This window comes from Manacus vitellinus, unplaced genomic scaffold (assembly GCF_001715985.3).
Source record: "Manacus vitellinus isolate BGI_N305 unplaced genomic scaffold, ASM171598v3 scaffold_28_pilon, whole genome shotgun sequence".
NCBI classification, from domain to species: Eukaryota; Metazoa; Chordata; class Aves; order Passeriformes; family Pipridae; genus Manacus; species Manacus vitellinus.
Genome location: NW_021940122.1, coordinates 79,957 through 152,045, shown reverse-complemented (window position 1 = coordinate 152,045; position 72,089 = coordinate 79,957). Strand labels below are relative to the sequence as shown.

At 41.9% G+C, this 72,089-nt stretch overlaps 2 protein-coding genes across 11 annotated transcripts in view; one reads left to right on the top strand and one right to left on the bottom strand.

Moving 5' to 3' along the window:
• Positions 1-20,803, top strand: part of BBX (BBX high mobility group box domain containing) — a 137,839-nt gene extending 117,036 nt beyond the window's left edge. For all 10 annotated transcript variants that reach the window (XM_029960666.1, XM_029960667.1, XM_029960658.1 and 7 more), the window contains 3 exons: positions 10,823-11,020; positions 11,684-11,876; positions 14,599-20,803. In XM_029960666.1, coding sequence (XP_029816526.1) covers positions 10,823-11,020; positions 11,684-11,876; positions 14,599-14,686 — 479 coding nt within the window. In that variant the 3' untranslated portion in view covers positions 14,687-20,803. The remainder of the gene's footprint in view (positions 1-10,822; positions 11,021-11,683; positions 11,877-14,598) is intronic.
• Positions 20,804-46,852: 26,049 nt separating this feature from the next.
• CD47 (CD47 molecule) lies at positions 46,853-67,749 on the bottom strand. The gene is made up of 12 exons (XM_029960627.1): positions 67,392-67,749; positions 64,418-64,768; positions 63,073-63,114; positions 60,752-60,841; positions 58,822-58,923; positions 58,343-58,435; positions 57,738-57,833; positions 55,853-55,945; positions 54,138-54,169; positions 51,830-51,854; positions 51,163-51,190; positions 46,853-49,247 (listed from the first exon to the last, which is right to left on the bottom strand). The coding sequence occupies exons 1-11, from the start codon at positions 67,747-67,749 to the stop codon at positions 51,165-51,167; spliced, it is 1,308 nt and encodes a 435-aa protein (XP_029816487.1). The 3' UTR covers positions 46,853-49,247; positions 51,163-51,164.
• Between the last annotated feature and the right edge of the window lie 4,340 nt (positions 67,750-72,089).

The following is a 72,089-nucleotide window of genomic DNA, read 5'->3' as shown; positions in this document are numbered from 1 at the left end:
ACACACTGGTTAATTAAGCAACATCTGCTGGGAACAAGATCTCCTCATATAGCATGATCTGGCAGTTGAAGGTGTAACAGCAGCTCATTGGATTTCTTGCCACAGTATTTACCTGTTCAGGTGTCTGTCTTTTTAAAAACTCTGCAGGCCCTGTGTTGTTAAGAAATGGCACACTAGAATGCTGCCTCAAGTCAAGTAGCCCAGAACTGCATTGTGCTTTTGATTAGGCTCATACATTAGAATTTAATTTTTATTTTTATCAGAATCACTTAAAAAGCTTTGGAATATATACAGCCATGTCTCAAGGGAAGGTCAGAAACATAACTGCAGGGAGGTTACAAGCCTGATATGAGTAGTTTTGGCACAGCCCTGCAGAGACAACCATGGAGCATTTGCCTCTGGCTGACAATAAGGGCTCTTTGAATTAAGCCAGCTGACTTTGCACTGAAGCAGATGGTAAACAGTCACATGAACTTTTCCACCAACTGAGCTGTGGGGTTGCAACAAGCAGCCCCAGGGCAGGAATATCTGATAGTGACACTGCTTTTCTGTAGTGAACATCTAACTGTAGCTCTGAACTAAATCCAGATGGAGCTGGTGATATCTGCTCCTGATTTCAATGAATGTTGAATTCACTCACATTAGCTGGGCAAGCTGACAGCTTGTGTCAGTCATTCCAACTCCCTGGAGAGCAGAGGTGGGCTTTCAAGAGGTAGTTGAAAAACTTTCTAACAAACTGCTTTTCTTTTGGAAAAGAAAGATTGCTAAAAAATAAATATTTCATGACGGTAGGTCAATTTAAGTGTGGTTTATTTTGTTAGGATGTGTGAAATTGGGATGCAGGTTGTGGATTTGAAACGACCTGGCCCAAAGTGCAGACAAGCAAGCTTACTAGCTTAGTAAGGAAACTGTTCCAGCTGAGCCAAAGGTTTATTAAGCTGAATCCTCAATTTAATTTGTGATGTACTGACAGGCTATTCAGCCTTGTTGTCCTATTGGCTTGCCTGTGAAATGTGATGAGTCCAAAGACTGTTAGAGAATACTGACCTCCAAAGATGTAGTACATAAAGGTCTGTGTGCCAAGGTCCTGCAAGTATTGCAGGAAATGAAACTGATATATTGTGCAAAATAATAGAGCTTGGTTTGGAATGGTTCTGGGTTTTTTGAATTGTCATGGTTTTTTACACCATTAGAATTAAACAAAATTAACATCTAATTCTTGCAGTGTGATGAACATGAAATGTGAAGGGTCAATATAGTTTTATGGGTGTGGTGTGACTGTGTTGGGATGTGGGAGACCTTGACTTTGCTCTGCTGTGCTCTGCATTACTGTGTTATATGGAGTTGTTTCTACTGCTCGGCTTTTCCTTGGGTTTCTCTGTCTGTAAGGCAATTGGAAGAGGTGTCCAGCACAAATAGTGCCTACAAGTTGTTGAGGACTCCGGATATTTCCAAACAACAGATAATAATCAATAGGGGTTGGTTTAGTAAACACACTTTGAAATCATTCCCTGCTTTTTCTGAATGAGCACATGCAAGATCATAAACTTCCCAGGCATTCTCACTCAGTTCACAGATAAGTACTTAAATTTTGCAGTTTACAGATCAGTGTCTACTAAATTTAAAATTTAGAAAATATATTGGAGTGCTGCACACTAGACCTTCCCCAGAATGTTAGGTGAATAAAAAGGGAAAAATGCTTTTGTTTGTTGGGTTTGGGGTGTTTCCCAGCACCTCACCCCCAACTGTAGCTGTATGCTTTAATAAGTTTTTATTTTGGAGTAAATGGTACCGGATTGATTTACTGTCAGATGTCATTAACCTATACCTACAACAGGCTTGATCTGCTACCTAACCACACAGGCATGACTATCAGGATGTTTTCCTGCGCCTGAGTGGAAAATCATTGGGTCAGTGCTCACCAGCTACTTCTGCTGTGCTTGTCATGTCCAGTCCTCACTTCAGCCAGTTCTTTAGTATAAAAACACCTGAAGAACCCTGTAATGTGAAAACTGTTTCAGGTCCACATGTATAAAGAAAAATTTGAGTAGCAATTTTTTCTCCAGAGCTTTCCAAATTGTCCAAATTCTGCTCCCACTGAAATCAATGGGGGTCTTTCTGCAGTAGGAGCAGAACTGAACAAGCCAAAAGGCTTTGACAAAATCCACCTCAAGCATTTTAAATTGGGAGTGTGCATATACAAAAATAATGTCACCAAATGGCTGAAAAATACAGCTATACTGAATCTGTGCAGATGGCCTGCTCCGACATTTGCTGGAGCTGTGACTGTTTTTTTTTCCTTCTTTCCAATGGCATATGTGCCAAAACATCCCACCCCACAGAAGTCAGCTGTCTGCAGTGACTCACTAATCTGCTTGTATGCAAAAGTGAGCAACAGGCATAGTCATTATTTCTGCCTTGTACTGTGAAGAAATGCTCACTTGTACACCAAGCACTGCACTAAAGCTTTCATTTGGGGAAGGCAAAGAGGAATGCATAGTGTGCTTTTATTTGGGAAAGAGATTGTCTACGATTTTTTTCTTTTTTTTTTTGTCTGTGGCCTCTAGGGCTAGAAATAAAGCATCAGCTTAAAATGGATGCTGCTTTGTGGCATTCCTCTCGGTCTTCGCTCTGGGGCTTTTTTGGCTCAGTTCAAAGCATTTGGATGCCTGGGGATCGCATGCAGCAATGTTCCAGAGATCATGACCTAAAAATACAGCGCCTGAGAGAGGCAGAAATGCACAGACTGTTTGTCCTGATTTTCTCAGGATCTTGTCGAAGTGTTCTCTGTTTGATTAGGTCCTTTAAGATAGGGAACTTGGTGAGAGCAGAGAAGGCATATGCCCAGAAATGTGGAGGAACTGCAGTTACAGTTCATTTTCCTGCCTGCTGCTTCCCCGAGCAGCTGCCGTTGGCCGTTGCAAGTATTCCCAGGAGGAAATCCCTGCCACCCTCAGTGAGCATAATGGACAAGCCAGGAATTAAATCCTATGGCAATTCTGAACGGCTAGGGAGAGGAAGAGCCATGTAGAATATTTCCAGTAGAGAGAGATGAGCAGGAGAAAAGGATTTACTTTACACTTGCAGATGGCTGTATAACAATAAGAAGTAAAGTAACATAAAAAGTTGTTTTCAGCTTTCTATAGGAAATCAGGGTCCATTGCCTAACAAAAAGAGTTTCAAGTTAGTTTTTTCAGTCATGAATTTTCTCTGGATTGAATGTTCACAAGTAGCATTTGTTTAAAGTCTCCATGACTTGCTGTCCCCATGAAACAGGTGTAGCCCAGCCAGCCATCCTGTCAATTCCTGCGTGGTGACTGTGCCTAAACTGTTCAGTCAGGGAGTGTGGAAGCTTCTCACGGAGTCAGAAGTTATATTCTCAGGTCCGAGTATGATGTGTTGACCTATTTACTGTTAGCCTCCAGGGTCCTTTCTGACAGAAGATCAGGTTTTGTGCTTCCCCATGAAATGGCAACTTGTATTAGTGGAAGAGGAGGTTGTATAGTACATACTACAACTATTGTACTCTCTTTGAAACTGCTAATGAAAAGTATGTATTAATGTTGTCTGTAGGTTCATTCCAGTCTCAGAAGAAGAACTTATTCCACAAAATTGTCAGAAAAGTTAAGCACAGAAAGAAGCTTAATGTTCCAGACAGGTACTGGTGCATTAGTTAGTTGAGGTTTTGGGCTACCTTCTTTCTCAGTTCAGTCTTGGAGAAATTCTTCTAGACAGAGACACCTCAGCTCTCTAGTCTTTGATTGTCCCTTATTTCCCTGCTATGACTCCATTACCTCCTGGCTCCAGTTGGTCATATTACCTTATTCCAGTACGATGCTGTTTTGTTTTTACTGGGCATCTCCGTTTAATTACAATTTCCCTGCTCCAGACACCATGCAGCAGAGCTGGCAAAGCAGGGGCATTTCTGCAATTGGCCCTGAACTCTCTATCTTCCACAGACCATGGCTCTTTAGTCCCTTGGTTGCTCTTATCTGCATCCCTTCTGTATCAGTGACCGTATTATTTATCCCTTTGCCAGAGCATTTATCTGTGTCCCTATCTCCTATCCCTGTGATTTCCCGCTGTTTAGAACTTTGCAGACTACACCTGGTCAGGGTGTAAGAACTTGGTCAGGATGTAAGTGCTTTTTTTTGCACCAGATCTCAAAAATACTAACCTCCAACCCTGCCTCTCTAGAAATCTTAACCAGCTTTCTGTTTGCCTCAAACCGAAGATTCCTTCCACACTCTTTTAAGTTATGTTCTAGACTTGCTTTGCCTGCTATCCTGCTGGTAGCTCTTCCAAGTCTTTCTCTTGTTACAGTATTGTGATCTTGCACACCTACACGTTCAGAACTCTGAGGGGCATTTTCAAGTGTACAAGATTATAGCTTAGCCTGCTTCCCTGGGCCCTCTTTTCCATGTTTTTTTTTCTTTTGTAGTCGTGTTGCCCACACTATGCAAGTCATGCCCGGGCTGTTCCTTAGCTGTTCCACAGGGGGAGTTCTCTCCCACATTGTCCTTGTGTAGAAGAACCTCTCTGGTTCTGCTTTCTTAGCTCCATTAATTTTGTCTTCTTTTTCCCCATCCATGTTTGTCTCTAAGATAATAAAACCGCTGTTCCCATCTCTAGTTACCCCAGGTACCTTTATACTTAATATATTTCCCTAAGACTCAGCCATGTAATTTCCTCTCCTTTCCTGATGCTATATTTTCTGTCACCTGTGATGCACATGCACTGTTTTCCCACATAGGCTCTGCCAGCTCTGCTGCATTCAGTGATGCAAGTATTTTGAAATTACTTGCTCTGTTTTGTTGTATTTGTACAACAGACGTGTTGTGGGAGTTGCTTATGAGAATTGGCTATCTTGCTCCAATGCCTGTGTAAAGAAGGCATCATACATTAACAGAGCTTTTATTGGGTGTCATTCAGATTTTTTTCCTGAATTATTAATATTCATGTAGACAAATTATTAAGAAAAATGGCTGTTCAAATTCTCCTGTGGAAAAAGAAACAGGAAGTGTTTAATACATGATAAAGTAAAGACTGAAAAATATAAATACCTTAAAACCTGCAGATAAAAATGTGGCTAAACAAAATGTCAAACCCTGCATTTGTTTAAAAGAAATCAGCTTGTTTTGATACAAAGTGAAGTGTGCACTATGATCAAAGATTCAAACCTGGCAAGTGTTGAGTACACTGGTCTTGTTCCAGCACAATGCAGAGACATGTCCTTGGAAGTTAAGCATGTCAATAATGTCATCGTTGTCTAAACATTAAAGATGTGTCTGTGCATTTGCAAAGTGTCTCTCAAGACTAAAGCAAAGGCATGAGAAACTTAGGAGCCTCACACAGCCCATATGTAAATCATCAGAGGAAAGGCAGTGCATATGTGCGTGTGTGTGTGTATATATATATATATAGTATATATATATATATATATATATATATATATATATCTGAGGAACTGCATTTTCCCTTGAGTTACAAGGGGGGAAAAAAATCTGTGGTCTTGCTGACTTTTATGTGTGCCATATAGGGATACTGAAAGGGAAGCGTTGATCAAAGTGCAGTGTGGGCACAGCCTTGGCAGGCCCTGAGCAGCCTTGCCGTCGTGTGCTGCCCACGTAACTTCACCCTCTCACAAGTTCCTAGGCAACAGGGCCCTAAAATGTTGAACTACACTGTGCCATCTTCTGCAGCATTCAAGCTGGGAATCCTGGAATCTTCATTTCAATTCAAGTGTTTTTTCAAGGATTTAGTGAATCGAACACTAAATGAAAATTTCAACTCCTTTTTGTAGTTAGTCTGTACTCATGGTGAATCGCGAATCTGTAGGATATGTGATTTCGGTTTTTTATGAAGGTAATTTTACTGGAAGAAGGAGCTTGAATATTCCTATAGATGAAGAGGAGACACTAGGAAGGTCATGCTGGCTTCGTGTTTTGTCGTCTTGAAAAGTATGTGTGCCTTTGTGCATCTGTGTTATGAACAAAGAAAAGTAAGTGCAGTAAAGGCATATTTTGATGTGATTGGATCATGTTGTCTGTGTCTCTGATATGAAAATCTGAGTGAATTTTGACTCCATCTGACCACATCGTACACAGCAGCACCAGTGCAAGTCACCATATTATGAGTTTGCAGGTGTTTATAGAGCTAGATACAGTCCAGTAAAACAGCAGTGCACATGCTGCACCCTTGCTCCTCCTAGCAGAGAGTACACAGTCATGTTAAGAGATGCATCCCGTCCTTAGGAAGGCTGACAGAAGCACAGCTGGACCCGTGCCTGTTCGGAAAGTTGAACACCACACAGCTGAGAGTTTTTATTTTTCTGCCACTCTGTCAAGACTTTCTGATGGGAAGCAGTACTTAAAAACATCAATTGCCTCTTTGCATATACTCTTAGTGAGCTGTGCTGAGGGCTCGTGCATGGTTTTTGTAACAACCAGCTGCAACATTGACCTTGACACCAGAAGGGGAGAAGATGAATATATACACCAGTCTCAGCGCTAGTTAATGTGTGAAGCAGACCTGTGCCTTATACTGATCCTCCAGCAGCTTTCCCATCAGGGCCCTGTTGTGTGGGGCCTGCAGCCCAGAGGCAGCCAGTAGCTCTGTGCCTTGGGCATCCATTCCAGCTGGGGGAGGGCTGGGTCAGCATAGGCTCACACAGCAGAGCTGCTCACACAGCAAAGCTTCCCACCCAGGCAGCTGTCTTGTACACCTGGTTTGACCATCTGCCGCTTTGCCTCTGCTTGTTAGTCCCCAGCCCTTCCTGCAGGTCCGTGTGCTGCCTGACCCCACAAGCAGTATTGTAGCAGTGTCCTGTTATCAAAGAGCTGGTATTTCTGCTGGCACATCGGCCAGAGTGTGCTTGGCATCACTTCCTTGGTGAAGTGGTTCCCTAGACACTGGTGACTTGAAGCTATGCTCTACCTTGCTAGATTTTTCCTTTTTGACTTCGTAAAGACCACTGAAGCATTACAGCCCACCTTTCCTTCTTGATACCAGCGTGCTTAGACCCACAGAGCCTTCATTCTGCACTAGACATGGTTAAACTTCTGCAGCTCTCTCTCATAACAGAGAGGCATCACTAAAGAAATTCTTTTAAATCTGTGTTTTGCTGAGGTTCAGTCTGAAAAACTTGTCCTCTGTTGTGGAGTGCCAGGTCAGTTCAATTGACTTAATTTTTCTTATTCACAGATATAGGGGGAAATAAGGCTACATGTACTCTGCATGCCTGCAGAAAAGAGTAAATTGTCCATGCAAACCCTTAACAAATCTAGCTCAGGAAACCATCTGGTGTAGACCTCTAGGTACAGAGAAGTAGTCAGAAGACTCTCAAGAGTTGTTCTTGCCACTGTGGTGTAAGCATGGCAGAAGGCCCACATCTTCATGTCACGTTCTCAACTCTGCTTGCAAAAATAAGCCTGTAGTTCTGCACGTGCCAGTGTCATGTGAAGAGCTGAGCATGCAGATACCTGTTGGCAGGACTGCACAAGTAGCTGCAGAATCTCATTTCTTTGTAGGCAGCATGTTCCTGAAAATTAACTGAGCTCCTCATGGGACAGCTCTTGAACACAGGATGGTGTGGAAGCAGAATGAATGTCAGATGGATTAAAAGGCATTACTAAACCAAAATACAGGGAATTAAACCTGTTTAGCCCTATCCTTTCTGCAGAACAAAGCTAAGTCCTGATTTGGAGCATCTGTATGGTTATACCTTTGTCAGCTGAAGCAGTGGAATGCTGTTTCTCTTGAAGAAAGTACAGGAGGACCCCTATTATCACCTGGTTTAGCTTTACAGTTGTTGAAGCATGGACTCCTCTCTCTCCTGGAGGTCAGTGCAAAGGGTCTTGTGAGTGAAGCCCTTGTGTGATTTCCTCCAAATTAGGTGTTATGTCTGCTTGAATAATACTTTATGAAGAAGTCAGTGAAATGATTTCTTAAACCAATGTCCACTACTCCTGCTAGCGAGGAATAAAGATGCTCTTCCCTTCCACATTCACCCTGTACTGACACACAGAAAAACTACTCATTGTTCACCTTTAATCCTTCCTTCTTCAAAACTGTATGGTAGCAATGTTATGATGAGGTGATGATAAGCTTATTTTAGAGCTAGAGAAGAAAAGGACTCAAGTCTCATTTCAAAGATTGGAAAAACTTAAAAACCTGGAGAGGGAATATACTTGCTGCATCTGAGTTTGTAGAGCCACCTTCTGCTGTTTCTTAGTCAAACACACCAACATCGTATACTCCTTATGTCTTTAATATTGTCTCTTTTTATTTTGGCTTTCAGGGTTTTTTTCTGCTCTTTATTTTTTTTTAACACATGCAGTATGAAAAGGAAAAATGTAAAAGGGAGCTCTCGGCTGTGATCAATAAAGTTGATTTCTAGTGACCTGACGTACAACACATCTAATTAAACACATACCAAATCTTGTTGCTTTTTATCATATGTTGTTTATTGTTTGAAAAAATCTTAATTTTTTTATTAAATGCAAAAAAAACAAAGTGAGTTGTAGTACTAAGATTAAAACCAATAAAACTCATTCAAGCTAGAATTAGACAGCACTGTCAAAGTACTAATTAGAGCAAATCAGAATTAACAAATAGTCTTGGACTACAACCAGACCATTACATTAATACATAATCAACAATTTTGAATTCCCAAATAAGAAATCTAGAGAGAAAGCTGCCTATTTAATTATACATTCCAATTAAGATTTTCATCTCAATGTAGGAAGCTTATCTGAACATCTCACTATTAGTCCAATTGAGTTACTCGAAAGTCGTATTTGCAGTCATTGGTGCTTCTGCTTAATTGGACTGTGGATCTTTTTCTGTGCTTTCTCTTGCTCTCTTTACAAAAAGTAAGTTTTACAGCATAGCTCTGCTCTGCAAAGGTTAGTGGTATAGCTGAGAAGCGCTACTTGAAGCTGTGTGCTTTTTTCCAAAATAAAGAGCGTGCACAAGTTCAAAAATGTTTTACTAGAGAACATAGGAGGGTGAATTAAGGTCGTAAACAAATTACGGTTTGGAATGTTTCCAAATGTTTTTACACGTATGTACTCGACCTGATTGTGTTCTTATGCCATAAAACATTAAAAGGTCCCTTCCCATTAAAACAAAAGAGCAAAGGGCAACCACTAACAAGATAAAATGTGCTGCAGCTATTCTCTTCATCTAGTCCAAATCCTCACACAATGAACAGTTAAAGAAGCTCACAAAAGATAAAGGTTTTATTAGCTGTATCTTTGAATCGGAAGCTCATTAAATCTACAAAACAAACAATAAACAGAAATACACACTAAAATGAAAGAGGGCAAAGGCCATGCAGACTGCCTGGCTGCTGTGCACAGTTTGTGGGGTTAGGTGCTTCTGCATGACACAGCCAGTGCAGGAAATTGGTCTTCTTCAGTGCTTAGCCCTTTTGAAAGAGCAGCTGTTTGCACTCTGGCCTCAGTTTTGTGTGTGTAATTTTTGCTGGTCCAACCACCCAAAAAGTGAACAAATGTGTCTTTAAAATGGGAAGAAAGATTAAAAGAAACTTGGGGGAAGAGAAAGCTAACTGGACACACAGTAACAGCTGTGAAAAATGTATAAAGGACTGTTGCAAAGAGATGAGCTATAACCTGACAGGTAGTAAAGAAAATAACAAGTGGAAAATGCAGCTGGGGAGAGGAGGTGCAGGCAGGCATTAGGAAAAAGATGTTTAATCATTCAGGATGGCAGTACACTGGGGAAGAAATACCTCAAGGACTTGGTGCAGATGCCAGGTGTGTTCCCAGTTTCAAAACAGGTTAGACAGGCATCTGTAAAAAATTAATTGGGCATTTCATTTGCTACCTGTAACTTCTTTCTAACCCTAGCTGACACTGATTGCACATGGGGTAGGCTTCATAATGCTTTTATCACAGGAGGAAAAATGATGTCACATATTTACTCTGTGGACTAGTGATACCCCATGGGATCAGCAGTATGGCTTATTAAATCAATGCAAATTGAGAACAATTGACTACTGCACACTGATCTTAGGCTTTGGAAGCTTAAATAAATATGTTTTGCGATTGCTGCCTGACCAATTTCTTTGTGAACAAAATTAAAGTAACTGTAGTCAAGTGAAAATTTGGGATCATTTTCCAGTTCAGGTCAAAAGGCTTCTTCGAAATGCCAACACTGGAACTACTGAGAAAGATTTAAAGTGTACCCTTCTCACTCTCTGACTTTATGTGGGCAGTATTTCTTTCACAGTATTTTATCCCATGCTTACTTCTTTTTTTAGCATTCTTGTCTTCAACTGTGATCTAGCTCTGCTTTTGTACTTGCTGCCTCTTCGGGGTGTTTTTAAGGTTTGTTGTTTTGTAAAAAGGCAGTATTTACCTTTGCTTAGAGGAGCTGAGGTAGAGTGACTACAGAGGTAAGACTGGGGGTTAGTCAGGAATTCCTGAATTCTGCTCGTGAGTCCATCTGTGAGCTAAGATAAGCTTCCATGAGGATTCTTACTGTTCCTTAAATACATTTTGTCTCTTAGCTACTTGCTGGCATCTTCTGTTGCAGAGTGTTTTATACAGACTGATACCCTGCTCCCACTGAAGTGCTACTGCCCGTCTCGCAGGTTTCTACTTTCCAGGATATCTTAAAGAGCAGATGCTACTGCTCCCCTGCAAACACCTGTGGCTTTCAGATCACATCTTGCCATGAGTTGTGCTCTGGGTACCTGTGAGGAAAGGTTTTATGAAGAAATATGCAAAATGGTAAACGAGCATACCTGGTAGCTGAATTATTCTGTATGTAAAATTGCATTTTTGTCCTTTTCCAGCCATACTACTAGAAGACAGAAATTCCAGTGAGTCTGCCTGGAAGAATAAAATTTCTATATCTGCCCTAAACACTCCAGAGCCAGCAATGATGCATGAGCCTTTAGTTGGCAGCCAGAAAAGAAAAGCAAGGAAAACTAAGATCACACATCTCGTCCGAACAGCAGATGGTCGAGTGTCACCAGCAGGAGGGACACTGGGTAAGGAAACTGGGGTTTAAATTTTATTAAAACTGAATGGTTGGAGAAGGTTTAAGGGTATGAGCAACCTATCAGGAAAAGTGTTTTTCAGTTAGCTTGTTTTCATACCTGCTTATAAAGGTCATTTTTTAAAATACAGGTATCAATCAACTGGGAAATCAGCGAGTCCATAATGACCAACTTCTTTAGTTTGAATGACCAGATGTGTCTTCTCTCCTTGGATATTTCACTCTGAGAAGTGATGTAGAGAGAAATGGAGAATGGTTACCTTTCATAACTTGTTTCCAATTCAGCAAAGAAATTACACTGCACCTAGTTATAGGTTGTAAAAGTGAATTCTGTACTATGACAGTCAATGCCAGAGTCCTTGTCAGAGTTCTCTGCAGTTAAGGTGATCTTTCAGGACTACTGCATACACAAAAGCTTTCTCACCTGACCTAAAAGATCAAATTCAGTTGAATGCAAAATGAGTAAATTGCTTCATAAACCTTAGTACTGTGCTTCTGCCAATAGCTTGAGTCAGAAGAGGTTGCAGCATGAATCAGATTACACTTGCAGAATCCAAGTCCTAAAGGTAAAGATTCTGTTAACATCAGACTAGTCAGTATATCAGTAGGCTGCTGTGGATTTAATATCTGCAAACTTAACTTACTTTCTTTGCAGAGGAGAAGCCAAAAGAGCTGCCACAAAGTACTCTTCAAAAAACATCAAGTGCAGAAACAGATTACAACAGTGAATGCTCCAGAAATGCAGAGACGGAAGAAAATCATAGTATTACATCAGATATGCCAGCGGTGTCTGCATTTTTTAGCTTAGCTGCTCTGGCGGAAGTAGCAGCCATGGAAAATGTGCACAGGTAAGGTTTCCTTTTCCCCTTGTTGGCTAAGTGAATAGTGTGTGATGGACAACTTGTTCAGAAAGCATGTGAATAGCAGACTGTTTAATTTGGCCTGCGTTTCCTCTTCCTCAGCTTTCTGTAAACGCCTGTTTTACACCACTTGCTCAATAGTGTTAAGTCTTCACCTAAATGACAGTGTAATCTTATTTAGCAGTCAGTAAAATTACCCTTCCTGGTAAGCCTACCTATGCATTTTTTTATAAGAACAGGTTCATATGCTGCTTGAGATCCTAATGATTGAGAATTATCAAATGCTATTTGTCAGAAAATAGCGGATTTAAATAGCTGTTGCATGCTCATTCATGTTTTTCAGTGGCCTAAGACATTGGAGGAAATTTCATACAATTTGAGATGAAGTTTTTATGCTGAACATGGCTGAAGGAATCTAACTTGTTATTTTTACTCTTGTGTTTTGCTGTGTAGAAGGCAAAACATCTGCAGAACAGCATGGGTCAGAACAACTCTGAGTGATCGAAAGCCACAGTAGTTTGGGTTGGTCCTCTCAGTTACTGAGTAGACTGTCCGCAGACATAAGGTGGCGAATGTACAGGTTACTTGGGCTGTTTAATCAGTTCAGCATGGTCAGACCTGTGATGAGAGGAAACCAGTGACAGCAAGTCCTCCCTGACTCTTGGTGGTTCAGTGTTGTTCTTTGATGGTGCAGCTTACTGGAGATGAAACCCCATCCTCTCCCGCAGTGGAAAGTCAGTGAGGAAGCGCTGGGCCAGTCTGAAACCATCACAGCCTCTGCAGATGGCATTTGAGAGATTACTGGCTGCCTAAGAAGCTCCACAAGGCAGCAGTTGACGAAACCATCCACAATCTCAATTTACTGTTGTTCTCATGGCCTCCATTGGTGAACCCAGTCCTGTGTGTTCAGGCTGGACATGAAACACTGAAAGGCTTTGTAAGAGCTTAGGGACCCTACAAGAAACAGAGCTGCACCCTGTCTGCTAGCTCCTCTCTACAGAAGCCGTTGTCTTGCTTAAGCAGCATTGTTTTGGATGAGGAGTGTTTTCACACTGCAGTCAGCCTGACCTTTTCTCACAGAATTGCAAAAAAAGTGTCTATTACCATGATGAAAGTCTGAACTTGTTTCTGTCATTTTTTGTAGTCAGAAGCCACAGAGTGAGACTTGTAGAAGTGCTGCACTATGCTTTGCTCTCATTCACCCTTTTGTTTTCATTGAGTGCCATTAACGCTGACCAGAATTATACTAAAGCAACAGGATTCACTTTGCTGTGGCTTTTTTCCTCTTTATTCCTCTAAGAGTTCTTGTCCTTCTCTTGTCTATCTTGAAGTGACCAAATGTTTTGCAGACCCTTCTGTTTCAGTCTTCCTTTTTTAATCCCATCTTTTGTCATGTCATCATGAAGCTAAAATAATGCAGGACCTTCTGTAAGGCCCGAAAACACCAAACTGGCAACTGTCCGCAACAGTTGGAAATGCCAGCTTGTTATCACCCTGGGGGAAATGGCAACAGGGGAGGACTCTCTCTCAGTACAAAGTTAACCATGTCCCTCCCATACTTGGCAAATGGAAGTCAAAACAGAAACTTAAATCTTACCAGCTAGATGCTTCTCTGTTTTCTACTCTGTTGACTGTTATTATTTGCAACTCACTTTATTTGTAAATAGCTGGAAACATGAAAAAGGAATTAGAGGTTTGCTTGATGTGTTTCTTCAGTGTCTGAATTTAATTATTAAGTAGTTTCACAGAGCCTTGGGACATGGAAGCCTTTTGGCAGTGTGGTTTTCACTTCAAATTTTCTGTTTAGCTTTATTTACCTTGTGCATGCCCTGGTTAAGCACTGTGAACCTGAGCTGCATTTTGTGCCAAGGCCGCTGCATTGCACTCCAGTTGTGCAAAGCACATTGGTACCTCTCTTTCTGCTGGGGTCTTAGCTGTGCCAGAGTGAGGTAAAGTGGCTGTGTTGTAAATAAGAAGTGGGCCTCCAAGAAAAGAAAAAAACAAACAGGTGGTGACATGCTTTGTGTATATATTTTAAAAGGCAAGCTGCAAAGGAGTTCTTCAAGTCCATTTGCTGCAAAGACTGATACTGATTTCCAGCACTTAATTCTGCCACAGTTTATTTCTATGATAACCTGTGCCAGGGGATCATTTTTAAAGTAACATTGCTGTAGTAATGAAAGAGATGTTGTGTTAGGCTGATGTAGTGATCAGTCACATAAGTCAGAGTAATCCCAAGGTGCAGTTCCGCTGATGAGTATATTTACATATTGCTTAAAACCTGGCTGTTGGCTCGCATTAACATGATACACCCCTCTGTGCATTTGCCTTCTTTTGCCACATGTCAGCTGTATACTCTTGCTTCTGAGGGCTGAAGCCCTTACAAAATGAGTAGCAGCACTTGAGCGCTCTTACCTTCCTCTTCAACTGTGCATTTTGTTTTGTGTCATTAAATACCATCACGTCTTGTTTTTTCCTGCCTTTGCATTGTGTAGGCTTTCCTCAGGGTACTGTGTTACTGTTGCAGAAATACCTCTAAAAAGAGCGTGTAACCTCAGTATGTGAGCACCTGCAGCAAGCAAGGAGTCACGGTGCTGTAATGTTGGATGTTAAACCATACAACGCGCTGCTTTCCATCCCTTCTGATCTGATAAAAGCACCTCCCATGCTCCAAATATTGATGGGTGGCTTTTGTTTTCTTCTTTTGCAGAAGTCAGAGGGCCACACCTCTCCCACACGATGGACAGCCAAATGAAATGTCTCAGGCTCCAGTGCTTATTTCCTGCGCTGACCAGTGAAGCTCTACTTTATTGTAAAACATTGTGCTTTACCTAATATCCTAGCCTTGTCTTTACCAAGGGAAGCTAGTCAGTCCATATGATGGAACTAGAGACTGCAATAAAGTGCTTATTGCTCTGAGTGGCCCAGAATTCACTGGAAGCCAGACGTTAGCAACTTGGGCCAGGTCCTCAAATCGGAACCCAGTATGTAGGAGGGTGATATTAATTGTCTATTAATGAACAGAAATGAAGTGGAATGATCCCAGAGCTTGCTTTCTATTGAAGGCTTTTAAACAGTAAATAGATGGTTGGTGTGAAAAAGGCTGCCTTTACTGTTAGCTCACACAGCATCTCTTTTACCAACCAGAGAGTACGGCAACTAGTTTCATATAATACCTAGTTACTCTAAATGAAAATGAAAAAAGGAAAAAAAAAAACCAACAAAAACACTGACGCACTGCACTAGTTATTATTAGATATTCTTAGTCATTTTTGTACATGAAGATTTAAGTTCTAAGATGGTTTATATTAATAGGGTATGCCTACGTTTATATTGTAGAGTGAATTTAAAACCTGTTCCAGAGAACTCAAGGCAGCCTGGACAGATGTACCATTGTTAGCGGTGTTTGGGCAGCCATGTGGTCCAGATGTTCTGCACTTTTATATTTGCCACCAGAGTGGTAGAGTTTACTGGGAAAAATTCTGACAGGCTATGTTTGGGTTTGTTTCTTTTTAATTTAGCTTTGAATAACCAGGATGATGTGCATTAGAAAAAGGAGTGGTGTATGGAAAAGAAAATACTGCAGATTATTGACTTGTCTTTCATGCCTTGGAGGGTTCCTTTATTTTTGCATAGATACCTGAGCGACTTGGTGAAACTTTCCTGTAAACAAAAAGTACTGCAAATGCGTTTTTCAAAAGTGACCTTAGTATTATTTCACCGTTCTGAAAAACCTAAAACCATGACTTTTCGATATACGTGTACATCAATACACATACATTTTACATTTTACAGACACTGGCATTGTTGTAGTTACTATGCACAGTCCAGATCAGCTTCAGAGTTTGCATAAAGGGCCAATTACAGTTCGTGTTGGTCAAGTGGGCAAGTTGTATACAGATAAACTACAACCGAAGAATAGCATTTGACTGAATTCAGACTACCAAACAGATCCATCTGCCAGTTTCTGTCTTTGCTTGTGTTGAATTTTTGTGTTTTGCTCTCATAAATACATCCCAAAAGCAGGCCAAATGTATCACTTGGCCTGTTATCTTCACTATCTAGACTTACACTCTTGTATAACCAAGCATTGATTCCTACCAATAGATGCAAAATGATCACTAGTAATTGATCTAAAGCTACAAATTCAACAGGGTACTTCTTCTATAGCACAAGATGTTTCCCTACTTTTTGCATTGTAGCACAACAATTTACCAAATTGGACTCCAGCAATAATTTTCTATTAGTCTTCGTCATACCGGCTGAACTTTTGATAGTATTAGATTGCGTTTGAAGTTCTTTGAATTAAGTCTTTAAATGATGCGAGTTTACATCATTCTATCAGGCATTCTTATTTATACTTGACTGAATTGATAATGTGTTTTGGGGTTATTTTGTAACTAATTTGATGTAATAGCCATATGGACCGTAACTCTATTAATGCTTGCTAGGTTTAGCCTTTCATTGTTGTAGTTAAGTGAAAGTCTCTGGTTCAGTGTCAGGAAACAAAATACAATGTACCACATGAGTTTTAAGGCAGGTAGCTGGGGAAGTGTCACTGAAACAGCACCATTGAGGATGCACGTGTTGAAAGAAGGGAACAACAGAAGAACAACAAAATTTACAAGCCAATGAGTCAGTGAAAAGGTTTTTTAAAAAATTCAGGTAAATAAGAGCCCCTAGAATGCCATTGCAGCCTATGGCGGTATTTGAAATAAGATTTTATTAAAGTTTTATAAGTTATTTTAACAAGACAGGAAAAACTTAAAAGACTTAAAACTTGTGGGTCACAGCAGGGTGGCTGTTGGAGTTTTGGACCACTTTATAATTAGCTGAAATCCAAATATGTTACAGTGCAGGCCGTTCACGTTGACAATGGTACTAACTTATTTCTCTAGAAACCTTTAGAGTAGATATATTTTTGTCAAAGCACCCCATCCTTCCTCGATTTAAATTTCAATATTGTTCCTGAAGATATTTCTGTATATTAATGGTACCTTTTTTAAAAGAAACAGAAAATTACTTTTTTCTATATAAATTAATATCTTACTTGATCTGCTTTTCCTTGACTTTCCCTTAGAGAGGGGGTAGGGTTGGGTCAGTTTACTGGATATGACTGTTTTCAGATACTTATAAACCTTTTTGTAGATATGCTTAATTTTTAAGCGATTAGGCACTGAGAGTAGCAGAAATCCTGCAAAGCTTTATAGTTCACTAGGCATTTGCCTTTGTTGGTTCTCTGAGTGATGTCTCGATTTGAGTAGCTAGAATTTTCCCTGAATCTACTAGAAGGAGTATCAGTATTTTCAGGTAACAAAGTCTGTTAGCACAACAAAAATTTCAGACCAATATCTTACTGTATTGGGGTTGGGTTTTTTCCTTATTTGTTTTGTTTTAATTTTTATTAATTTCAGCTGCTTTCATTTTGGAAAATCTTATTGCTATTGTGTGTACTTCAGTATACCAGCAAACACTGTTACCTGTTAAAACATTGTCCACAAATGCCTCTAGAGAAGAAATTGTTGCACCTTATGTATATCTCAAGCAAACCAAAATATGATGCTTTTCTGCTTTGTTTATTCTGAATATGTTGTATCATACTTTACTGAACCCATTTTAACTTAGCTAAAGCTATCAATATTTATGCATTTCACATTATTTTCTGGATCTGAACCTGTGTATAAATCTTTCTTTAAAAAAAAAAAAGACAAGCATTTACTGTAGTCGTCCTCTGTGACTTATCCATGGGAGGGGGGAATCTTGTCTCAAGTGTAAAATGCAGTACTGTCCCAGTTTTCCTTGGCTTTTATTTATTTAGTCATCTTCGATATTTCATATGTAGTTTTGAGGTAAACAAAATACATTGTCGTAGCTGAAGCTACAGATCTAAGCAGCTGGGAGAAAATTACTGTAATGTCTTCTTAATTGTTCTAGTACTGTATACAAATATGGGAAAAACGTTCTGCAGAACATTTGAGATGCAGATTCTTATCCCCACAGTAGGCTGTTTTCCACATATTAGACCAAATCAATCAAAACTCCATGATCTTATAGGTCCTTTCTGACTAAACGATTCTAAAAACATCTATGGAGATTATTTAGTGCTCTGCTTATGGCAGTACCTACCCCTTGAATGTGCTGTGATTTCAGAAAAGAATATATTTATTTAAGATGACTGAGTGCTCTTTTATACTGATACAGTATCCCAAAGTCATGAGCAAGAGACTTCTTGGTAGTTTGGGTTTCTATTTTATAGTATTGTTGCATGACTTTTGAAATTTAAGTGATAAGCATTCTTGGAAAGGGGCACAGGAACAAGGGACTGGTAGAAGTGTGTGAATTTGTGGTGTTTAAATTTCAGCTTTGGTCTTTATTATTTGGGTGAAAGCTGCCTCTGTAGCACAAGGCTGAGAAGAGCATTCTGCAGTTTGTATCACGTAGAGAGTTGTAACTCACATCAGGAACAAGGGAATGCCTTATAGTTTGGATGCTGTCTTTTGCAACGGGATAATAAATTGAAGCAGTTTTAATTTCCACTGCCTGTTTAGCTACTGTACAGATACTGAACAGACTGAAGGCAACAGTTATAGACTTGTGAAAGCTGAGAGAGCATGAAAGGAAAGCTGGCCTTTATTCTCAGTATGGCAACAAAGGGGAATTAGAAAAAAAGATGTATATTTATACGTGTGTGTGTGTGTGTGTGTGTGTGTGTGTGTGCGCCTGCCTGGGTGTGTACATTCTGCAAAAAAAATAATGTAGGAAAACCAGAGACATGATGGGTCTACAAGACACTATGATGTATGTTGACCCTTTTGAGTGCACTCCCTTTTTTTGAATGCTGAGTCTAATATGGCTACCTCTCCTAAAAGACTACTTTCGTTAACTTCCATTTGCTTTCGTGCTCGATCATGTAATCTTTTTGGCCATTGATACCATTTGTATATTGCTGTGTGCTTTATTTTCCAAGAGCAACATTTATATAGTGCAGAAAATGTAAAGGCTGAATATATGGTGGTAGCCAAACTATGTTGCTGGAGCTTTTTTATTTATCTTCTGCCATAGTCATATGGGTTGCAGGACGTGGGCCCACTAGCTCTCCTTGGTTCAGTGAGATCAGATTTTGTAACAGCAGTAAATGCAGCGATCATGGGGTGGTGGGCTTCTGATGTTTCTGTAGGTGACAGAGTAAGCCAAGTGCTGCTCTTGAAACTTCTTCTGGAGTTTACGTTTGCAATCCTGATTTCACAAGGAAACATAACTGTGCAACTTGTGTGTTGTATCCCATACATTATCCATTAGATGCTGTCTGTTTGCCGTGCTTGTTTGATAGATTGTAGAGCTCCTAGGTGTCTTTGCCATGTTTTGTAATACTCGTGGCATTCTCCTTACCTTGTACATATTGTGGAACTGTCAAATGGAGCTGCCAGGATGCTGAGGCATTTCAGGACACTGAGTGCCGTGAACGAGTCCATTTAGGCTGTGAAAGAGTTACTTGCCTCCTCCTCTGAATTCCCCAATAAAAAGGCACAGTGAGGTTTATGCTCTCACCTAAGTACTATTATACTCATTTATATACTCATGAATTGACAACTTTGAAGAAGCTTATGAGATAGATTTATATTTTATGTTCCCCCACTAATTCTTTGAAGGCAGAAATCTAGAAAGACTTGACATGAGATCTCCACTCAGCAACACACCTAAGCTTAGGCTGAAAACCCTCCTTACTTAAGGGGCAGCATTGTTGGCACTGTGACAGTGCAGGAGCCCCGATCACGGACCACTACGCTCTTGGAGTTAAGCTTGGGCTTGCGTGATGTTCCTGGGGGAGGCACGTCACTGTGACCTAGGGCCTTCATTCAGATGGAATTTTTAAAATGACTGCAAATAGCTTAACATTTGTTGAGTTCTTCCAAAGAATTCCATTGTAGTTTCAGGGTCTTGACTGTTAGCACATACCAGCAGACCCTCAGTGTACTCTACTAGAAAAACCACACCTGTTCAGGTTAACTAACCAGGATTCCGAATGTAATGGTCTAGTATACTCTTTTCACCTCCACAACTGAAACCGTGTTTTCCCCTTCATACTGCTACACTTTAATCAGTGATTGGGTCTTTGAAGGTGACAAAAGCAAGAGAGGCATATATGTACATGTGTCTGCACGTATGTTTATGTATACATACACACGTGGCAGTGCAGTGACTTGCAACATGTACTCTGTACAAAAGTGTTGCCACGTTAGATCATAAAACAACTTGAGGTTTCTTAGATGATAGTTTTCCAACTTTCTTGCTAGATTTTGGTCTCTTCCCTACACATTACACCATAAGGTTTGAGTTTCAAAAATCACACCTGAAAAAAACACGGATCCTGCTGACCTGGATGCTGCAAAAACCTTCTTTCTCAGCAGTGCTTGCTTTTAATAGACAGAATCTGTTGACAGTTTTAACACAACTGATTTGCCATGAATTTTCTTCTTAGAGCCCAATCCTTCAACTTCTATTCTCACATGTATTTCCAGTGAATTTTGACCTAGTATTTGGCTTTATTCTCTCCGAAGTTTGGTGTAAACATGCCTTACAATAGTTCATCTCCATCAATGGTATAACAGAGCTACTGCCTTCTTAGATGTGTGTAGATAAGTCAATGAGCACATTTATAGAATGTCATACTTTCTTCGAAAACCTCTAATTTGATACTTTTAAGTGCACATGTTAAGTCATGTGTATAACATGCTAAAGTACATTAAACTGTGATAATGCAACTGAATAAAATATTTAATAAAATATTTGAAATATTTGATAAGGACCTTTAAATAGATTTCTTTATGTTCATTCTATTTTGGTTACCTAGTGTGTGCCTGTAAACAGTTTCCCGTTTAAAACTAATGATTGCAAATAAATACTATTCAAATGGAGCTTCTTTGATGCTTCACCTGCTTTACTATCAAATAATTGTTTACTTTTATATATGGCTGAGATAGCAGCATTTGCAGAATTCGTTTTTGGCTACAGTATGAATTTGCTGGCTTTTTTATACTTAAGCAAGCTTGTTTTCACCTGAAAATGGAAGATGCCAAAACCCAGATATGGATCCTCAGAACTGTAAGCTGTAGTTTGCTGTCAGATCATCCACTCAGCTTCTACACAATGACTGTGAAGATGTCGCTTATTTTGCAAAGAACTTCTGCCCATTTGTTCTTGCTTACATTTTTCTGTACTATTGACATTATTGGGAAGATCCATTGATCCATTCAAGTGCCCCAGAATTCAATGGATTTATATCGCATAAAGCTGGAGATTATGGGACAGAAAGCACCAGGACTCGGTGCAGTTAGGCTGTGGGAGAAAAGTTTCCCTTTTCTCCTGAACTTTCCAGGTATCCACTTTGTCTTTCTGGATTTTATCTTCTTTACACAACTCGGAAGCTCGTTTATAGTCCACAAAGGTATAAGAGAAGTCATCCCACATGAAGAAACCCTTGCTATGTTTTTGGTCTTTGGGCACTAAGAGAACTTACTCAAAAGTGGATTCTCTTTTGGAAATAAGTAGCAAGTGACATCAATGTTTAAACTTTGGAAACTTATTTAAACCAGAACTCTGTTTTACCCATATATTTTACCCTCTTGGGGCTTGAAAATTAGACTGCCAGGGATCTTCTCTTTTTCTGTCCTTGGATGCCTGAAACCCCTTGGATTGCAATGGATTTTTTGATCACAGAAGGCCCTAGCACAGTCTTCATGAACCCAGTAGACACTGGCTGTTCACATAGGAGCAGAACTCCTGTCTCTGAATCTAAAGTAGCAAAAGGGAAACCTTTAGGTTTGTGGCTTTTTTTTAACTATGTGCCATTTACTCAGGAAAGAAGAAACGTATGCAATCTTGCACTGCCTTTTACTGGGTATATACATCAGTATATCTGCAAAGAAACACCAGGAATGGAAGAGCTTCAGCATTAAAGACCATGTAAAGATCATACTCTGGTTCAGTGAGCAGAAAAAGTGGAAGAATTTTAAGAAATCTATATGCTGTCAGTGTCATATGCCCAGTCAGGGACTTTGAAGTCACTATTCTATATTTTTTATTACCAAGTTACCAGTTGTCTTCATTCCCCAAACTCCTATCTTCTCATCTGCTTTCATTTTGTTCTTCCAATGAAAGACCTGCTGAATTCGGCTAACTCTCAGTGTACCTAGATCTGGTTTGTTACCCAGCTCTTGCTCATGTTGCTTCTTGGAGCTGCTTGGCAATTACACTGACTCTTAACTGTCAGGTAAGATAAATTTCCACTAATACTTTTGCAAAAACACAGGGTGGAAAGGCACCATTCTACCCAAGCACCGTACTTGCTTCTGCCGGACACTCCGATGTTCGCTCCTCGATACCATTTGTCACGTCCTTTTCGTTGTTCAATGTACAGCTAACCCTGCTTTCAGAGAGACTTTTTTTTTTCCTACGATATGACAGCGTCAAGTGAGACACAAAGTATACCTGAGCATACTATACCCATGCTGTATACCAGCTTGTGAAGCTGTCGGTTCTTCAGTAGGACACTAGCACTTTGTAACAAAATACGAGATGCATTCCTATATCTGCTGCAAAGTTCTGTTTTGTTTTGTTTTCTGAAATAAAACCTATAAGATTTAACGTCTACCATCTATTCAGTGTCAACTTCTTTTTTGTGGACTGTTCTTGGCACAGCAACAGTAAGAAATTGAGCTCTAATACAGTTGTATTTAAAATATACTTCAGATTTCAGCAGGGCTTCATTGGTTGCTTTCTGATAGGAGAAGATATAAGCTGGCTCACAGTGTAGCTGCCACAAGCCCAACTGAAACTCCAGTTGAAAATCCAGCCTATATAAAGTCCAAAATCCAAAAAACACATTCCATATAGAGCAACACTTCATCTTATTCATCAGCCCATGAAACAAGAGGAACTAGTTGAAATAGACCCAGAAATGAAACGAGTTGAGTCAGAATGACAGGCTTAGCATTGTAGCACACTAAAAGAAGGCCAGTGTTGCCATCAAACAACATCCAGTTTAAGAAAAAAAAAAAGATGGGGGAAAGAAAAATCTGACCTCTCGGGAGATGTCCTTCCAATCCAAAAGATGTCTTTTGAGTACATCTTTGGAGTTCAATAACAAGTTCTGTATGTGGCCCACCAAAGGCTTCCCAGTTCTAGCAGACCACCGGGCTTCAGTCAGTAATTATGAGCATCAATTCCCTTCCTTCCAAGGTCTGGGCAGGTTCTGTGGTCAGCATTGCTGTGGATTATTAAAACATCTTGCCATTTTTAGGAGTTAAGGAGAATTTGGAAATCAGATAGTCCCAATCTGTCAATAATTGGTTTTGGTGTCAGTATCCAGTAATAGTGGCTTTTGTAATGCCACTAAATCTTTCTGCAGTGATGAGCTCACTGTGAGCTATGCACATTGTGGGATCTGGAATTCACATGTTTGCAGTTTGCACAATTAATGACTTTGATCCAGACAACCTGCAGCACACCATTGCCATTAGCATTGGTCGGGGTGATGTCATGTGAAGCAAATTCATTGCGTATCTCTCTGACAGACGATTCCCTGTTATGTTCTGAGATGGTCCATCTGGTTTGGTCCTCACTGGCTTGCTCAAAAACCTATTCTTGCCTGTGAGTGAACCTTTGTGGGGTTTCCAGATGTGGTATTTGTCGTGAAGCAGGGTTCTGGCAGAGGGAGGTTCTTTCACCACAAGCCTCTCCCCTTCAGGATGGCGAAGTTTATCTGTTCCTCAACAACTTTGTGTGGGATCTCTTTTTGCCTGCAGCTGCTCAGACAGATTTTTGTAGTACAAAATGAAACAAACCCAGCCGGGAACTCGATGATAAAGTCAGACCTTCACAAGCTTCCAGGTTTCAGTAGGCGGTAGTTTGAGAGTGAGGGGTGTAATGTGTCTCCAGTGAGAGCAGCTATGTAAATAGCGTGCAGAGATTGACAGGTTATGGCAACAAGGCTGTGTTTCCTTTTGTTTTGAAGAGCAGTGTTTTCTAATGGAAGTAAGGTGGCAGGAAAATTACCATCGCAGCAGATGGACTATTCCATTGTCTTCAATTTCAAGAGCAAGGTTTGCCAACCAGTTTGAAAAAAAGGCAAAATTGCAGTTCAAGTCTGTGGCTTGTAATGGATGCTGTGTTTTGCCTCAGTGACTGTAGCAATAACTTTCCAGTTAGAAGTAATATGTGAGCTACTTAAGGTGTGATGCAGTTCTAAACCATCCCATTCACTTCTAGATGACAGATGTATTTGGCATGTGGTGTAAGTGTTGCTAACAAGTGCTTCCCGGCAAGTACATCATAAATGATACCAAGTGTTCATCATCATTTTAATCAGTAATTAAGAAAATTCTTCCTGATATGTTTTAGGAAAATATACAGTGCTTGGCTAGCACAAGGCATAGTTTCACCTTGGAAAGTAGTGGAGGGAAGCATTTCCTATGAGACTGTTCGATCTCGGTACTTAATTTTTTCAAAATATCTTTGCTAGTTACTATCTGTAGTGTACCGTATTTAGGACATAGTTAATTCAGCTCTGAGATCTTTTAAAGTAAAGGTAACTGATTACTTTTCATGCAGAATCCACACGGGCAAATAAATGTCTTAGGGATGAGTGGTTGCTAAAGGATGCTGCATGCAAATGCTGGATCTCTTTAGATGTAGGACATGCAAGATGCAGGATTGCAGACCTAGGAACCAGGCTGTTGGCAGGTATCAGCACAGGTTCACAGTGTAATTGTGCTGGCTTGCATGAAGGGAAAACAAAAGGGCCGTGTTTAAAACCCATGTAATTCACTGAGCCCAACATGTTGTCATCAGCACGTCAGCACATGTGCTTCCTGCTGGGGGAGTTTGAGGGTTGCTGCAGTGGGACAGTCCATTGCTGCGCTGCTTGTCCTGAGCAGTGGCTGGTTTTTGATGTTCTGCAACTCAGCATTTTTAACTTACCCTGTCTCTAAAGATAGTCATGGAGCCCAGGTCCATCACAGCTGTCATATATGTAGTGAGGGATATTTGGTACAGTAGTGCTGTGCACTGACAGGTGCAGCAGCTTAAAGCCATGAAGTGGTAGCCAGCAGTTCTTGAGGTCCTCCAGGGACCTCTGTGGGGTGGCCAAGTGCAGTTACTGCTACTCTGGGGAACAGGGTGTGGGTTTGTGGTGGCAGCAGCATCAAGCCTGAGCAAAAAGGCTGTGTCTGTCCGTAGGTCACCGACAGCTTCACTTGGGCCAGGCTCTGGGAACAGCAGAGTTGGAGAGTGCCTATAAAAAGTCCTTACAAAAGTGAAGCACAGTTTTACTCATTTGCATCCATGCACATAACAGCAGGATTGATTCAGTCCTGGCTTTTATATAAAAATTGCCTGGAACACACAATGTTTGCTGCCATGAGCTCTGGCAGCTGCACTGCTCATACAGCATGCACTGTGCACTTGGTTTATTATAACTGAGTGACGGAAACATATGTAAATGTTTTACAGATTTTTGTATCCACCTGTTGGCAAAATGTACCTGACATACCCTGGTCATCAGGCGGTTAGAAGACAGTAATTTCCAAATTATCTGTAAGGCTGGGTCCTTGCTTTAGCATTTTCAAACAGGTAGCTTATGTACAGATGCATTTTTGAAATAACTGATTTAAGAGGGTTGTACTCATGATACATGTTTCATGGGTGAGAACCATGAAAACACCATGAGACACACCAGTCAATATAAAAGCAGTAATTTCATATTCAGAGATTCTGTTAATCTGCAACTAGTTTAAAAAACCTAGACAAAAAAATATATTTGTGCTATTCCACCTGGGCACAGTGATTCTATAATTGATAGCCAAGCGTTGCCAGCAGGAATCTAAAAGCATCTTTATTAATGAGATAAAAGTGTATTCTTAAATAAAAATTTCTGGCCTTTTAGACCATTTAGAAAATATTCAATGCAAGATGAGTAATTTTTTTACTTCTTTTGATTAATAAAACTACAAATACATTTATTTTAACAATCTTCAGGTAAATAGAAAATGGTGAATGTAGTTTTTTTAGATGCCATGTGTTGCCTAAGTCCTAGATGGGAGTCTCTTGGCATCATTAGCGTGTCACACTTGACAGTGCTTGTGGGAGGATGTGGTGGCATGTGTGGAACGTGCAGCTGCCTTCAACATCAAACCATCATCCCACAAATCTCAGCCACTGGAAATCCATTGCCATCAAGATACAAGGGGCATAAACAGCACAATAGCTGTTTAAAAATAAGAACTGGTTGAGTTTTGTCACTTCTGGCAAATCTGCTGTCCAGCTGAAAATGCTTTATATTCCGTAGAGACAAATCGCCTCGTTGGATGGTTTTGTTTATGTTGCAGCAAGTGGGGAATGTCAGGCTTCGCTTGCAAATCTTTAACCTTGCTTTTCAGTCATCTTGCCTTTCCTCTCCTCTCTTTTCTTGAGCAGATGAACACTTGGTGGACATCAGTAGCAAACCATCCAGATTTTCAGTAGGATGGACAGTATCTCACACCTTCCTGAGCTACTGCATAACTGAAAAACCCACAGAGTGTTTTTTTTTAATTACCAGTATTTTAACAACAATTTTCCTCAGCCATGGCTGTGCATCAAACGGAGCTTCTGCAAAAAGATAATTACAAGGAAATGGGATCCTGCAGTGAAATGGATATAGCAGCAAAGCTCCCTGAGCCCATCTTGTCCCCCAGCTCTCTGTAGGAAAGACCAAGCAGCACCAGCGTCAGGCACCTAGCACACTTTTGAAATATGATAAATTATTTCCTCGTCTTAACAGTTTATTGTTGAGAATAGATTCACAGTTTATTGGGATTTGTCATGTTTTATTTTTTAGTGCATGTCTTGAAGGCAGACGCCTTTTTTAAAAATAAACCCAAACTCCCTTCAGCACTGCATATTAGTCCTACAGTGTTTGCATTAGGTCATGCTGAGCCTTAACTTACCAAATAAAATTCTTACCACGTTTCTCAATTTCTTTCTTAGTGGGGGAAATAAAAGTCCCCAGACAATGAAAATTTCTTTCTCCATAGTTCCTGAAGAAACTTTCAGATCAAATAAACATGATACCCGCTTTTCCAGTTCCCTTGCTGGTACAGCCTCCCCTAGGCCAGCAGGCACACGTGGGGGAAGCCTGCGGGATCAGGACCATGTTTACAAGCAGCAGCATTGCTTTCCCTCCAGAGAAGGCCCCCTGGCTGTCGGGAAGCCCCTCTGCATCTGAACGGGTGGGATGGGGGTGCCGGCTGAGGGATGCAGACAGACCCCTTGGCGCTGCTGCACTGGAGTGCAGTCCGAGTAGCGCCTGAGGGAGTCACATATCAAAGTAAGGGCTGTTCCTCTGCATGTCTTGTCACTAAAATGTTGCTTTTAATTTCTGCGTCTTTCACCTACTCCTGTTTGAAAGCTGTCCTAGGCACTTTGCATGGCAGAGATTGTGTTGGGAGAGCAGTTCCCTATGGATTTGAGTTGTTGCGGTCAAAGATTTGGCAGTAGAAGCATCAGATGCTTGCTGTTGTAAACTCCTTCCATCTCTTTGAAATGCTGTTGTGGTGGTTGTCTCAAGGCTCTGTGCGCATGGCGTAATTGATGCATAGACATTTTTATCCTCATTGTTACTGAGCATTGATTTCCTCAAGAAACATGAATTTGGGAAGAATGCCACAGAGTTTCACAGTTAAATGTATCACTAGATGGTCTTTTTTCACCCATGTGAAATTTATAAGTGTGGGGAGGGTAATTCAGGGTGCAAGCAAGTCTATAAGGAAAGACCAGCACCTTCATAAATCAAATTCTACATTTTTTGCTTGTGTTTCTATGGCGGGAGTGGGTCAGCAAGCTGCTAAAGTAACTGCTCACTGCAGAAATGGTGAGCAGTCGGATTCCCATGGCCATCTGTAGGTGAGCATGGCAGACCAGTGCTGCTGCTGTTTATTCACTTCCTTTCATTCCTTGTAGGGCTTGGTGTGTGAGGTCAGCTTTGGGCAGTTGTGTTACATGAAATGCAACATTGCACATGGTCAGCACAGTAGCGTTGGTATTTCCTCATGGCATTTCATCTCGGTCGGTGTTTGTGAGTGCCTGTTTTAAAATGTCCCAGGCTCCTAGCTTGAGGTTTGTTCCTTTTTGTTTTGTTTTGTTTTGTTTTGTAAACTAGGTTTTTATATGAGTTACTTGTAGCTGATTTTAAAAAACAGCTGCTCTTGGAATACCCAACCCCTGCAAGTTACAAGCAAGAACCAGCAAAGGATATTTAAAAGATGTAGTGATTCTTGTCAATGTGGGGGTTTCTTGTTCATTATCATCTTGACAACAGTTCAATCAGCATTTTTCAAGATGGCAAAGGGCTGAAGGAAAGTTTTCCATGCAGCTTTTGAATGTCAGGATGGATATTTCCCTGTGTTCTTCTTGGTTTGCTGCTCCCCCTTGTCATTTTTTTTCAGGGTGACTGTATAAGTAGACAGGCTTTTGGTGGTGGTGTGAGGAAAGCTGACTCCTAATAGGATGTCTGAAGTGCTTGTTTGTTCCTGCACAAAGAGCAAGCCAAGGCAGAAAACCGAGCAGCCAGTCAGGATATTAAACACATCCTGGGTTGTGGCAGGATGAGATCTTGGCAGTATTTCCTTGGCGCAGAGTCACAGGGCCAAAAGGGACTTGGAGACGTCAGCTAGAGAATTTCCAGCGCAGGTTAAGCTGTACTTATCACAGACCTAATGGGTGGGTGTTGAACGTGTCCTTAAAAGCCTGTAATAGTGGAGAATCAACCACCTCCCCATGATGATTTTTTCCAGAGTTTGGCTGTCTTTTGAGGGTTGTTTATTCCCCCAGTGCCTAAGTACAAAATTTTACGGTATAGGAGAAAAAGAATCATAAAAGAAAAAGTATCCTTGAAAGATATTAGACAAAGAAGCATTTTAGCTCTTTTTATAAATGCAACCTTAGAAATAATGGTCAGATAAAATCTGAGACAAGGTTTTCAAGGAGCACCAACCCAACTTTATGCATGCCATAGAACTCCTCCATGCCTTTGCAAACCTCTTCCTTCAAATTGTGTGTCAGGTTGATGGTTAATAGCCATACCAGAGAGGTTCAAAGAGACCTTTCTCCTCATGCTGTTTTCTATCCAGTAGTTGCTTTCAATTTTTTTTTTTACAGAGTTCAGACAGTGAAAAAAACATAAAAACAAACAAACAAACAAAAAAAACAAGCATCACCAAACCAACCCAGCTTTCCAGCCTTTTTCCGATACCACAAGTCCATCATTAAAGCCATATTACAAGGAGGAAACCAAAGGAGAGCAGCATCCATTCCAATAGTCAGTCCTTGTACCAGCCACACCAAGAGGCTGGAGAGCCATCAGGTGCCAGAGCCTGCCCTGGCTCTACAGGTGTCCTCTCTCAACTGCCTCTGGCCTTGGAAATGGGCATTTTCCTGGCTGCCCTCTGGTGGGATGCTGCTGGCATCACCTGTGCTCACAGCGAGGTCCCTGCCTAGGTCTGATCCAGCCTCTACCTGGAAGATGTGGGAAAAGCAGCCTCTGATGGTGTTGGCAGCGCAGGGACCAGGACATCCCTGTACCTGCGATACTCTCCAGCTCCAAACCCAGGACTAGTGGAACAATTTTTAAACACTTCAGAGACTAATGGAGCAAGTCCAGTGTGTTACAAGAATCATGAGCTCTGTTGCTGCTGTGCACAGATTTACTCTGGACAATACCATAGTTAATCAAGGAGTCTCTGAGAGACAGATCATGCTTCTCTTCATGCTGAGTACCCATTACTGGGAACAGGCATCCTCTAGGGAAGCAAAGGAGAGAACACATCCCTCAAGCAAGGGGTGTAATGGCCTTCATTTTCTGCCTGTCCTGGTCCATCCTGCCTGCACTCCCAGTCGCTGTGCCTGGTGCCAGGGCAGGGATTTGCTGCGCTCAACAGAAGTTGTACGCTTGCAAGAAATGGGTTGTCAAACCCCTTACACTCCAGTGGTCCAGGCACTGGACAAAGATGGCCCCAGCTGTACTGGTGTGCTGCTGGGACCCTGCCCCAGGCTCACCAGCCCTGCTCTTTGTGGCCACACGAAGCTCAGAGGTGGGGGAGGCGCTGGCGAAACCCCCTTGCTCCAGCGGCAAGTGCCGTCAGTGCCTTCTGCAATGCCTGGCAGTCCCCTGCCAGCCCTACACTGCCATGGGAGGGCCCGAGGGCTGCACACGGTGCTGGGGTGCTGCTGGGCCTCGGCTGTGCATTTCCAGGGCGTTGTGACATCAGCAGAACCAGCTGCAGGCTGTGGCAGAGCTCCGATGCTGCTGGAGGCACACAGTGCCCATCGTTTGCCATTGTGGCCCCATTGAGCTGCTCCATGTGGTGCTACAGACCCGGGCACTGACACCCAGGGAGGCACAACAAAGCAGCACAGGGACTGGGCACTGTGTTGTAGAGCTGAAATAAGTGGTACCATAGGCAGGACACAAAGCAGAGGCCTCAGAAATGTTGGCTTCCTATGGATGCTTGCTCTAGGTGATGCCTGGTCCCAGTTACAGGCACGGATATGGCAAAGGGCTTGGATGGATGAGGGATCCAGGTCTGTTTAGTTCCAGCAAGAGCCATTGATGAAACTTCGTGCAACTGCGTGCTGACCAAAGACTGACTTTTAAGGGCAGTATCTCCACAGACAACCTCCTGCAGTAGTTGGCAATCTCCAAGCATTTGAGAAAGAAAGCATTTAATGGCTAAAAAGGAAAGGGGGGCAACAGAACAGTTTAAAAATGCAATTTTCTCAACAACCTTGTGAGTGGAAGAAACTGCGCTATAAAAGGGGAAACAAAACCTGTGGAAGGGATGAACTGATATTCCCCAAGTCCAGTAATCATCTTTGCAAGGATGGCCTAGTGCTATGAGTTTTTGCTCCTGGTTTCACACACACACAAGTAAATACAGTGGATGCCCATCAGGCTGCACTTCAGTTGCAAATTAACCAGCATGTTCAGCAGTCCTCGACTTTCACGATCGATATAATCTTCAGCGATGCCTAGAGAAGGAAAAGTGTTTTCCTCCATGTTTCACAATTTCTCTCCTGTTCTGATAGACTCTTAATCCCTCGTGCTCCCCGTGATTTTCTCACTCCTGCTTGCACCTAGGAACCCTACCTAGGATAAGCAAAAAAACCAAGTTGCAGTGGAGACAGAAGTGACAAAAAAGCTGTACTTTGCAGTGGATCAACCGCAGCATGACTTCCAAATTACACCCTCTTCCTCAGTAGTCAAAAAACAAGGGAAGCCAATATGAATCTTCAGTTGATTTTATATCCAGTGTAAGTGCTTCTCTCTTAAAATTTGTCTTTTTTTTCTCTTCTGCCCAGCATAGCAGGATGCTTCTCACATTTTCCCTGCTGTTGAGTATCAGCATGTGCTTTGAGTCCTGTAGAGCTGGAGAGGAATTACTAACAGAATTGAAAAATTGCACTGATCCTGTTACCCTTGCAGGCACAGAATTCTTAGCAAAGTACAAGAAAAAAAGGGCATTTCTCTTCTCTTGTGCTTGCACAATCTGCTTAACAGCAATGGTAAAGCAAGGTCCAGGTGCGTAAATAATGTGAAGTGATGGATGCTCTGTGATGATGCAGGAACTGAAGGGACTGAATTTTAAACAGCATCCATACACAGTGGCTTTCCTGATATAGGCAGAAGAATTCACATCGTGCACCACACAGCTCAGCTTCTAGGTTTTGTGTGTGTCTCTCTTCTTGCAGTACTTACCTGCCTGCTCCCAATGGGTACCTGGAGGAGGCAGAGGATACCTGCTGCTTCTAAGATTGCTTCTGAGATCACTATGAAATATCAATCAGGAATTTTCTGTCTTTACTGTTTCATAATCAAAGATGCAGAGGGCAATGCTGAATTCAACAAGGATGTGTTTGCCTGGCCAAGTGCTCATGGCAGGTATGTTTTTAGGTATAGCCCATCCTTCTTTCCCTAATACTGCAAATACATCTTGTTCCATCAGGGTGTCCTTCTTTCAAATACCCATTTTTAAGCTCCCCCATCAAAATGTCAGAATGATTATGGGAATTTATTTATTGCCTCACTTTTCTTGATACATGTTCTGTGCTATACTCAAAAGAGAGTTACTGTTGAGGGTGTGCTGTGTGCTTTTGGCCAGATGTTGGTGCTTGTACTGGAGGTTGTTTCTGCCAGTGGCATGTGCCTGGCTGGGGGTCTGGTGGAGTAGAGTGGTCCCTTGTGCTGGTGGGACCATACTGAGTCACATGGGCCGGATCCTGGTTTGGCAGGTCACGAGGAAATGTTGCAGGCTGTGGGGGATACCTGGGCACATGGGAAAACAGAGCCAAAGCAGAAACAACTCCCCCACCCTCTCGGCTGTCTTGCTCCACTGGATTTTCTGCCCCAGTGGGAGACCCCCTGTGCCTGTGCTGCTGTTTTCCAGGTCATTCTTGGGTCTGAGCCACTTACTTTGTACAAACCCAGCTCTTGCCCGTTGGGGTGGCACCTGAAGTAGAGTGACTGTGTATCAGGGTATCATCACTGATTTGGGAAGAGGCTCCTAAAAACCCTAATGGCAAGGAATGTGTGATGGAACATCCGTGTCATGAACAGAGGTGATGTTGCACCTCATGTGAGCAGTGAAGCCTGTAGAGGGTTGGGCTGAGAGCAAAATGGCATCACTTACAAGAGGGGCCTCCTCCCTCTACCCCTGTTTTTTGTGCAGGTCCAATGGAAGGGGTGCTGCCTGTCTGCATGTGCATGCTCCTGCTTTGCCTTTGTAAATGGACCCCAAGACATAAACAGGGAGCAGAGTAGAAAAGGGTGGCACAAAAGGCACCCTTGGTCTTGCCAGGTCATCATGGTGTCCCCAGCAAAGGTCTCTCCCTTCCTCTTTCCTTGCTTGGTGGCTTGGGCTTGGTTCTTGGGCAGCAGCAACAAGCAGGGCTCTGTTGCTTGCCCGCCTGCTACAGGGAGCATAAGGCTGAAATAGCCCAGCTGATATTAAGTCCAAAATGCATTAAAAGCATTTCCTCAAATAGGCAGTTTTTATTTTAATAAGTTGTATTTAATAGCCCTCAGGACACTGGCTGTGTGAGAGGAAAGGGTTGTGTCCTGAAAATAAAGTTGGATAGATGGGTGGATGGATGAATGGGTGGATGGATTGGTGGATGGATGAATGGGTGGATGGATTGGTGGATGGATGCCGTCTGAAAGGCTGCTGAGAGTTTGGTGTGGGGTGAGAGGCGTCACATCTTCCTTAGAGAGAGGAGCCCTTGCAATGTGGTTGAACAACAGGGAGGGGGATTAGCAGGGGAAGCACTTTGACTGATAAATGTTCTTTTAGATTAAACAACAAAACTCTGCATGCACATACAGACTAGATCTTCATAACGCGGCCAGGCTTTGACAGTGTACTGCAGCATTGTTGCTATTTATAATCAACAATTACTAACACTATAACCCAGTAAACTTAGTGGTAGCAATTACAGCAACATAAATAGCAATCCAGATGACTAAAGGCATTGCTGTCAATACAGGTGGCAGCTATAGCATTAGAAAAAAAAAGTTGGAGGGAAGATATCAAGACTCGAGCTTGGGTCTGCTAGTCTTTTATATACCATTTTTAATATACTTCCTGAAATGAAGCTTCAGAAAGGTACACTGCCTCTTTAAAATTAGTCTAGGAACTACAGGTAGTTCACATTATTTTTAAAATAATAAATCTCTCTATATATATCTATATTAAAATATATATGTATACATAAGTTGGCTAGCCTACCTTGTGGAAAGGCTGCAGCTAAACTAAGTCTGAGCTAATATTGTATTACCATGGTCTTCTGGTTTGTAGATAGCCCTTCCTTATTAGATGAGGTTCTGTTCTTGCTCCACAGAAGGTGCCTGTGTATATAACTCCTTTGTATTGCTTTCTGCAGAGTCCCTTATATATTTCTTACTACTAATGCTGTGTAGAAAAGGAAATCCAGAGATTTTACTACTGATAATTAACCATATAATGGCCATTAGCAAAATAAAGATTTAGTTGTTTGGAAAACAGATTATTTATATTGTGTATGGTTTATTGCCTGATTACTTGTTTGGTGACTGGATATTCTTTTCCTTCTCCTGGTCCTTTTCTGCTTTTTCCAGCTATGGTGTTTACTCCTCACTTTGATTATCTAGCAGGCAATAAAGTATATTGTATGTTTTGAAGCCAAGTGGTGTGATTCTTACTTGTCCATTACGGAGAGTCTGTGTCAGTGGAGGGAGCTGGAGCTGCTGCCTGGCAGGAGGCCGTGGCTGGCACCTCTCCTGGGGCAGCTGCTTGAGAAGTCAGGGCCTGAGGGAGTGCCCACTACAACAACCCAGCATTTCCTACTCAAAAGGAAGGAGCTGCAGTCATAGCCTTGCTTCCCAGTCATCCCTAAGGACATGAGGAGACCCTGTGGGCACAGAAGAGTCACTGCATATCTGTTAAGCTCACGTAATCACTCTTTTTACTTCTCCATCATGGACAGTGGTGGCAGTGGCAGGTACCGTCACTGTCACTGGCAGCTTCTGGCTCTCTCAACAGCCTTGTGGTGCTGGGTTTTCGCCCCAAGGTACAGATTTTGGCAGAGCTCAGTGCTTATGCCAGGCTCAGCTCTGCAGCCTGGCCAATAACAGCAGGGGCTGCTCTCCTGCACACAAGGCAATGCATCCTCCATCCTCAGCAGCCACACACGCAGGCAGGGTGTGCAGAAACATTGTTCCAGGCAACACGCTCATACAGTGTCAAATGGCCCAAACGTACCTGCTCTGCTTGTTTGGGGCTGTATTGCTTTGGTTTGTTTTGGTCTGAACGGGGAACCAAGTCCTGCGTGGCAGTTCCTCCCTCCTGACATCTGGGGAATTTCTGTATGCAATTCAAAAATTTCACTCCCAGAAGTGACTGGTGGGAACGGGCCCCTGGCTGCGTTTGCTGGAGGAGCGTGTCCTTCTCTGCTGCATTCCCTTCCTCTTCCTCGGCCGTGGCTGCTCAGAGGTCACCTGTCACCTCCCAAGGGAACCATGGCCTCACCCTGTGCTTTACCCTCCTCTCAAGAGCCTTACCACAGCACAAGGGGCTACAATCAGGTCACTCACCTCACAAAACCAGTCTTTCTCCGGGAGCTGGGATGTGGGTGCATGTCCCCAGTCCCGAGCGGCAGCTCAGGGAACAAGGTGTGAGAGAGCAAAGCTGCCTCCCACTAAATCTCCTAAGAAACAAACAGCTTTGGCATCTGCAGAGATGACGCTGCTAAAAAACTTAGCTTTTGTCAATCAGCATAATTTTCTGGTGTTAATTTTCCCCCATTCCACCCTGAAGCAAAAGTTTCAATGATGGTGCTGTCTGTGCAGCAAAGCTTCCCAAAGAGCAGTAGAAAACTCTCATTCCTAAGTCAAATGGAATTCTTTTGTTTCAGTTTTTACCTTCACATATTTTGCTTGGTTTTGCATGGGCATATGTGTGCATGCTACACTACACATGGAGGGACAGGTGAAAAACCTTAGTCACAAACCTCCAATATGATCCCCTACCAGCACCTCTCCTGCTGGGAAAAAAATGTGGGCTTTTTTGCATTAATAAAAGTATTTAGATGTTTATTTAATTTATTTTGGCATCAACAGGAAAGACAAACCAGAGACTTGCATCCAGGAAATGCCTGGCTTGATCTTGCTGTGCTTGATGCACCATGGGGGAAAAAGGTCATTCTCATTTCTAAGCAGTGGGGCTTCTTCCTGGGATCATGTCCCCCTCAAACACTGTTCTTGTGTCCTCAGATGCCTGTGCCAGGACTTGGCCTTACTTGCACATCTCGCCTGGAGAAATTAGTTGGTAAAGTAGGCAGCAGCAAAGCTGGCAGCTCAGAGTGGGTACAGCAGCCCACAACATCTATATTCAGCAACTAATGAGCACTGGAGAAAAATCTCAATTATGAAACATATTTTATATGCGTGTGTCTATATTGTATATTTTTTCCTTTTTAAAATTGCTAATTGTGGCATATTTATGATTGACAGTTTGAGGGATTTTTCGTAGTGCAAATTGGATCCTCAGAGGCTTTTTCACCAGCACAAACGAGATGTACAAAAAGAAGGGCTGCTGCAGGTACCTAGGGAGGTTAATGTCTTCGTCTCTGGATTAGTCCAGCTGGCAATCACAGGGACCATTTGTACAAATAAAATGAATCTTGCCTTCATGCTGGCCCCAGGCAGCAAACACTCCAAGGTTTGCAGAGGGGAGGCTTGGGTGTGCTCCAGGCTCCTTTAGCAGCTGTGCTTCCATAAACCCCACGTCTTCAGCCACTGACCAATGCCTTTCTGTAATCTGTTTCACCATTTGGTGAACAGTTTGAACCGGCTTGCCAAAGTCAAGGTCTCGTATCCCAGAGGACTGAGGAGCACTTTCAAACTGACTGAAAGTCTGACAAATGTCTGTGTGGACCTGCTTGTTTTAGGTGAAAACAGAGTGAGTCAGAGAATGACCCACCAGTCTGTACCAACCCAGTTGGTTTTGGGTAGTAGTGTTGATTATCAGCTCAGTGGTCTCAGGACATGTGATTGGCAAGGTTATGGGGAGTATCTTTAATTAAGCCAACTGGTTTAGGGCAGAAAATGGACACTGTTTCAGCCTACAAGTCCTGGGGCTCAGCTGTGCAAGCATCATCACCACTTGTGGCTTTCCATTTGCTGCACTGGGGCCGTGTTGGACAAGAGTTTGAGGCAGGGACCTGCACCCAGGCTCATTCCTGACCTGAGGCTGTGCCAGCCAGGCCCCCTCCAAGCAGCCAAATCCTCCAGTGTGGTTGGTGGTGAAATGCTTGCACTGAAGGAAGGCTTCAGTTGTGTGTCACTGAGCAGCAGTGATAACCTATGATTTAGAAATTAAATTAAAAAAAAATAAAGTTAGGCACCACAGCCCATTTGGGGCAGGAATCCTTCTCTCCCTTACTGCATCTCATCAGCTTCCTGCTATTTGTTCAGAGAGATTTGAGGGCTCGGTTGGGCTGGCACTTAATTGCTTGTCGTAAGGACTGGACCCTTTAATTAAAGGCCTGATATTGAAAGGAATGGGGAGGAACCCTCAGTGTCAGTGGTGCTCATGGATGTAAAATCTTAACCAAAGTCCTCCACCTTTTCTGATCTTAATTTCTCCCTAGCTAACTAGAAGTGGATTTTTCTTCATTAGTATGTTTTGCTCCTTATACTTTCTTGAGTTTTCTATGCTGTAATGATTGATACATAGTCTGCTTTTCTCCTGATGGCACACAATGAGATTTAAAATATCATGGGAGAGGAAATTGCCTGCAAACTTTTGGTAATTCCCTTTTATTTAGATAGAGTTGGGGAAGGGGAAACCACATGCGAATATTCTCTGTGCCAAACATCCTTTTGGAAGGGAAATCTTTAACTGTACCAGTCTGGGAAGATGGTTTTTCTCCCAGGATCTTCAGCAGTTGTGAGCAGCAGGAGGGATGGGGATCTCTAGTGTCTTACTGTGCTTTTGCTGCTTTTAATTAACAAGATTTAACTGTGCCAACCTTCCAGGACATGTAAGGAAGTCATGGTGGCATGACATGGTGGCAACAGCACGCTGGTGCTCATCGCTCCTTTCAGCTCTCCTGGTGTCTCTGTTGCTCACAAGCCGGTTTTGGGTCACATCACTTTTGCCACCATCCAGCCCAGAGGTGGTTGCTTTTGATCTGTGATTTGCAGGGGGAAGGCAGAGCCTTTCGACCCAGAGCGCATAAATCACTTTGCCAGGGGTCTGGAGCACCCCTGAGCAAAAGCAGTGACAGAAACCCAAGACCTCTGTCAGTAGCCCTGGATTTATCGCCTGCACGTCTCATTGTCCAACAACCAGCTGCTGGTCGATTCATTAGCTGTTGGGTCTTTTCAACAGGCACCATTAATGGTGATGGCAGGTTTGATGTAAAAGCTACAGCCCTGTGGCAGGCAGGCAGCACACCAGGTGGCCCTCAGAGGGCATTTAGTTCTCCCAGGCATTTCTTATTCCCTGTGCCCCTGGGAGGGATGCTTTTGCTGCCGTGCCCGAAATGCTCTTGCAGTCAGGGGAGTTTCACTACACGAGAAATTTTGGTTTCTAAATCTCCAGATTATTGATATGATAGAACAACAGTCAGAAAAGATCCTTTTACAAGCAGGTTCTTTAAAGGCTATTTGAAAATATTAATATGTATTTATGTGTAATAGAATGATTCTCTTGTTTTGCATGTTACTGAGGAAAAAACAGTGTATTCATAACACATGAACTTTCAAGGCAAATTTTAGTTGTTTGAAAAGTCTGGATTAGTGGTGTATTTGATTCATCCTTTAGGGGCTGGAGTGTGGTTGAATCATCACTACAGCTTTAGCTAGGTGTTTAACGTCCTTTTCCTTTTCTTCTTCCCCCAGCCACCTGCATGTCTAGTTCCTGTTGACTTTAATAGGAATTAGCCCTGCTAATCCCTCTGAAATTTTTGAAAAATCGCAACTTCGATGTTTTCCTTAAAGAAATATGCAGAGCACATGGATGCAAAGGATGACAGCCAGTGGCTCCCCCACTGCCCCCAGGACACAGAGCCACGGGTGCCACCCGTTTCCAGTGTGCTTTACTTTCTTCTTCTGAAAGCACCAGGACTGGGCACAGCAGCTCTGGGAAAGCACCAGTGATGAAGATGATTTTGAGATTAAACTTGGAGGCAGGGGAAGGTCCCTTGCAGCACAGTGGGGATGTCTGCACGAGAGGAAAAAAACAGGAAAAGGGAAGGGGAAAGGGAAAAATCCCCAGTGGGAGTTGAGAAATCCTGATGGAAGATTTATACCTTCAAAGGTTGGGACTGCAGAGTTGCAATGGTGGTGAACCCCCACCCCTGCCACCACCCCTCCTGCTGGCCCCTGCTCCAAGCCCTATCCCAATTTTCCAGGTATCAGTGTGAGCATTGGCAAGGTTTGGCATCACGTAGAGCAGGACTAATCTCCTGATCGAGCCACTTAGGATACGAAGGACAATGCTGCTTGCTTTTCCCTGCCCCCTAGCTGATGGTCTTGGCCCCACAATTTTCTCCTCTGTCAGGTCAAAAAGTGTTCTGTGAGCACTTTTCTGGAAAGCTCTCCTGCTTTGCTGCTGTACAAGTTTAATTCAACTGACTGGGCTGAGGAACCCCATCTGGTACCTGGAGCAGTGAGTATATTCATGGTCTAACAAAGCCTTGCCATTCTAATCGAAATAAACCCCAACAGATTCCATTAATTCAGTTACCGTGTTACTGCAAAGCTTAATCCCAATTATCTAATTATTGCTAATTTTTTATTCTTTTACCCTTTCCATGCTTTGGTATGGGAAGGGTAAAATAATAACGGTCTGCATCCCTGTTTCTTTGCCAGAAGGACACCGATGGTGCAGTTTCTTCCTCTTTGGTCAAGAACCCATTTGAGGCCATTTTTATACACAGAGATGTGTATATATTTTTATATGCCAGAGACGTGCCGTGCCTGTGCATGGGGACAGATGGACAGACAACACCCTAGCTGTGTGCAAAACCCCTGAAATTTCAATAGAGTCAGCAACTCGGGTGTCTTGTTTTAGCCCATTGCAGAAAACTACCTGCCATGAGTAATTCAAAAATGTAGCCATGGCTGACCTCGTCTTGCTGCTTGGCCTTGCTGGGTGGTGGGGAGGGAGAGAGAACCCACCTGGGCTCAGGTGCCTGTCCAGGAGGGCCATCGAGCTACCAGCACAGTGTCACTCACCTGTGGATGCAAAGGAGAGCAAGTGCAAGTGAAAGTCCAACCTTCACACACCTCAGCAGGTGCACACGTGCACATCCCAGTTTTTCAGTTTCTGCTGTGCTGCAGAAAGTGGAAGCCAAACCCATTTCTGTGCAGAGTTGGCTTCGAGTAGTGCTGAAACCGAGGGCAAACACTGGCCTGTGACAAAAAAACCCTGTGCATTTTCTCTGTCCCCTTCCCAGGAGCATCACATCTCCATGTGCTGGGATCTGGTGACTGATGTACAAGCAGGGAGAGAGGTTTTGGTGGCTGGATCTGTGTGCCTCAGGTAACACAAACTGAATGAGACACAGCAGTGGCAGCATCTCCACTGGGACCATGTCACTGCAGGGTCTTCAACTGCAAGTTCAGGATCTCTTTTCCAGCTGTACCCATGTGGTGTTAGCACATGTGAGATCTCTAGCTCTGCTAAGTAAATGTAGAAGTCTCTGGAACAGCAGCTGTTCCTGCAGCCAGTCTACTTGCTATGCAGAGGAAATGTTATTTCTAACTAACTGCTTTATGGTTTTCTTTTATGGTTTTATGGTTTTCTTATGCTCCTTCTGTGTAAGGTTTTTATCAGATCAAATATTTATATCATATCAAACATATGCTGGTGGTGAAGACCCAATGCGTAATACCACTACTAACCAGCACCAGTGGATTTTTATTTTTTATTAAAGCATCATATCAAACAATATCCCAAGGCTGTGAAGGCCTGAAACTGGGCCGGCCATCATGGTGTGCCACACCCCGAGGCTCAGGGACTGCTGGTCTCAGAAACATGATGGATACGGTCACAGCTATGGGTGACAAGGCATTGCTGACAGAAACCCCATGTGCTACAGCTCACTCACTGGATTTGGCCAAAATTGCTGCTGGGAGCCTGGACACTGGCCTGGCACTGCAGTGAGTCTGGGGCCAGACGTCCAGTTGGGCTGGAGCCACCCACCCTGCACAGCCATGTGTGGAGGGACCCCAGGACGGTGGCCAGCCGGTGGCACTGGTCTTGCTTGCAGTGTGATAAGAGAGGATGCTGCCAGCTGCGAGGGAAGCACTGTGGAGGCTGTTTCACTTGGGGTTTGATGGGAGGGCAGAAAGGAGAAGGGGAAGCAAACATCAATCAGGAACCAAGAGAAAGAGTTGAAGCTGAAGCCACCCAGACCCCTTACGAGAAGGGAAGGAACTCGCCTTATCGTGGAAATGTTAGTTGTGAATCTTGAATTATGTCCCAGTGCTGCAGGAAGCAGGCACAGGTTAATGTTTTGAGGAACCCTCACCCCTAAAATATGTTCTTATACCCCAAGCAATCTGCAGGGAACTGAAGACATGTTGTTTGCAACTGGCCAGGAAGCCAAAAACATTTCTTTTAAAACTTTAATTCATAGATCTAACCCAGCTTGAAAATCCATCTGTAGACCATTTTAATGTTTGCTGGTGCTGAAGCTGGGGATGGTTTAATGGCAGCTCATGGAGGGAGGGTGAGCGAGTCAATGAGAGATCACCCTGCCTTTGTCTTTACAGAATCGATCTTTAAACAGGAGAGTAAAAACAGTCTAAGCAAGAAGGAGATCATTCACTAAAATATTTGTCTAGAACAGATGGCTCTGGTGACTCAGACAAAATACTCCCCCTGCTACAAGCTAGCTGGAAAACAACCATGGTTTGCCATTTAGGAAAAAATGACACACCATGGTGATGAGCCTATCTAGGAAACATTGAGGGGGAAAAAAAGCACTCAGAGGTCCCATTTAAAAGATAAAAAGGTTTATGTGGATCATTTCTCTGGTCTAGCACCAGCTTGGTAGTGCCCATGTGCAAGGATGGGGTGTGGGACATATCAGGAACTGATGTGATACTCATCATTTTTCAGGATGGAGTTATATCACCTCCAAACTCCCAGGGTACAGGAATTTTCATAAATACCTTCAGTTTCATGGTTTCAGTCATGTCTGTGGCATCACTGGCTTTTCCTTCATTTGGGGAAAATTATAGGATACAGGTATTTTTGCCACAGCTTTTAGCCTTAATTTGCCTTTCCTTTTCTACCCTTGCAAATTCACTGAAATCTTTCCTTTTGTTGTTTTTGGTTTTGCTTCTTTCTTTCCACTGGCTACTTTACATATACCTGCTGCTCCACCTCTCCTTCTGAAACTTTATATATGGCTTGCTGTTAAGTAGAAGATTTCCAGGGGGGAACCATAATTTTGGCCTTTAAAATATCTGGTTGGGCTGTTACATTTGCTTTCTCGGTTTCCACTGAAAGGTCTCCTTTCAAGACGTTGCAGCAGGAGCTTCTCAGACTTCAGCCGAGCGGACTAAGAAGGGTTGGATTTCAATCAAATCCAGTAATAAAGCCTGCAAGCTGTTGGAGGAAAGCAAATGTAGAGTGAAAAAGAAAAGATCTGATTAACCATCCCTTTCCTTGTTTTCCATGCTGATGGACCATCACTGGTTGCAAAATAAGGCTACTCTTGCCTGTGTTCATAGAGTATGGTGCATTCACCACTCCTGTATGGTATAATGTATGTAATATACTCATACCTGTAATGTGTGTGCTTGTATCTAATAACTTACCACAGTGCAATAGTAGAAGTTCTTCTCTTGTGTGAAAAACAAAAGATGCACTTCAAGAAAGGTGCAGCACAGAGCTGCATTAAAGGGTAGAAGAGGCCTAGCCAATACTTTGGTGAGCTGTACCAACAACTACAGCCGCTTCATGGTGATGTGACCCCCCACAACCAATCTGACATGGAGAAAATACCACTGAAGCCTCCCCCTCCTCCTCCCTCTTCCCAGTCTCTGCTCTTCTCCCAAGCACTGTGAGCTCCCAGCACTTTCTCTTTGCTGCTCACTTGGGGCTCCCCAGTTCTTGGCCTGGCTGATCCTGCTACGCATCAAGGATGTTTTGTTCAGGTTTCCCAGCCCAAGGCTGTAATCTGCATTAAGAGCACATTCAGGGCATGGAGCAGTCCGTCTCCAAGCACAGGTGGTCAAGGGGCTGTTTTCATACACTTGGTAAATAAACAAGTAGTGACTTGCACCTTTCAACACAGGGCTCTTCTCTTGTGCTGCTTGTTTTGGAGTTTGGCATCTTCTCCCTCCTTGCTTTTTGACATGCACTGTGCTATCCATTCACCTGCAGAGCTTGTCAGGAGCTCACACTGTCACCAATGAAGTACATGTGGCTCCTGTAGCTGGCCCTGGGGGACAGGAACCATCTTCTCTTCTGTCGCCTTCAGTGTGACTGGCACAGTCATGACATATTTTATCATACATTAATCATACCTCCTCAATGATGGTGTAGCCACCTTCATTGCATGCTCAGTAGGACATTTAAAGTTGTTTATGCTTGGGTGCTCTGGTGTAATGCCACTGCAAATGCCAACAGCTGCCTCATTCAGAATTTGGTGAGTTTCTTTTATTCCCCACTTCCCAATACTATTTGGTTTGTATCACTCACTGGAGAACTGCTGTGAGGAACAAAAGGCAGCATAAAGGGCAACCTAACAGGGCTATGGCAGCATCAAGGCATCACCTTTATTAAACAAACACCACTGTAATGGTGGGAGGGTGGCACATCTAACATGCTGCTCCAAGGCTCATCCATCCCTCCTGATCCTCACCCTCTTCCTCAAAGCTAGGCTGGGGCTCCCTCCCCCACCTCCTGCAGGCAGGCAGGAGATGATGAGCTGTATGGCCACCTCTCCCCCCCAGCCTGGAGAACACTGGCCATGCTGCTGCTGTTGAAGCAGCGGAGGAGGCACCGGGGGTCAAACCAGGAGGGGGAAGGAGCAGGAGCCCAGTGTCCCCTGCCCAATCTTCTGCTGGGATGAGATTCTCCAGTGACGGCAGGATCAGAGGAAATGACAGATAAGGGGGACTGTAAAGAGAAAGCAATTACCCTCCTCCTTCTCAGAACCTTTTTTATCCACATTTCTTTATATTGTTAAACAGCAGTATCACAGTACTGTTCAGCTTGCTCAGTCTATCAAAAATTACCCGGTCTTTTCCTACCTACATACCAGTAAGGAAGGACATTTTAGGTTCCTACAGTGGTACCCATTTATCTATGCCAGCCAAAACCTCACAAACTTCCTACACCAGAAACTGCCTGGCTCTCTCAAAGCCTGACATACTTGGTGCAATGTATTCATTCTTAACTGTAGCTCCAGCTACAGAGGGATCGTGTTTCCAAAAACTTCACTGTTTTATAACTGCAGTGCAGGCTCCAGAGGAACCTATTACCAAGCGGGGCTCCTTTAATTATAATTATATAATTTTATTATGATCCTTTAATTCTCAGTGTTTCTTAACGTGGGACAAATCAAATCTTCCAAGTTCTATCTAGGCCAACTCCCCATACCTGCAGAGCTCTGCACACCACATAGCACCTTTGCTGCCACTTCATCTTTAATATGGTGAATTTTCACTTTTTCACGCAGCTGAACAAGTAAGAAATGTCAGAGAATCCTAAATCACCTTTTGCCTCAGTGAGACTATCTTAACTGGCTATGCTCAAACTTAAAAATTAGTTGTAAAGAACAGACCTTAAAGATCCCTTTCCTCCTTATTGTTGTCTTCAAACTTTCCATCATTTGTCCTTGGATGAACCTTCTGGTCAACAGCAGAGTGAATTTCTGCTGGTTTGTTGCTTTTTCTCTTTTCCATGTATCTAATTTATTAAAGAACACTGCTTTCTTACACAGCAAAAATACAAACCCCAAAAAACCCAAATGCCCAAAACAGAACCAAATGTTCTTGTTCTGAAAGCAATTCCCGCAGCACTTCTAGAAGACAAAAAGGAAAGGCAAATGAATGCAACCAAATATAACCTCAAGCCAACCCTAAGGCTGAAGTTCTGAAAAAGGTCATCCTTCATTTTTCCACATGTCTGGTAATTCCTAGTTTAACCTGCACCCACGGGGAGTGCTGCCAAACTAGCTAGAGCAGTTTCAAAATCTTTCATTAAGTGCAGGTACATAAATTGTGAATGACAGTAAAATTCAGTACTTTAATTCAAGCTGAAGGTGTGCCAGACCTTACCCTGCACCAGGCAGTTACTATGTCCAGGGGACATCCCTGAGCTGTAGAGGTAGCGTGCTGACTTCATTTGACAACTCTACGTCCCCAAGGACCTCTACGTGGTCGGCTGGTGGGTCACATCCTTGCACTACACAAAATCATGGAATTCTTAAGGTTGGAAAAGACCTCCAAGGTCACTGAATCCGACCTTTCAACACCACCTTGCCGACGAAACTAGGTGCCATGTCCAGTTGTTTCTTGGACAGCTCCAGGGACAGTGACTCCACCACTTCCCTGGGCAGCCCATTCCAATGCTTGACACCCCTGTCAGTAAAGAAACAGAAACAGTCCCACGACTCCTGAAGGATCCAAAAGTACCAGTGTTAGAGACAAGTTAGGAGAAATTGCTCCCACACTTCCAGCAAATCTGCAGTTCCTACGCCCTTTAAAATACTTCTCCCACCAACTCTGTATTCATGGCAGACTCTTCCCTGCATTGCACCCACTCTCCAGCCCAGTAATTTCAAAAGCCTCCTTTCTGTAGTCTTTAAAAAACAAGCAAGCAAAAGAACAGAAGGAAACCAAAACGTGTTTCAACACTGCAGCTTTCCACCCCCAAAGCAGATGATCCTTGTCTCCCTGCTATTTACATTTGTGTATTAAATTTTCTTGCCAATTCATCATTTCACTGAAAAGTAATCTGGTTCTGCCCTTTCCTTGTCCTTTATAACTACTCCTTGCCCTTATACCACAGTCCAGCCACAGCAGGGAAGGGGGTTGAGACAGGGGTGCAGGGACCTTGTGCAGGGTTTGGGGCACACCTACCATACCATGATGGACCACTGCCCTGCTTCTGCAGCAGGCAGAGTAGACAATCAACAAGAAAACAAGAGACACTCCAGCTCACAAACTTTTTTCATCATGAAAGCTTTGCAAGAATCCTCAAGGGTACAGGAAGCAAGATGTACTGTAGTCCAGGATAGTATTGGTTGTATCTATGACGGAGGCACAGAGCACCAAAGCACAAAAGAATTATTTACTATAGAAAAAAAATAAAATTCTTCTGTGAAGCAGAATGAACTAGAGAACACCCACTTCTACTATTAGGCAGGTAGCTTGGCGATAAACATTCATTTACAGAGCTCTGATAAAGCACTGAAGCTTCTGTCAGAAGGCTTCTGGACTGCACAGCTGAGGTTGGTTTTCCTGGCTTAACTGACTGGAGCAGTCAGGATTACAGGTATTAGGTATCCCCAACAATATTGCATTGAGATATCCTCCAGCCACATACACTTAGATTAGCACTGTTTTTCTCACCTCAGAATTCAAGCACGCAGTTTTCCTGAGCTTTAGAACCAGGGCCACTCTGAGCTTACAGTTCACTTCGCAGTTAGGTCCCTGCACAGCAAAACTGTAAAACTTAAATTTCATCGCTCAAACTGTGGTTCACGGCTCCTTTAGAGAGGAAAGTGTGTCTAAGCAAGTCACAAAACATTTCTGAAGGGATCTTTGAAGTTCAACAGTCATGGTTCAAATCACCTTGAACAAGCAGGGAATTGCTAATAATTTCAACTGTTGCCATCAGCTCCACCAAAGAGGATGTGTGAGTAGAAATGCTACCGGTCAGCTCTTGTGGCCTTCTGTCTTTTGTCCACTGTCAAACATCAAATGTAACTTCAGAAAATCCAGAATTTATGCAGTAGTGCTTTAGCAGTAACACAAGAAATCCTCTTCTCACGGAAACACCACTCCAGCGCTACGAAGACTGACCAGAAATATGCGGTGCTCTGCTGTGCTTTTCAAGTTACACCAGGAGCTTGTTAGTCCTCAGCTCGTATTTCCTCCCACAGCATACTCCAGTGACAACATCTGATGGGTGATGTCAGTCAGCGCCATTGAAGTTATTACAGGGCAATCTGCACACTTGCTTCACCAACCAGATGACCTTCTGAAGGAGAAACCCAACCAAAACCATCTGCAGCAGCCTCTGTAACGCTGAGAACAATCCTGTATATCCAGTAAGTCATACATAAAAGGCAGGGAGAAGAGCAGCTATGACTGTGAATTTATGGAAGCAGGTACAGAAGTGCCATGTGCTAGAAACAAGAAAATCTCCCACAAAAACAACTTAAAATGACTTTATTTTTTAAGTATATTAGCACGATATTTACAAAACCATTTCTTGTTTAATAAATAAAAACATTTTCTTGGGTAAAGACTATAGATCTATAGATATTTCAAATGTCTGTATGTTTATATATACACACATGTACACACACAAATGAAAGCATACAGTTATGAACAACTTTGGTCTGAAATTACTGGTGGAGAAGGGCTGGATGTATCAATGACTTTTTAAACTCTTGCTTTTATGTTTGTACCTACAAGAAATCCAGCCCTTGACACAACAGGACAGTGGGTTTCTCCCATTTCTGGGGCAACTGATTCTGCAGCTCCTACATGGACACTGAGCTCTGAGCTCCTCAGGTTTTGAGCTCAGCCTGATCCCATGGTGACACAAACGGGTTCTGCTGCAGTTTGCTTTACAGAAGTTAACATAAAGCTATTGTACATAACAGTTTTTATAAGGCAGAATACCTCAACAGAATTCCAGTTGATTTGGTTTTTTAATTCCTCAGCTGCTAGACTTTCAACTTGCCAGAGGGAATCACTAGTTATAAATAGGGAGCACTGCACAGTACTAATCAGATAAATTTTTACACTGAATTGTTAATGGAGAGTCATCTCTAATCTTTAGTTAGAGATCACTGACATTATGGAAAAACCTGTATCAAAAGATTCATAGGTAGGAGCTCAAATCTTACAGGAACACTCCCACTGACAAAGTATGACAGTGAGTGTAAGCCATACGTGCTTCTTTCATGTTTTATCACATGAATGATTCTCTTCTCTGTGCCCAGTTCCACTGATCCTTGTGAGGGCTGGACCACAGGTTGCTTTAAATGGTTCAATCCTGCAGCCTGAGCAAGAGGGCTGTTTACAACAGTACCTCTTGTAAAATCAGGTATCTCAATTTTGTTTTGCTGAATTCTTGATGCCAAGTGCATCAAGACTTGGAGCTCAAGATGCAGAGACCCAAATCTCTGCAACATGCACCCACAATATGGATATGGAACCTTACTTTGTAATATTCAACTCTGAGAAGTGCCAAATTACTCAGAATCTTTAAAAACATGGATTTTATTACGTTACTGCTTGGCAACAGCTTTCCAAACCAAGTTTTAAATTGTTAGGAGAAAACCATGTGTATCTTTGAAATACAATACCTTAGTACAAACAGCAGACAGTGTCAAGATTTCTACAAAGTATACACAAAGTCCAAGAGAAACCAAGTATATTGGAACAACTCTCATAACAGCTGTAAAATGTGGTAAAATCCCATGGAATGTGCAAGTCATAGAAAACTGATTTTTAACCGTACCACATATATATATATATACAGAAACTGAGCTTCCTCATTTCTCATCAGCTCCTCCTACTAACTTTGTATTTTATGTATTTGTGATATAATGGCAGCAACATAAACTTCGGTGAAAAATTATATAGCTCCTTTTTTCCATTCAAGAAAACAAGATTTTAAAATTCTGCCAAAAATACAATAAATAGGACGACTCCTATTTTTATGAAGCATCCACGACTTTTACAAATTCACTGAGTTAAGAAAGCCTGAAATTGCTTCCAGTACCACACACTGCACAACATGAACACACACAAGAACCACATTCAGCATGAAAATTACTAACTGCTGTGCTCCGTAATTCCAGTGCTGAATTAGGCTCCAACAGCTGAGCAGTTTCTCATCCAGGAATACAGAGGAGGCACGGAGAGTTCTCTCACTGGACAAAAATACCGGCCACCACAGCATACATGGCTACTGTCCAGAGAGAGGAATGCTAATGTTTTGTGGAATTAGAACTCTTTTAATGACTTCAGGAGAACTGGGAGTAAACTTTGTACTTATGCAACTCTGTGTAAAAGGTTTTACTTTTTCTTATACAAGTTTTGCTGAATGTCAGAAAAGATGTATTTTTACAATCTCTACTTCCTGCTTGTATCACACACATAGACCATACTTTGCCCATGCACACAAATAAAGAAAACAATAGTCTAAATGGTATTGCAACCTCTGGGCTGAGCAGGCCCATTATCAAAGCAGTGACTAATGATAGTTTTTGAAAATAATACCACTAAGGATTACTGCAGGGAGACCCTGCAGTGGGCAAACAGTGCTTTCTATGTTCTCACCCTCAACCATCCCATATAAACCGTAACAAAAGAAAATAAAGATCACATGTGGGCAAACACACATGGTCCTTGCTACAGCTGCTGTGACTATAAAATTACGTCATTTATATCAAAAGCACTTTTGCCACACATGCAAAACAACCAGTTTCCTGAATTTCTTCTCGTTGAGTAGTGCATCTTCAAGGCCACGGTGTATCAACAACGGTGTACATTTTGTTCACGCATCACATAACTTTGCAGTTCTGGGAATTTAAAAGAAAAGACAAAAGATTGTTTGGGAAGAAAAGCAACCCAAGTTACAGTTTAAAAAAAAAAATCACTTCTTTTTTAATTTCAAACTTTGAAAGCACGTTTAGCAGTCAAATAACGGAAAAGGGTGTTAGTAACAGCAAGTGATGTTTCAGGCTCTCCACTACAGAAAAGTGGACACTGCCTTGGAGACCTCTCTCACTTATGAATTGGAATAAGATGAAGTGGCTCCCAGACTCAGCTGTCTGCCCCCTTTGGTGTGTGTGTGAACTTTCAGGGGAAGGGTACAAAGCAGGTAGAGTTCCAAAGGTTACTGCCTCCAGCTTGTGAGTCAGAGCACTTGCCTTCCATCTGTAAAACCTTCTGTTAATTTTTAGGAGCCCTCTTTCTAGGCAGAAAAAGCAGACAGATTTCTAGCCTTACCCTGAAAGGAAAAATGAAATAGATAAGTGGCAATTTCTGGGCTTTGGAAGCTCTACCTCAGCACTAGAAGAGGAGGTGGGTTTTCATTAAGCCTAAAGGAGACCCGAGAAGAAACAGTCAACTTATTTAAAATTGGATCTCAAAGCCAAACTCTACCTTGTCCTTCAGCAGTATGTGGTAACTGCAGTGGACCCATCCTTACCTCCCTTCTGGTCTCTTTTGAATGCAATAATCTGACAAATATCTGTTTCCTGATCTCAAACCACTCTGTGAAGAACAAGCAGTAGCCACTTCTGGAGTAAGATCTACCTTCCATTCCTCCTAATTCAGATTCTACTAACTGGTATGCATTTAGGAGACACCAGTGCAGTTGTCCTTGGTATTGTAGAAGTGAATGTATTCCTGCTGGTTTAGAAAATAATTATATTGGATACTTGGATGAAACATAGTAGTCGCAAGTAACAAACAGTATAGTAACATAAAGTTATATGTTACATATAGTAACATAAACAGCACATAGTATTTGTAGGGAAGTCTTGTTTTAAAACCAACTCACACATCTTTTTCCAATTAGGGCTAACTAGGATCTCACTTACTGTCACATTGTCAATTCACACCTCCTAGAAGTGGCATGATATAAAACTATTTCAAGTGAACTAACAGATTTGAGTAGCCTTAGTCTTTATCCTGAGTAGCAAGAGGTTGTCATTTAATGCAGGAGTACCAGGCTAAGGGTCTAGTGATACCTCATCACAAGCCTGTTCAGTTTCTAGGAAGAAACATAAATACCAATAGCACCAACAAGTGCTCCTTTATCCTATTCCCATGAAAAGGAAGTACAGCTTCTGAATAGAAAGTGATCAACAAAACCATTTTGATCTTCAAATGTTAGCATCTAACCTAAAATTGAAGCTCTTCAATGAGAGCAATCTGAAAAAATAATAAATTCAGTGAAATCTGATTGGAATACAAGCAATCTAATGAAACCAAGAGAAATAAAGTAGCACCTAAAGAGGGGGAGAGGGACAGAAAGTTACTTTTAAACCACTTTCCTGTGAATTTCCATAGGCGATCACAAATTAAATGCATAGTGAAAGCTCGGTTATATAAAAAATCCGGCAATAAACCCCAAAAAAACTCATATCGAACAACCCACCACCAAGGAAACAGTCCATGCATCCTGAATACTGAATGAGCATAAAGGAAGCATAAAGGTATTTGACTTTCCGCATTTGATCAGAAACATCCTATTGAATAGTTCTCTCACTGACTCATTCTCTTCACTGTTGAGGAGCACACATTCCTCCCCTATGCATGATATAGAATACAAATTCTCCTTCTTTTCAATTAAATATAAATTGAATTAAGAACAGCACCTGCCCCGAAACTGCCCTCCAAGTTTCATCATATTAGCACTGGGTAACTGTAAACATCCTCAAATACACGTTCAATTAAACAGATATCTTGAGATATATTTGGACTTACCATCATTCTAACATCACTCCTTTTGCATCTTTAAAAGCCAAGCAAATGGATTAGTAACGAGTCAGCAAGAAATGCTTCAGAATTAACATTCAGATTAATTCTAAAATTCATGTTAGAACTTGCTACTACTCAGCATGCCAATTAGTGATTATAATAGCAAAGAAAAAAAAAGACAAATAGAATTTTAGAGTCATCCCCTTCTCCCTGTAAACTTCCCTCACCTTAAGTGCTAGCAGAGTTTCCCCAAACCATGCCAGAGTTTCCCCAACCCAAAGAAATATGGGAAAAATAGAGTGGCAAGGATAGATTTTACTATAATCGGAAGTATTTCACCTAAACAAATGGTTTTGAGGAATTAATATCAAGACCTGTCCTTTTTCTCTTAAAAGCTGGACATTTTGCAAAGCAGAGAGGGTGGATAAAATATCCTAAAATATTAGATTTGTCCTACAACAGTCAATGCCACTGGCTAGCAAGGAAAGTAGCATAAAGCAGGGAGCCTGGATCTGCCATAACTTCCTTGAGAGATCAAAGGTCTCACAGAGCCACATACATTGACATACTGATCTGCCATTTCAGTGCTGTTCTACTGGGAACTACAATTATTGTTCAACCTTTTTCCAACATTAATCCCTTAATTAGAAGATAAGCCTTGAATATCACCTACCATTTAGTGGTTCTTCTACAGCTTTCTGCAAAACATTTAAAAATATATATATGTATAAAAAGCCTTCATGTTTATTTTTGGCTCGCCACAGTTAAATTACTCTAATTGACATATACAGTAAGTAGTGATTCTAAAAAAATGAAGAAAGCTTAAAGTTAATCAAATTGCTGACTAGAGTTCTGAAAAAAATTTAAATCAATCAATAGCTGCATTCTCCAGGTTGTTTTCCCCCACTGTGAATGTTGGCTCAGATGAAATACCCCTAGGTGGCAGCAGAAGGCATGCAGATATTACTTTTAAGCTCCAACATCTAACTGATTATTTGTGCCATTTGATCAGTGGTTAGTAACAAAGCAGCAGGACTAAAAAGAAAAAAAAATTAGTAGCCAAGCAATAAAGTGGAATCTTCTCAAAAAGAAATACACGACAGTTGTGCATTTAGTCTGGAAGACAATCATTAGAAACAACACACGCAATTACAGAAGTGCTAAAAAAAAATATCAGTACTTGGTTAAGATGGCAGATTTCAAAACACACAGCTTTTCCCACCTCCAACTTAAGAAAATCTCAATCATTTTGTAAGTTTGCCCCAGCATCAAAATGAAGCCCTTCACCAATATTAAATTTTCCATAGTCTTTAGATGACACAGAATCAAAGTATATTTTCAGAATTCCTTCACACCTATTTACTGCCTCAAAGCACAGTAATATTTGCTGAACAGCCCTGGGCGGAAACAAACAACATATTAACACACTTCAATTTCCACTAAGTCTTTCCGTGAGGCCTGTACTTCATGGACACAAATTATGTCACCTGAATTCCTTTGTATCTAATCCTGCACTTAACAGCAGCTACAAAAAACATATTTTTAATGGCTGAGATTTCCAAGAGACCTCTAAGATTTCAAAATTTCTTTTGCTTTCATTTCTGTCTCCAATTCAGAGAGTAACACGAGGTTCACTACTATCTTACTGTCGCTATTTGTTTATTTCTCAAATCCTTGCTGCAATGTAAAACCACCTTGGTAAGGAGAACAGCTCACAAAGAGGACAGAGTCCTCATCAAAGGATGCTATTTTGCATGCTGGTTTCTATTTCAAAGTTTATTTACATCCAAAATTAAGTTAAGGAAAAAAATCTCTTGCTCTGTTTACTTCCGTTCTACAAGTAAACATAAAGATGTTAGATACAGACAAGACTGCATGTTTAATGAAGGATATCTTTAATTAAATTTCTCAGCTCATTTTTATAACATAATTACCTTTCTTAACTTCTTTTTCTTCTTTTTTTTTTCAACTCTGTGCATTTATATTCCTTCCATAAGTGAGACCAATTCTCTGAAATACTACTCCTTAAAATGACAATGGATGAGAAAAAGCAAAGGAAATAAAAAATTAAAAATCTCTTGTCCTAACTGCAGTCAGCTCTCGTGTCCCATTTTTAGAAACCATCTTTCTCTAACAGCTGGGTCTCAGGCTGTTGACTGGAGACCTGGAAAGGTGCCTCAAACAATGGCTGCCACCAAAGAGATGTTCCCCTGCTACAAGGAAATTTTACTGGTATTTTACAGTGGTGCCTCTTTACTTGCTTGTGCAAAAATGTCAGAAATCAGGCAGTTCACATTCATGACTCACTTGAAAGCACTGCCCAAGTCTATGAAAATTACTGTTTTGGAAATTATTACTCTAGAATTCAAAACACCCGTCTGAAAAACCTTCTTTAAAAAAAACAAGGTGTTTTTTGATTTGTTCTGTGTTACCTAAAGACAGAACTCTGCTTTCAGAAGGTCTCATCAAATTAAGGGGCATTATAGGATAATCAGTAAAAAGGTCAAGGCTATACCATCCACATAGCCAGGAATTAAAAGAGAATATCACAGAGTTTTGATGTACAAGACAACAGAAAAAAACTCCTAAGTCTTTCTTAAAAGCCACCTGGATGTTTTGTACTCACCTTAATGAAAAAGCTTTTCAAGAAGGTGAGCAGGAGGTCTTTATAAATATAGATGAAAGTGCATTGTAAAAGAATGCCCTTGACATCCACCACCTTTTAGTGACAGCAATGGAAACTCCATTTGGGCACAACAGCTGGAGTAGCCACCAGGCAAGGGTGGCAATTACAGTACTACAGACACACTCAATAGGGACAATGAAGACCAACTCACTCAACATTAGACATCTGTTACACAGCCAGAACTTTTGCTTGCTACCAACCTGGTCTGAATTCGAACTAGTGAAGAAAGGTTCAGTATCTCACTACAATCCCCTGAGCCATCTAGTCACCCCAAATTTATTAATTTTAAGCTTACCCCTGGACGAGGATGATCTTTCATTCTGGAACCTAAAATAATTACAAAAAAGTGACCAGGCAGATGAATAAATGTCACGATCAACCAAATAAAAACAAAGAATCATAGACTTGTTAAGGTTGGAAAAGACCTCCAAGAACATCAAGCCACACCATTCATTTAACGCTGCTACCTTCACCACTAAACCATGTCCCCAAGTGCCACAACTAGACACTTTTTGAACACTTCCATTAACAGTGATTTCACCATGCCCCTGGGCAGCCTGTTCCAATGCTTGACCACCCCTTCAGTGAAGAAATTTTTCCTAATATTCAATCTAAACCTGTGCTGGTGCAACTTGAAGCCATTTCCTCTCATCCTGTTACTTGTTATCTGGGAAATGGTATTATCTACTGATAAATCTTGCAACAGAGTAGCAACATACAAAATTGAAGCTTCCCCTATCCAAAATGACTTAAGTTGATGACCTGCAAATTCTTAAAGCCTCTAAGCACTCCTCTGTTTACGATCTGAATAATCTTATTGCATACAGTCTGCAAATTGTCTCACTCATGCACTCAGCTCTAAAAATGAATTACACTACACACTATTCACTGCTTATTTTGGTGTACTAGTCTACCCCCAGTCACATTTGACTTCTTCAGCCAGCATAATCAAACCACAAATACAACATTTATGCAGACCAATAATAGCACACAGTATTTAAGTCATATACAAGTAGACCAAAGTCAATAAAAAAAATACTTTTATTGTTGTTATTAAAAGGCTTGCTTCAGTTCTGTCACATTTTTGACTCATCTTCATCTATCTTGGATATCAAATATTAGGCATGCTGCCTTAATTTCTTCTTTACCGGAAATCTTCTCTGTCTCAGTGTCCATTATTTCTGGCCATGCCCACATACGGTGTGCACACACTAAACCTGGAAGCCTGCACGGTTCAGTGCAGACTGGGGAAGCAGTGTATCCTCAACTGCACGGTTCTGTGTCCAAGCTAACAAGCTGCTTGAAGAGCCTTCACGCACAGCTTGACAGAAATAATGTCCCTCTGCTTTCCCACCCAAGCTGTGGAGGCCACAATGTTATGCTGTGTTGTGCCAGCATTCCAACCACACAGCATTGCCGTGGTTGCTGCTTATTTAGCAGATCTTTAAATCTCTCATCTTTTTGAGATCTGATGAACAGACCAGACCAGTTTCTGAAACAAAGCCTTGCTATTCTCTTCTCTTGGTTTTTAAAATTAAGCGTAAGTAAACCCACCATTCACTAAAAATGAATGCATTGAAATTGGTCTTACTTTAACCCACCAATAATCAGTGCAAACCAGTAGGCAGATTTTGCTTCTTTAAATCCGTATATTTTGGTAAGCTCGTCATCACCATCCCAAACCCACTCCATGATATCCTTGATATCCTTTTGCTGTCTACATTCTAAGCCTCAGCAACCCAACTGTGTAAATGCAGAACATAAAAAGCAACCCTCCTACAACTGAAACAATCTTCCTTAAGAAACCTGGCTGTGTTAGCTATCTCAAAACAGTTTATGATCAACTGCAGATTTCTTTACTCAAAATTCCCTACAGGCTCTATGAAACAGAGCCAACACATACAGGCAACTCTTCAGTCATTTTTAAAACTATGTAATTAAGAAATCACACCTTATGCTCAAATAAAAAAAGTTTATTTTAAAAAAAGCAGAATATTAGGTGCTACTTACCCATAATAAACACGTAAACCAGACTGAGCAAACTTGCAGTAGCCATAATAGCTAAGCCAGCAATCAGAACAGAGGCATGTAATGGAGGACAGGCTGTTTAAAACACAATAAAAGCAACTGTATCATCTGACACAAGTAAAAGCACAAACTTTTATTTTCAGATATAACTCATTATTAAAATAAGTAAGCCTGATAAAAACAGATGTGATTAATTTCTCTTTCAAAGCTATCCAAGAACTACTACTGCATCTTCCTTTTTTTGTATACATTCTTTGGTGATACAGAGGCATTTACTGATTTATTCTACTTATGTGTACTATTCTATTAGTTTAGGTATTCTACTGACATTCACTGCAATTGACAACATTCTTTCATTAACTGTATTTTAAGTTTAAACTTTACATTTTCAATGCCAATTGTTTTGAACTGTAATCACATCAGATTACAGAATACAATACTGCTATTGAAAAAACAGGATTAAAAAGGGGAAGAAAGGTGCAGAATATGTGGGTAGTTCTGAGGCAAATCAACCACAGATAACAGAAATGCTCCATGTTTACAGGGATACCAGAACAGGGAGAGGCTATTAAAACCTAATCATACTTCACTACTAAAACTCCTTGTTCTCTCTGATCCTCCATTCCAGGGACTTAAAAGTCATTGCAACTATCTGCAAACTCAAGCCAGGATGAGCAATTTCTACTGATGCCCCTTAAGGGTCATTGAGCTAAACTTCCAGAGAGACAGGTAACATCAAACCATGCATGACCTGGGAAGAGACCACCCCGAAAAAACAGAGAGGCTTTTCATTGAGAGAGTAATAAAAACATCCTCCATTTTGTGTTACTCTAGAGCATTAATGCTTTCCCAGAAATCTCCTATCAGTTTTTTTTACTATTACATCTTAAAACACTTAGGTGCCCCTTAAAAATACCTCTGTAAATACTAAACAATAAGCATAAAACTCAAATCATAACCCCACTGAAAGGTCTATCATTCCACTCAGATTACACAAACCTTTAAAAAGCATTTCAAGGAAAAATAGGTCTTAAATCCCCAACCAAATAAATTACTAAAATGGAGAATGTCTCTAGGAAACAATAAATCAGAAGCATAAAGCACCTACAAGGAACATGAGTGTGTGTATATTCTACTACTAAATATACTGCCAAGGATGCATAGTCCTAAATTCACCCTTTTCTCTGCTGTAGGGTTCTCTGGTGGGTGCAGGGGAAGGCAGGGAGGGGGCAAAGGGAGGGCCATAGGCAGGAATAAGGGATATCACTGTGTTGTGTTTAGTTAGTCCCTTTACCACAGTGACTGTCTTTCAATGGTGAAACAGAATGCCAACCAGAACCAGACTTAAAATAGTCCAAGAGCACTTCTAAGTTTACTGTCTCTACATTTACCTTCTTAATGTGTTTCAATGGTATTCATTGAAATATTCACGGACTCAGTTGCATACAAGCAGAGATTAACAAAGAATTTCTGATTTACTCATTGAACATGAGAAGATTATTATGACTCTAGTTTAGTTTCTAAATACTCTAAGCCTCAGTAAGAATAACAATAATAGTCACCTAAAATCAACACTGACTTTAAGGTCCTAACATGCAAAATTAAAACAATTAGATTTTATTTTTCATAAAGCAACTGCTCCTAGAATGCAGTCATGAAACTGATATATGTAATACTGCCTTTGGGCTGTTCTTCTTTCACCAGATAAAAGAGCATTAACACAGTAGTCCTAAACTACATTTACAAAAGTTACTTGCTAACACTCCATGTAGGGTAGCCATTTTCACAGCTTTTTAGGGTTAGAAATAAAGAACATGAGGTGTAAACAAAATTAAGAAACCACTTCCATATAAGACAAATTGCTTACCTGGGACACACAGTGCAAAACCAACCACTGCAATTATATAACCGAGAATTTTCAAACCTATCAGAGCCAGTGTTGTATGAGGTAGACTGTCAAAAACTGGGAAAAAAAGAAAGACAAATAAAACTATAGTTTTTCAAGTTTAACTACAGAGACACAAAAGGTAGATAATTCACATAAAGTTAGAAAGCAGATTCTCTTAAATTCTAAGCTCAGCCAGTCAATGTCATAACAAAACTCAAAAGTCACTGTAAGGCAGGGCTCTTGTAGATATACACACACCTAAAAATTATGTACGTATAAATAAAATGATAAATAAACCACAAGTAAAAAAAAATTAAACACACATTCTAAGAGCTAGTTATTCAACTCAATTCCTAAATCCAGGAAGGAAGAGCAGAAATCACTCAAATGTGCTACCCTAAATCTCATTCTTCAAGTAGACAACTCAGCCAAACAAACAGGTTGAACATTTTATTTTGAGATACGAGAAATGTCAGGAATGCAGGATGCTATTGTAGCACCTACTTATAAAAATATTCTGTAGATTATGGGGGGGAGAGCTCAATTTTTTCCATCCACATGTTAAAGAATAAACAAACACTCACCAATTCCAAACATGAAGTATTGTAGTGGTACCAAAATCCCAGCAGGGACTACAATTAGGCCAAGACCAGCTTGATTCAGTGCAGTGTAGCCATCTACAAAAATTTATATGGAAATTAGTAAAACAGACGTCGTTAATTGGAATAAAGCACAAAACAACAAACATAAATCATTAGCATCATCAAGCTTTTAGGGTTCAGAAAAAATCCCACTGAATCCCACTGACGAGAAGTCATCTAGTCCCTAATATTCACCCAAGGCAGTAGGATAGAAAACATAAATAAATTCAGAGTCTGTATCTTCCTATGATCACTTCAGGGCCTTACAACCCCAACATTGTTTCTGTTGTAGTCTATATAATTTTTTTTAAATTTAAAATAGATGACAATTAATAGTTGGTGCTAACTTCCATCCTACAGCATGGAATAGATCCTTTTGTGCTGTTTTTCCCTAAATTAAGAAAGCAGTTTTCATCACTTACCTTGGACGAAAAGAGCAGTGCCTACACCAGCTACAACTGCTAAGATGACAACTGCTACTATAATGCACACTTTCCTTTGAAATTCAATATCATATTTCAATGCTTAAAGACAAAAAAAAGGGAGACAGAGAGAAAAACAATCAGAACTGTTCCTAAGCAAAGAAACTCAAACTCCTAAAAATTAAAACTATATACATTCCCAAGATTTAATTTGCTTTCATTCCTGGATATGGTTAATACAGCTTACTCAGAAAAATGAAACCTGGCAGTGGTGTTCTGGTCAAATTCTTAAATTTCTCCTTCCATACAATTCAGGTGATACGTTAAAGTAACCTGTGCCATGTCCCAAAGTTAACTGAGGTAGATGCACTACTGACATTTAGATGTTACAGTGAATTTGTTACTCAGGTGGAAAGTCAGATAGGAATTCATAAATTCCAGGTTTCATTCTCTTCCTCATGACTCCGTATGAGCTCAGACATATCACCTCTGTCTCCAAAGGAACTTAAATCCTAAAAGCCAATCCTGTAAACAAAAACCCCAAAAAACCCCACCTCAAACAAATCAACACAACCCCCACAAACCCAAAAAAGCCCTACATTCCCAAGTGTTACACAGAAAAATCATGCCCCATTTAACAAGCTATTTAAAGGTATACAGTAGCATTGATGGATTCACAGGTTTCCTAAAAGGGTGCAAATTAAAGGAAAAAACTCCCTCCTAAACAAACCAAAAAATCCCAACAATTAAGTTAGAGGTAGCAAAACTCTTTTCCACACAGAGGTCAAAGACCTTTCAATAAATTGCCCAGGTGCAGAAACATCCAAGCACACTCAAATTACTCCTATAAAATGACAGTGTTTCTCCATGAAACTATTGCTTTCCTAAAAATGTTGAAGTTCTGCTCTGAACACAAGGTAATGACAATTCCTGAACATATCAGAGACTCCTAAGCCATAAACAAAAATTAATCCAACACTATGGAAATAAAATAATTTTTAAAAAACTGTATTAGTTTTCAACCTCTGACCATGGATGACCCTTTGAAGAGTCACATAGCACTTCCAGAAGTTCATGAAAATAAAGGAAATGACATATAGATGGCTGGATACATATCTGATTATTACAAATCACTCTGAGTGTGATTTTTTCCATTTCTCATGGACTTGACTCTTAGCAGAACTGAGTTTTTTTTTTTTTTAATTTTTTAGAAGTCTACAAATTGAGAAAGCCTGAAAAAACTCGAAGATTGATGTAACAAAATGCACAACAGGGATCCGTCTGAAAGGCCAGAAGAAAGCACACTCTACACTGCACAGCAGTTGGACACCACTGCATAAAGAGCACCCAAGGATCTCTGACACTGGTGAACGATTGCATTGCCTCTAAAAACATTTCACAAAATCACAGATGTTGGTGTTAAATTATAACTCAGTCAGTGCTAAGAGACTAGTGAACAATTTTACATTAAAAAGACAGAACTCTAATATTGATTTTATGACCATAAAATGAAACATTTTTGTTTCTAATTTTACAATAAAATCATGGTGCACCAACTGCGAAGAAGAGTTTCCTTGTTCTAACGAACGACAGTACCCATTACCAATTACATCCCACAAAAATTATATACCTGCAAAAGAGCACATCGTTTTGCAAATGATACAGTCCTGGCAGCAAAAACAGCCTCACATGGCAGACGAGTTCTAAACACAGATCCCAGAAAGCAACCCCTATTTGCAAGCAAATGAGCAGTGCGGCCCAGACCACTTAGGGGTAAACACACACCACCTCCCTGAGTATTATCTGCATCGATTTCACCCACATCTTTCAGATGTGAGCAGCATCTTTCATTTTGCACAGATGCCCCTACACATGCAAGGGATTTCAGGACAAATCAATAACTGCAAAGAATTGAAGAGCCGACACTTACCAATAACCGTGAGCTGAGCCGCACACAAAATAATAACTATGCACAGCAATGATATGATGATAGCCCTTTCCACTAGGAGGAACCATGATCCTAGAGAACAAACAAAGAAAAACAGTAGGAAGAGAACAAAAACTGAGGTTATTAGCTTTGCATTTATTGTTCCTTTTAGGCTATGCCCTAGATTGCTCAGTATTATATGTAAGATAGCATTAAGAGTTATAATAGGCTAAGAAAGCTATGACCTCTACCTGTGTAGGTTTCTCCCTGATCTTGTGTGTGATAACCTACTTTTTCAGTATTTCCAGTTACCTTAACATTTTCCAAACTGGAGGTCTTACTCTCCACTGGAGTAGAGGATATGTTGGTGTTAATTTCTGGCACTACAAGCTAGTGAGCTTGTGGAACTACAAACAGCACTGCAGATCAGAAAAACAGTGTATTTAGGCTAAGCAGAGAAGATACGAGAAATCTGATTTGATAATTCCTCAGCTATTCTATTCTGTTTTCAACTGCTGTAACTCCTGAAGAAATCCAGGTGTGTGGTAAGGAATACAGGAGCTCACCTAAGTGAGAGTGAAACACTGCTTTGTTAATTTTAGGTCTTCCCAACATCACCCATTTAGTCATTTTTCCCCCTGCAATTTGGATGCCTTAGGCTGTTCAGTCAGTTGTGCTGTAAGACCCTGTAAGCCACCTTCCAACATAAAATTCTGAAAATATCTCCACTGAACTAGAAAATGTAGTTAATTCTTGCATCTCTGCTCATATCTTCATTTAGACTCACTCAGTGAATCCCAAGTCTCCATTTCTTACATTACACTTGCCACCATTCCTCTGCCTGCATATTGGCTTCCAAAGAAATTTCTAATCTTCATTAAGATGCATATTCATTGCATTTTCTCTCCATATACAAAAGCCATATCTGTAGCTCCAGAAACGTGGACTTAAGTAGCAATACTTTATAACTTTCAATGCCAAGTGAGTATCCTGAGGACAGGTTTTCAGTTCTTAAATTCCCCTCCTTCCCCTCCCTCCCCATCTCCCTCAAGAGTTGCAGAAGAAGATACTGGCGGATGCAACAGAAATACAAGACAAACGCAAAATAGACTGAAGGCAAAGAAACAGGAAGAATATCTGCCAACTTCCTAAATGCCAAAACAAAGTTAATTTATTGAATAGTTTAAAAGAAGGCTTTCAGCTTCATCTGCGTTTTCAAAAAAGCAACTAATATTGAACGGTAGCTTCAATGCACTGTTGCCATTCTCTAGATAAGCCAAATCCCAGAAATAATGTTTGATGCAACTGAGAATAATCAATTAAAAAAAGGATCTGCAAGCAGAGACTTAGAACCAACTTCACTTCCTCTGTAGCATTTCCAGATGACACTACCTGGTATTATAAACAGAAAAAGAGCAGCCACAAAGCCTGGTATCTGCTAGGACTTCAGCCAGCAAGACAAGACCACGTATAGTCCAGTCTTAGACTATAAAAGAAGCTACTGTACAGAAATGCTTGCAATATTGAGCATACATGCAACATGTAAATAAGAGGAACAGCTGAGCACATTTTCCTGGTAAGATATTTCCCTTACTCTGGTGTTTCATAGAAATAAAATAAACTCCTGGCAATAAGTAATATTTTGAGAGCCAATATAAGCAAGTCAGTTCCAAAGTCATGAGAGAGACTTCCAGACTGAGGAAAAAGAAGAGTAAAGACAAGAGGGAAAAGAGAAAGGAAACAGGGGAGGAAGAGAAGGAAGAAAAGAGGAGAAGAGAAAAAGGAGGGACAAAAGAGAAGACGAAGAGTGGAAAAGAAAAGAAAAAGTGGAAACTTGACAGTCACTGTCCTGATCAGGAAAGAGTGTGCACAAAGACAATGGCACTTGCACAGAAACGTTGCTCACTCTGCTACCTAATTCCTCGGTGAATCCAGGAATCCTCTAGAGCGAGATGGAGAATGGTTGGCTCTTGTAAGGTTATCTTTGTAAAAGCATCAACTGGAACATGCTTGTAGTGACAGCATGAATTCATTGCTCAGAAATGACAGAGTAAAGACTGGTACAGGATTTCCATAATTCACTAACCCTTTTCAAGACTCAGTTGCTACACTTCCTTCTATTACCTTATTGTCTCAAGAGTTTCTCTAGAACACTGAGGAAGGAGGAACAAGCAAGACAAAGCTGTACAGAAGAATGGCAAGAGAGAGCAAGCAACTGTGTTACCTTCAGCTAAACTCTTAAACATAAGATTAAGTTTTATGTTTTCTAGCATATTCTCTCAAACCTAATGTGACCTTGAAACTATGAATTATTCACAAACCACCTTCTTCCTTTGGTGTTGCATTTTCATCGCCGCAACTGACAACTAGAAAATGAAATCAGAAAAGTTACATCAGTTTCCAGCTTTGTTGCCTTTGTACCAATTTCAAAATTGTAAACACAGTAAAAATAAAATTCACAAACGGAACTTGATTCTACTACATTCTCAAGCCTTGTTTCCTCTTCTAGAGCTTAACAATGAATGGCAAAAACAGCCAAAAAAGGTTGCATAAGAGAAGGAAGGGAACTGTGTAGACCTCTTCCTGTTTTTGTGGTGTTCTAAGAAACAAATGATTTTGTAGCATCTTCACTTTCAGTGGCTGTGCCCCTCTCAATCCATTTCAGGATCACAATTACTTTGCAGTGTATATGGCTAACTGAATAACTAAACCCAACTGAGAATTACACAAATGTCCACAGCAGGACATCTGCCTGAGCTTCCTAAAGATTTAATGTGAAATGTAAAAGGTTAATAACAAAAACATCCCAGGATAATTCTAGAGTGCATGGGTAAGGCAGCATGTCCTACACACAGGCAACAACATGTGGTGCTTCTGAGAAGCTCTCCAGAAGCAAGAAGCAAGTAAAGAGGTACACAGTGTACACACAGAAAAGTGCTCTGTCACTTCTGCAGAGCATTGGACAGACGTGTACAGCAGAACCCATTATTCAACAACTGAGGTGCTGGAGCAAATGGGCAATGGATGAGAAATTCATTTACTGAATTTCATTAATTTTAACATCACTTTAAACATCATCTTCTGAAGATGACATGTAATCCTAGAAAATCATAACACATTATCAACTAGTAGTTCCATTTTCAACCTCACTGGAAAACTGCGTAACTTCTGATCAAGTTTGAGAGCTTTTATACAGAATTTCTATTAGTTCTACCTGTAATTTTCCAGCAAAGATAAAAGATTGAAAGAAGCAATTCTTCAAAGAAAAGATCTCTGCAGGCACTGTAATGAACGTACACATTTCAGTATTGTGAAGATATTAGGAATATGTTTCAGTATGTAATGCAATAACATGAGGTCTTGAGTACATCAAAAACTGTATAATCTAAGAAAATGTGGGAAAGCACAGATTTTCCTGTAGTAGACAAATCATCCTCAGACATTATTATAGAATGAAAAAATGCATTCCGATCTTTCCCACAGAAGCACTCCCCTGTAACTTAAACCAAAATAACTCTTATTAGCTTTCAAGTTAGAAGGACTGGATGCTACATTTTTTGTATTTTCAATTCAAAGGAATACATTGACATGTCATTATTTTTCTCCTTCCCTCAAGATTTTGCTTGTTTTCCATCCCAACAGGTTCTAAAAGAATAGTAGGCAACTCACCTGAGCTCTGCCTAAGTTCCATTTTTGTGTCTCCTTCTGTGTTTGATTCTGTTACTTCACAACTGTAATTTCCAACAGTTGCTTGCCTAGTGGTAAGCACCAGAGAGGCCACACCCTTGGTTAAATCCGCCCGAGACAACAATTTTGCTGACGAAAAGTCTCCATCTCTATAAAATTCGTTTCTTCCTCCATGAAAAGAAAAAATTACCTTTCCTTCTTTTTTCCACTTAACAAACATGAGAGTTTCATTGTTCTTCATTAGATTAGTCACATAACAAGGCAAAATGACAGTTTTATTACAGTCATTTTTTTCAACAACGTCTGTTCCAGTGAGGTTCAACTTCGCAGAACCTATAAAGAAAAACGAGAACGGACACATTCAGAATTATTTCTTAATACACATGAGAACAAATTAAAAATTATTACAACATGTGACTTGGGAAAACAAAACAAACTCTCCCATGAAACCACAAAAAGAGAACCATGCTTTAAAGGAGTAACAAAAGAAGGAAAAAAGGGCATTATTATAATTCTACTCCTCTGCACAGACTTAGTCATTCTCACCTCCATTTAATGTATAGATATCATAACCTATCATAAATTTAAAATAAAAGCAGTAAAATTTTGGGTTGCCACTTACTTGGACACTTCCCCTGAAATGCCATATGCAGAAATACTGCATGAAGGCCTGGTTTCTGCAAAGCATACACACAACATTAACCACAAATTGTGCCATTGATGTTCAAATTTCTGCTCCTGAGCATGCAGGTTAAAAAAGTCTACTTTTATACTTCTGAGAGAAAGCAAGCAGGGCAGCTTAGTCAAGAAGGGTTTGTTCGTTTGTTCCTTCTTATCTCTGAAGGTGGAGCCAAATTCCCACAGCTTTAGAGCATTTCTTGCAAATTCTCTCCCTTTTCCTTTCCAATGGAGAAGGTGCACTCACAATACCATATATTGAGATAATTACTTACTTCAATTATAGTGTAATTATGTAATTACTATTATTCGAGTGTATACACAGCAGAATTAAAAATGGAGAATCTGTAACAATGAAAGGCTTTCAATATTTTATTTTCTATATTTTTCCTTCTTTGGGGGAAATCATAACATAGCTTAATAGCTTTCTTAATAGTAATTGCTCCCCAAAGTTCCACAGATATTAGTAATCCAAAATACTTTACTAGATCCATCTGATAAAACCAAATATGGGAAAAGGTATGTAAAACAAGACCACAACCCCTAATACTGTAAGCACAGAGATTTACACACTGGAGAAGCTCCATGGACCTCAGAGAACTACTGCTACTCACATGTATAAAACCAGCTCAGATTAGTTATGTGCACTTGATGATTAAACTTCATTAGGGGAAGGGGAGAAAGGAGAAAAAATAAAATCAATAAAAATTGTGTCACTATTTGCCATAGCTCTTTTTGTCAAAGCAAGAGTCTCAGATCAAATTTAAAAAGCACTCATCTCTGAAATACTGCTTTACTATTCTCACACAGGTCGCTGGATTACTACTGAATATCAAAAGCTTATAATAAACTGGCTCCGTTTGTATTATGCATGATAGTGCCTTACAAGGAAGAAGGAAGGAAGAATTATTCTCTGGCTTACTCACTGTGTTCCATTTTTAAACTGTACCTCAAATAATGAAAGTAACAAAAGCAGAACAAAGGGAAACTATACCCAAACCTCAATCTATGCCCTAAAAAACCCACGTGTACACAATTAAAAGCTTAAACGGTTCTTCATGAAGTAAATTTCACATGTGTTTCCCACTACCTCAATATAAAAGTTTGGGGGTTTTTTTCTCCTTTAGAGCCAATACATTTATATTTCACAGGAAGAATTTGTTCACCACTGGCTTCATTTCACTGAGAAAGCTGATTTTTCACTAAAGGAAGGGACTATACTCCCAAATATTTACCAAAGCAAATAAAAAACCAACCATCCTGAAGGAAATAAAAACGAATTGATTAAAATCTTCTCCCTAGTATTAGAGCAGAGCAGCAGCGAACTGTAAATTCCTGACTCCACCGGTCTGCTGGCGTGCAGTCCATGAGAGCTGGCCTGTTTTGCCTGCACCCAGTGCAGAAGTGCCAGTGTGAGCTGCTCCCCAGCCGAGGGCTGCGGGAATGAGGCACAGGCTCCAGCAGGGAACAGACCCGTCTGTGCGGGTTCTGCCCTCTGCGAATGCGGCTGCTTTCGCACAAGAGTTTGTGCGGCTGCTCTTGCACTAAAGGGAACCTCACTGCTTCCTGCAGATGGTACTTCCACTGTCAGCTTCCAACAGTCTTCTTGTGGTAAGAAGAAGCCAACAGAACCCTCCGGCATTAGTTCCCAAATCCCGCAGGCAGCGGACTACTGGGCGGGCTTTTCTCCTGGATTATCAGTTTAGAGGCATCACATTAAGGCGACAATTTCAGAGCCTTACGCTAAGCAGTTTGGGGGCTTCTGAAAAATATGTAATTGTGAAGCTGACACAGAAGGTCTGTTTCAGATTATATATGCCCTGCCAATTCGGAATGCTGCACAGGGTTGACAAAACTGGCTCAGTCTGATCACTTGATGGGCGCTTGCAGTTCTCACCGACTACAAACCGTGCTGGGGGAATCACCTCTTCAGCCCGTCTACTGCTATCTCAGGAACCCAGACGTACATACGAGCTTTAAACACAGATACAAGCTTTAAACGTGCAGATTTAAATGTGCTGCTTACTGACAGAAGAAAAAGCCCCTAGCACCTGCAGCTCGGGCCAAGTGTCGCTACTTTTTTAACCCTCCGTCCCCCCACCGAATTTTTTCCTCAAGGCAGAGAAGAAGTTAAGATAGTGCGGTGTCACAACTGCACATCGACGGCACGCGAACTTTTTCTAAGATCAAGAAACATCGTCAGCCATTGACCCTGCGCAGCCGGCGGCCAGCTGGATTGTTTCAGGAAAGCACAGTGAGCCGAGCTGCCCTCACGCACAAGAAGGCGAGGAGCAGAGCTCTGCGCACGGTGTCCCTCCTCTCCCCCGCAACTTCTGCGGGAAGCAGCGCACGCCCGGCCCGGGGAGGGTGCGGGAAGCGCTAAGGCGGGGGGCTGGATGGCAGCGTGTGCGTCCCCGCTCCGTCCCAAAGCACGGCGAGCTCCCGCTGCGCTCCCGCAGTCCCACACGCTCCTGCTGCCACCAGGGACAGAGGGAGCTCCGGGCAGGGCCACGCCAGTCCCGCGCCGGCGGATGGAGCGGCGCGGACCGGGACGGCGCGGCGGCCGCTCCGCTCGGCTCGGCCCGGGAATAGCCCTCTCGCCACCGCCACCCACCCTGGCCCTTCCCGCAGGACATGGGGGGCGGCTCAGCCTTTGCCTCGCACCCCGGGGCCCCGCCAGGACACACCGCCGGGCGCCTGCGCCGGGACCCGCTGAGCCGGGGGCGTACGGGAGGCGACTCGGGCGGCTGCCGCGGCCGCACCAGAGGGGGGGGGAGAGAAGGAAGGAGGGAGGTCGGTCGTGCGGCGGTGTCTCCTGCGCGCGCCCGAGCAGCGGAGGCGACCAGCAGCCACATGGCGGGGCGGGCGGCGGCGGCGGGAGCGCGCCGGCCGGACCGACGGACTCGGAGCGGCGCCGCAGCGGGCGGGGGAGGGGGGCGCGCTCCCCGCTGATTGGCTGCGGCCGCTGGCGCGGGGGCGTGCGGGGCGGGGCAGCTGCACGGACAGCTCCGCTTTCGTCGCCCACCGCTCCTCCGCCTCCTCCTGCTGGCGGCGGAGCTGCTGCAGCCCGCGAGAACGGCTGCAATAAAGCTCGCTTTTTGTTTTTTTTGTTGCTTTTTTATTTATTTTTTTTTAAGTAATTATCAGGACGCGTATTCCACACCCGCGCGAGCTCTGGGCCCGGCGTTCCGGCTCGCCTTCCTCGCACGCACAGGGGACAGGTCGGGTAAAATGGCTGCTCTGAGGCGGCCGGGGCTGCCAGGGGAAGGTGCAGCGTCAAGTAGCGGGGAAAGCGTTGATAGGGCGACTCCCGGGCCCCCTCTCCAAGCGGCTCCCTCATCGCTTCACTGATTTCGAACCCTTTATTTTGTGAAGGATAAAACACCCCTGGGGGGCTTACAGCCCCCCGTCCTCGCCTGCCGGGCTGTGGCCCCGCGGGGCAGGGGTGGGAGGGAGCGGAGGGAGCGCTCCCGTCTCCCGGGTCCCTTCTCGGCAGTCAGCTGACGCTGCGCGCGTGAATAATCCCGGCGAGCAGATCGGAGGGATTCCTACTTGTCGCCAAAAGCCTGTGGAAAACCAGCCCTTGCCAGGGGCACGTTTGCTTCTGGCTGTAGTGATACTCTCTACGTAAAGACAGCACAAAAAACACTGACGAATCTGTAAGTGATCTGTTGTCAATTAAAAGTGAGGATAAATGCTCCATTTTCCTATTTCTACGTCTGCTGTGATACACACATTTGACTATTTCAGCAATGGACTTTTTTCTCCAGGAGTAGCCCTCTTTAGGACCTTTCTTTTTAATGTCTCAAAATTTTGGCTCTATGAATATTTGCACTCTAAATGCATACTTTGTTCTTAGGTGAAGAACATATGTGTTGGTGAAGCTTTGAAAAAGGACTGATAAGTATATATCTATCTATAGATAGACATGATGTTTTTACAAGTCTCACAGTTCAACAAAGGACAAAAACCAGGGTAGAACCAAAATTCTGTGAGGAACTGAATTTCCATACTTTTTATGTCTCATATGGGATTATTACATTTATGGGGGTTTTTAGCGGCAACATTAATATTGGCTTGGCTGGTTCTTCCCCCCCCCATACCCCTGCTTCCTGAGACTCCATTCTTCTAGACTCTTCCCTGTAAGTGATTAAAGGATGCCTTGACTGCTGTGTTTGTTTCCTCCAGATATTCATAAAGCACTCAGACATCCTCAGGCATTCAAGTTTAGTAAAAAGCCCTGAGCAGTGGGAGCCATCTGACTCCAGAAATGATGGAGGGGGCTGGCACGAAGCTGCTGATCCTGCTCCTGCCAGACTGACTCGGATGATGTTCTCTGGAGGCCAGAAGAAACGAGCTGGAGCAGAGGGTAGCAGGGAAGACATGTCTGCGTCAGCTGTAGCTCATGCATCTCTGCCCAGACGGAGCACTGGCGCGCTGATAGGCACAGGCATTGGGGTCCCCTTTGTGGGGAGCTGCACAGCGTGTTTTCTTTAACCAAACTGGGGATGCTCTCCTCCCGCTGCAAAGAGGAGAAGGCTACAGCTGCAGCACGCATTTGTCCCAGTTGCTAAGGCAACAGTAGCACACCCACGCTGGCCTAAAAGCAAAACAGCACGCATGGGAAATTTCATCCAGCCAGGAGTCTCGCGTGGGAGAGCCTTGCTCTCTCAGGTGCTGCCTCCTGCACTACTGAACCAGGTTTCACAAACCCCCAAAAGATAACTCTCTGTGCATGGAGTTTCCCTGGTTTTGTTGGGAATAGCCATGCCATCCAGAGAGGTGTCCATCTGGAAATACTTTGTCTTGTAATGCTCTGCCTTCTGCTGCTGAGGAAGGTCTGCAACACCTCTGCTTGCTGCTGGTTTCAGACAGCAGGATTGTGCAGCACAAGGTAGTTCAGGTGCCCACTGAGACAAAGGTCGGGCAGCTCTGCTTTCCTTTCTGAACCAGGAACACAAAGCAAACCCTGCTGAAATAGAAGAGCTGCATGCTTTTAACCATTTTCTAACATCACTGTGACCATTTCCCTCTTGTTTTGCCCATCACTCAGTGCATACATGCTGTAGAAGCTCGTACAGAAACATATCTCAGAAGCTGTGAAAAGCACAACTCTGACATATGGATTAAGTCCAAGTGCTCCAAAAGTGAGAGGTCATATATTTTGAAAACTGTTCCTGAGTCAGTCTCTTATTTATGACTTCCAAGGCACAGTTTTGGTCTTTAAATTAGGCAACTATTTTATTACCACTACTAGGCACTAATCTACCATTTTATAGTGGTTTACTGCTCTTTGGAGTGCCATTGATCACTCTCTGGGGTCAGCAAGTGAAGCTGTGACAGGCATGAATCACATACACAGCCAATGTACAGGAGGCAGCGACTGCTGTGGCTGGCAGGAAACTGCTGAAGAGTGAGTGACATAAAAGCCTGAGTGCCTAAAGCAAAGGGTGTCTGTAGCTGTGATTTGTCAAACCAACTGTGAGGGCTGTCTCCCTCGGCAAGAAATGCAGTGGCCAGACCTCCGTCTGTGTTCCTGGACTCAAGAAATGCAGTGGCCAGACCTCCATCTGTGTTCCTGGACTCACTCGAGACATTCGTATGGTAAAACTCACAGGAACCACTCATACCCAGAAGTCACAGGGCAGCAACTTCATGGGTAGTAAATACCTTGCTCTCCCTCAAGCACCAGGAAGCATTCACAAAGGAGCCTTTTATCCCTTTCGCTTTTGATCTGGAAACCTAGTCATGCCAAGGTTAAATGAACTGACTAAGGTTGCGTAATTAGCCAGTGGCAGAGCTGAGAATAGACACCATCTCCATTTTTCCAGGCCTAAGATCTAACTCTTAGGCCCTTCCTGGGGGCATAGGCAGGCTCCCAAAACTATACATCACAGCTCTATAGAATATGACATTTTTAGAACAAGCTCAACCCTGAACTTACAATAGTCCTAAACAACGAAAACAACAACAACAATAACACAAAACAAAAACAAAAACAAAAAAACAACAACAAAAAAAGGGGGGAGGGGAATTAAAAAAAAAAGGAAAATAAAAGCAACCATATTATCTTCTTAGGAGTGCTCCTGCCTAGGAAGAAAGTAAAAATGGAATTCAAGTGGCATTTATAAATATTAATGGACTTCTAAGCACATTAAATAAGTTCCCAAGGGCCAAAGCCTGAATTAACTTTGAGTAATAGTTGCTGGAGACCTAGGCAAAAATAAAGCAATGCTGTAAAAAAGTGCTAACCTTTCACAGTTTGATGGGGCTAAAATGCAGTCACCTGTCCTCCATTTCAAAACAAAGTATTTTAGGGAAACGATTCTTCTTTCATGCTCCCCCTTCCCCTTCTTGGTTTACAATGCATTCAAATACTCCTGTTGAGTATTTGAATGAATTTTTTTTTTTTGCATTTCCTGTTTTCACCTGCTGCTGTAGCTGCTGGGATTCATCAGGTAACTTACTGGCCTTAGTGACTTGGTGGCAACTGAAACCCCAGCATGTGAAACCCTCTCATTTCACGAGGGCTCCTGAACACCCACTGCAGGCCACTGCTGAGACAGACAGGTAGAGCAGCTGTCTTGGGGGTTACCTCCAGCTGTCCTCTGCTTAAATGAGATGCCTGGAGAGCTGGACCAGGTTATCGACAAGCCTAAAGAACTTATATGCTACAGTATTTAGGCGATGAAGATGGTGATCTGCTTTCACTCTAGGCATTTTGCTCCTTCCAAGAAAGTCCTGTAATGGTGAAACACTATGTGTCATTCCAGGGAATGGGTCAGTTAAACAAAAGCTGCAATTTTCTACTTGGTTCTCAAGGGTTCCAGAAACCTCTAATTTCAGTCAAGATTCGCTCAGAGACAGGGTCAGTTCTTCTAAAATATTTAAGAGGAAATGTTCTAGCTTTAAAGCTGTTCAAGACATGACTTCCCATGCAGTGCAAGTCAAGAGTCCCTTTTGATGTCAGAAAGAA

Coding starts and splice junctions, on each gene's coding strand:
- CD47 (XM_029960627.1), bottom strand. CDS start 67,749: ATGTCCTGCGGGAAGGGCCAGGGTGGGTGGCGGTGGCGAGAGGGCTAT. Junction 58,436..58,821: donor CACTGCTCTTTTCGTCCAAG/GTAAGTGATGAA, acceptor AAATTTTTGTAG/ATGGCTACACTGCACTGAAT. Junction 54,170..55,852: donor GGTTTACGTGTTTATTATGG/GTAAGTAGCACC, acceptor TAATTATTTTAG/GTTCCAGAATGAAAGATCAT.